The 65425-nt window shown below is 49.4% G+C and overlaps 19 protein-coding genes and 1 non-coding gene across 20 annotated transcripts in view; 11 read left to right on the forward strand and 9 right to left on the reverse strand.

The window, feature by feature from the left end:
- Nucleotides 1-3177: 3177 nt before the first annotated feature.
- Nucleotides 3178-3879, reverse strand: BP01DRAFT_368269 (uncharacterized protein; the record flags this gene model as incomplete). The annotated part of the gene is made up of 5 exons (XM_025576497.1): nucleotides 3178-3363; nucleotides 3475-3522; nucleotides 3628-3681; nucleotides 3793-3816; nucleotides 3862-3879. 5 exons carry the CDS (start codon nucleotides 3877-3879, stop codon nucleotides 3178-3180), a joined length of 330 nt encoding a protein of 109 aa, XP_025428211.1.
- Nucleotides 3880-4320: 441 nt separating this feature from the next.
- Nucleotides 4321-6474, reverse strand: BP01DRAFT_385554 (uncharacterized protein; the record flags this gene model as incomplete). The annotated part of the gene is made up of 2 exons (XM_025577609.1): nucleotides 4321-4480; nucleotides 6461-6474. The coding sequence occupies 2 exons, from the start codon at nucleotides 6472-6474 to the stop codon at nucleotides 4321-4323; spliced, it is 174 nt and encodes a 57-aa protein (XP_025428212.1).
- Nucleotides 6475-13924: 7450 nt separating this feature from the next.
- BP01DRAFT_347017 (RNase H1/viroplasmin domain-containing protein) lies at nucleotides 13925-14861 on the forward strand. The gene is made up of 3 exons (XM_025573668.1): nucleotides 13925-14052; nucleotides 14103-14315; nucleotides 14371-14861. The coding sequence occupies exons 1-3, from the start codon at nucleotides 13964-13966 to the stop codon at nucleotides 14633-14635; spliced, it is 567 nt and encodes a 188-aa protein (XP_025428213.1). The 5' UTR covers nucleotides 13925-13963; the 3' UTR covers nucleotides 14636-14861.
- A 634-nt stretch (nucleotides 14862-15495) lies between these two features.
- Nucleotides 15496-17339, reverse strand: BP01DRAFT_425660 (MFS general substrate transporter). Its single transcript, XM_025579757.1, has 3 exons — nucleotides 16636-17339; nucleotides 16365-16564; nucleotides 15496-16267 (listed from the first exon to the last, which is right to left on the reverse strand). Exons 1-3 carry the CDS (start codon nucleotides 17144-17146, stop codon nucleotides 15752-15754), a joined length of 1227 nt encoding a protein of 408 aa, XP_025428214.1. The 5' UTR covers nucleotides 17147-17339; the 3' UTR covers nucleotides 15496-15751.
- A 1100-nt stretch (nucleotides 17340-18439) lies between these two features.
- BP01DRAFT_135860 (uncharacterized protein) lies at nucleotides 18440-19548 on the forward strand. Its single transcript, XM_025570518.1, has 3 exons — nucleotides 18440-18578; nucleotides 18641-19373; nucleotides 19454-19548. Coding segments are annotated over exons 2-3 (594 nt in total). The 5' UTR covers nucleotides 18440-18578; nucleotides 18641-18780; the 3' UTR covers nucleotides 19455-19548.
- Nucleotides 19549-20484: 936 nt separating this feature from the next.
- BP01DRAFT_418054 (glutamate decarboxylase) lies at nucleotides 20485-22202 on the forward strand (the record flags this gene model as incomplete). Its single annotated transcript, XM_025579293.1, has 6 exons — nucleotides 20485-20666; nucleotides 20721-20917; nucleotides 20973-21177; nucleotides 21336-21495; nucleotides 21554-21740; nucleotides 21814-22202. 6 exons carry the CDS (start codon nucleotides 20485-20487, stop codon nucleotides 22200-22202), a joined length of 1320 nt encoding a protein of 439 aa, XP_025428216.1.
- A 1335-nt stretch (nucleotides 22203-23537) lies between these two features.
- Nucleotides 23538-24476, forward strand: BP01DRAFT_376314 (uncharacterized protein; the record flags this gene model as incomplete). Its single annotated transcript, XM_025576947.1, has 7 exons — nucleotides 23538-23556; nucleotides 23629-23699; nucleotides 23761-23907; nucleotides 23997-24154; nucleotides 24227-24314; nucleotides 24363-24400; nucleotides 24446-24476. The coding sequence occupies 7 exons, from the start codon at nucleotides 23538-23540 to the stop codon at nucleotides 24474-24476; spliced, it is 552 nt and encodes a 183-aa protein (XP_025428217.1).
- Nucleotides 24477-26981: 2505 nt separating this feature from the next.
- BP01DRAFT_418055 (FAD/NAD(P)-binding domain-containing protein) lies at nucleotides 26982-28651 on the forward strand (the record flags this gene model as incomplete). Its single annotated transcript, XM_025579294.1, has 2 exons — nucleotides 26982-28490; nucleotides 28547-28651. 2 exons carry the CDS (start codon nucleotides 26982-26984, stop codon nucleotides 28649-28651), a joined length of 1614 nt encoding a protein of 537 aa, XP_025428218.1.
- A 695-nt stretch (nucleotides 28652-29346) lies between these two features.
- On the forward strand, nucleotides 29347-30819 carry BP01DRAFT_359525 (purine and uridine phosphorylase). The gene has a single exon (XM_025575701.1). It carries the CDS (start codon nucleotides 29797-29799, stop codon nucleotides 30694-30696), a length of 900 nt encoding a protein of 299 aa, XP_025428219.1. The 5' UTR covers nucleotides 29347-29796; the 3' UTR covers nucleotides 30697-30819.
- BP01DRAFT_359526 (uncharacterized protein) lies at nucleotides 29440-30089 on the forward strand. Its single transcript, XM_025575702.1, has one exon. The coding sequence runs from the start codon at nucleotides 29452-29454 to the stop codon at nucleotides 29713-29715; it is 264 nt and encodes an 87-aa protein (XP_025428220.1). The 5' UTR covers nucleotides 29440-29451; the 3' UTR covers nucleotides 29716-30089.
- A 713-nt stretch (nucleotides 30820-31532) lies between the features above and the next one.
- Nucleotides 31533-33095, reverse strand: BP01DRAFT_359528 (uncharacterized protein). The gene is made up of 3 exons (XM_025575703.1): nucleotides 32464-33095; nucleotides 32150-32396; nucleotides 31533-32078 (listed from the first exon to the last, which is right to left on the reverse strand). Exons 1-3 carry the CDS (start codon nucleotides 32988-32990, stop codon nucleotides 31875-31877), a joined length of 978 nt encoding a protein of 325 aa, XP_025428221.1. The 5' UTR covers nucleotides 32991-33095; the 3' UTR covers nucleotides 31533-31874.
- Nucleotides 33096-33387: 292 nt separating this feature from the next.
- BP01DRAFT_135909 (uncharacterized protein) lies at nucleotides 33388-33814 on the forward strand. The gene has a single exon (XM_025570519.1). The coding sequence runs from the start codon at nucleotides 33463-33465 to the stop codon at nucleotides 33760-33762; it is 300 nt and encodes a 99-aa protein (XP_025428222.1). The 5' UTR covers nucleotides 33388-33462; the 3' UTR covers nucleotides 33763-33814.
- A 1216-nt stretch (nucleotides 33815-35030) lies between these two features.
- BP01DRAFT_303740 (tannase and feruloyl esterase) lies at nucleotides 35031-36790 on the reverse strand (the record flags this gene model as incomplete). Its single annotated transcript, XM_025572132.1, has 3 exons — nucleotides 35031-35349; nucleotides 35411-36418; nucleotides 36474-36790. 3 exons carry the CDS (start codon nucleotides 36788-36790, stop codon nucleotides 35031-35033), a joined length of 1644 nt encoding a protein of 547 aa, XP_025428223.1.
- Nucleotides 36791-38727: 1937 nt separating this feature from the next.
- On the reverse strand, nucleotides 38728-47475 carry BP01DRAFT_385561 (acetyl-CoA synthetase-like protein; the record flags this gene model as incomplete). Its single annotated transcript, XM_025577611.1, has 4 exons — nucleotides 38728-42240; nucleotides 42318-42865; nucleotides 42920-47402; nucleotides 47467-47475. The coding sequence occupies 4 exons, from the start codon at nucleotides 47473-47475 to the stop codon at nucleotides 38728-38730; spliced, it is 8553 nt and encodes a 2850-aa protein (XP_025428224.1).
- Nucleotides 47476-47994: 519 nt separating this feature from the next.
- BP01DRAFT_405205 (multidrug resistance-associated protein) lies at nucleotides 47995-53182 on the forward strand (the record flags this gene model as incomplete). Its single annotated transcript, XM_025578729.1, has 13 exons — nucleotides 47995-48198; nucleotides 48252-49010; nucleotides 49070-49352; nucleotides 49406-49639; nucleotides 49752-50443; nucleotides 50509-50671; nucleotides 50724-51053; nucleotides 51118-51241; nucleotides 51295-51366; nucleotides 51416-51531; nucleotides 51597-52221; nucleotides 52273-52773; nucleotides 52858-53182. The coding sequence occupies 13 exons, from the start codon at nucleotides 47995-47997 to the stop codon at nucleotides 53081-53083; spliced, it is 4329 nt and encodes a 1442-aa protein (XP_025428225.1). The 3' UTR covers nucleotides 53084-53182.
- Nucleotides 53183-58707: 5525 nt separating this feature from the next.
- BP01DRAFT_405213 (uncharacterized protein) lies at nucleotides 58708-59564 on the reverse strand (the record flags this gene model as incomplete). The annotated part of the gene is made up of 4 exons (XM_025578730.1): nucleotides 59268-59564; nucleotides 59132-59203; nucleotides 58929-59081; nucleotides 58708-58868 (listed from the first exon to the last, which is right to left on the reverse strand). The coding sequence occupies exons 1-4, from the start codon at nucleotides 59557-59559 to the stop codon at nucleotides 58708-58710; spliced, it is 678 nt and encodes a 225-aa protein (XP_025428226.1). The 5' UTR covers nucleotides 59560-59564.
- An 899-nt stretch (nucleotides 59565-60463) lies between these two features.
- On the forward strand, nucleotides 60464-60534 carry BP01DRAFT_t259. The gene has a single exon. It is a non-coding gene; the product is annotated as a tRNA-Gly (tRNA).
- Nucleotides 60535-60766: 232 nt separating this feature from the next.
- Nucleotides 60767-62603, reverse strand: BP01DRAFT_405215 (thiamine pyrophosphate-binding protein; the record flags this gene model as incomplete). The annotated part of the gene is made up of 2 exons (XM_025578731.1): nucleotides 60767-62451; nucleotides 62516-62603. 2 exons carry the CDS (start codon nucleotides 62601-62603, stop codon nucleotides 60767-60769), a joined length of 1773 nt encoding a protein of 590 aa, XP_025428227.1.
- A 531-nt stretch (nucleotides 62604-63134) lies between these two features.
- Nucleotides 63135-63743, forward strand: BP01DRAFT_271252 (acetolactate decarboxylase; the record flags this gene model as incomplete). Its single annotated transcript, XM_025571390.1, has 1 exon — nucleotides 63135-63743. A coding segment is annotated over one exon (609 nt), but the record flags the coding sequence as incomplete, so codon positions are not given.
- A 498-nt stretch (nucleotides 63744-64241) lies between these two features.
- The window catches only part of BP01DRAFT_394317 (ferric reductase family protein), a gene marked incomplete at its 3' end in the record, with an annotated part of 1958 nt that continues 774 nt past the window's right edge, over nucleotides 64242-65425 (reverse strand). Inside the window, exon 1 of the mRNA XM_025578317.1 lies at nucleotides 64242-65425. This exon is cut by the window's right edge and continues 774 nt beyond it. Within this exon, the coding sequence (XP_025428229.1) occupies nucleotides 64242-65425 (1184 nt within the window).

A 65425-nucleotide genomic window follows, 5' to 3' on the forward strand; every position in this document is an offset into this window, starting at 1 on the left:
TACTCAACCTGTGTAACCTGTATAACCTGTGTAATCTGTGTAACCTGCTCAACTACTTTAACTTGCTGAAACCTATAGTTATAAATATAAATAAATAATAAATCTGATTCTGATTAGTACTGCTGTCATCAGCCAAACTAGTCTATTGTAATCTTAATTTTATTACTGATTTAAATTTATTTGATAATCATCTTAGCTTTTCAGCTCTATACAAATCCGCCGCAGCCACTAAAATGACTTAAATAAATGACTGTACTGTTCATCCACTGAATCTATCTCTTATTTTAAAAACCAAACTACCTGCCTAAAATCCCTACTGTCTATCCTAAATTCCTGGAGTTGTTCATGCTATAGCGTCTGTATCTTCTCCACCCACAGTCCATACAATATCCCTACTACTATTGGCATTAAAATATTCTAGTATACACAATCCCCCCTGCTCCTGTCCTGCCACCCCGAACATATATCTGGCGGCATCCCATACCGGAAATATATACTGAATTATATATACTGAATCTGCTGCTGTACTGCTAGTATCCACTCCCACGCCGCCTGACTGCCCGCTGCCTGGTAATAATATAAATCATGCTTATTCTATACATGTCTATTTACTGTATAAATATAACAAACCCGCCGCTACTAGGGGGCTTCTGCCTGGACGAATTTATAGTGCGAAAATGCCTACTCTGCTCCCTACTGCTGCAATCGCAACAGTACACTATACTATTATTCCTATCGCTGTTGTTACTGCTGTTCCGCGACCGGAACTACCGGGGAACCCGCGGGGGGATGAACTACCAAATAATTCGATGGAACTGATATGGATGATTCTTTATAATCAGTAGTAACTACCTTAATAACTACCGGGGATTCCATCTAGTCAGTATTGTATCCATTACATGCCTGCTCGCGGGCATCCACGTCCTGGTAATACCAGTGTGTGTATTCATCCACTATCCTGTCCAGGTATCCATCTAATATATATCACTGGTAACCTACCCTAGCTATCATCTCTATGTATCGCGCCATCTCCCCATCCAATCCCGGCTGAAATAACCCTGCCGGCTGGATAATAATCATCTTGTTGGTCTGTCTATCCTGCCCTGCCTATCTACTCTCCTGTGCGTAATCCAGCAACGACCGCGGTACTCCTATATAGATTATACTGTAGATATTGGGAATATCTACCCCTATATCTAATACACTGGTTGTAGTGATCATCTTTCCCCTATCTGTAAATCACTGTAATACCCTAGTCTTGTCCACCTGTTCGCTCTAAAATATCTTATAGCCAAGTTGTCGTGCCAGCTGCTGTACTAATACCTTGGTGGTACTATAAATTACTATCTTGTCCTTTATCTACTGGACCCGATCCTGGATAAACTGGATTACTACTGGGCTGGCTGCCCAGTCACTAAACCCTAATTCCGGCTGCTATACCCAGTATATGATATTGGCCTGGCTACTGCGCCCATAGAACATCCGTACCATCTCGCGCGGATATCCTATCCGCTGGAATAGCTCATCTTCTAAGCTAGGGGGTAGTGTCGCTATTAATAATACTATCTGTATCTGCGCCCAGTTCAACCGCCCTAGCCGCCGTAAATCCGGCTAGAACTAGGGGTCGTTGTACAGTACTATATGGTATTTATCAATCATAATCCAGTCCAGCCGCCATATTAATTATATCTGGTTTAAAAATAACTAGAAATCCTCATCTACTGCTAATTTAGGTGTTACTAGTATAATTAATGTCTTGTCCAGGGGCCGCTGGCTCTCTTATACTATATATTAGATGTTCAGCTCCCGGCACCGCTGCTGTAGATTGGATTATAATATGATTAATGGAACTACTACTACTGTTAATCCCCCGGGCGCGGTAAACACGGGCAGTATAAATAATATGCTTTTTCTACTTCTAGTTAGTATTACTGCTACCATTGGGCTGTCTCTGTTCTGGATTGTCTATAATACAGGCCGCTGTACCCTGTACAACTATATATTCTGTCCCGTCATCTTCTGCAATACCGCTGGTATGTCTACTATATAGAGCTGCTACTACTGGACTATCTAGCTTTCTATTATAGTCTCCTTCTATAGGACTGTGGGGGGTGTTGTGTTGGAACCAAATACTTCCTTACTAAACCCTAAAAACCAGTGCCAATCTATGCTGGAAATACAGAACATCTGCTGCTGGTGTACAGTCATCCCAGCTTACTCTATAATACCCCGTCTGTACACTATCTCTACTACATGCAATGAATATGCTGTCTATAAATCTGTAATATACTTCTACTATCTATTCTTATCTAACCTCTTCTCTAAATTAGTGTCTAATGTAGTCTGTGTGGTATTCTACTTCTCCTACCGGTTGTGGATAAATGTACTGCTGGGCTGTATAAACTACTGGCTGATCCTGATGGTAATATCCTAGTATTACTAAATATTAATACTGTGGTGTAACTATATCCGTGTCTTCTGCTTTAATACCTCTCGGAATTGCTTCGATATCCACTCCTGCTGGCTGCTGGGATCGGGGCCCTATACTAATACTGATGTGGTAAATCCTAATATAGCAGTACAGCCGGTTGGGGTCTTACAGTAGGATGGGCTAAACCCTAATATACCGGGGGGGGCATCAGGACTGTGTGCGGATCCACCCAGGTAGGTAAGCCACGCCTCAAGTTACTGGATAAATAGTAATACTAATCATAAATACTATACCAACAGCTTACCAACCTCCCAGGGAATGTACCAGTGGATCACCTTGATATTATTACTGGTATAAAACCCTTTGTAGTATATTAATACTACTACTACCAGCCTATTATCAATAAATACACTCCGCCGCCAGTTCTACTCGGTGTTGGTGTGCTGTAAGCTTAATAATTCAGGGGTATATCCAGGCTGACTACTAGTAATATGGACTAATACTGCTAATTTTTCTTTAAACTGGGTCATAGTATAGAAATATTAGTAGACCAGTTTAATCTATATCTAGTCCAGCTGCTGTTAGTATATAAATTATTCCTATACTATGGATTCTGTCTATATCTACTTAATTAACTACTGTTATCTGTCTACCGGCCACTGCGTCCATATGTCCTGTAAAAAATTCTACCCCACTGTCTGCTGTGTGGGATTGTCGTACAGCTGCTGCTACAGGATCTCAGGCATCTACTGGAATAACAGTTTATCCTGTAAAATCTGCTGTGCTGTCCCGGCCAGTCTGTGGATAAACCCCCGGAACTGCCCTATGCTAAAGTCAATGTGCTTGTATAGTAGCTGATCCTCACCTATCCACGTCACATATCCGGGGGTAGTAGTATTATAATAGATCTTCAGCCCGTATATCCGCCAATTCTGTAGTATTTCTATTGGTATATGGTGCCCGCGCACTATCAGCTGCTGGACTATTTATTCTACCTGCTCTTAGAACGATTTCTGTGTCTTCTGGGCCTGTTGGATATCTACCTGGGGCAGTCCGTCCCTGCTCCGCATGGGCGAAGTTGGGGGGGATAACTGAAACCCTAGTTTAGCTAAAGTATGGTCCTCTATATCAATCCCCTCATCAAAATCATCCATCACAGCGGTACTATTCAGCAGCCAGTTGGTACAGCTGCCTACCTGCCCCCATGCCCGGATGATCTGATCAACGTGGGGATCCAGCCATAACGCCTTCTAGACAATCATAAAGCGGGCGACTTTGATCACCCGCGACAAAATAGGGGGGTAGCTCTTAGGGTTATACCATCTATACTCCGACCGGCCCAGCACTACTATAGCACATACCAGTCTACTCTTGTACTCCTGCACCTGGTATTTCTGGTTCAGCAGCTTAATATAAAACTCTAAACATACCCGCTCGAGCGCATCCATTACTTAGTTAGTTATTCGGTCATCTGTCTCTATAGGATCAGGGCTGCTAGCCTGGCTGATCGCCAGCTGCCATATCATCTACCACTTCTTCCGCTGCCGGGGCGTGAATCCATACTGTGGGCTCTGCTACTTGTGTGGTACCTAGGTCTATATAATAAACCCTAAAATCTACTGCTACGGCTGTACATGTTTAGTGATGCTGGTGGCATCTATATACAGCTGTAGCAGTTGGTATGGCATCTGCCCGGCTTCCGACCGCACGGCTTCAATGCGGATGGCTTGCCCGCAGTACTGTACTGTGCACTGGCTCTTTCGGACCACCCACTCTATAGCATCCTAAATCTGTGCCATGCTCTGCTTTACAGGATTAGGGGATTCCTTCTCAGGCGTGGCTATACTCTATAATAACCAATCAGGCAGCACATCCTGTAAATATACTGCTCACCCGGTCATCCGCAGCCACGGGTTGGCATCTTGCACCTGATCAGCCTGGATGGCCTGCTGCTTCTGCACTGCCTGGGTATACTTCCATACCTGCAGTACAGCATCCACCGCCTGATCGCCCTGGTCGGCGGGGAATAGCTGCAACTCAGTGTCCCCGCTAATATGAATATAATGTGATCCAAATCAGCTGGGAAACAAATGCTGGTAATCTACTATTTTATATAACTGCCGAAATTCAGCCTCACAAACCACCTGCTCCCGCGGGGTCAACCGACCTCGGTGTAGGTTTTATAACCATCTGTGGAATTTCTTCTAATAGGTTTGGATGCTACTTACTGTCTGTGTAATATAATTATATCCATATTCTCAACGATACAGCATACCATTAGTAAAAACAGGAATTCCAGGAACTGGTGATTAGAGCTGGGTGGGAAATAATACTGTATTAGAGTCTAGTATAATATTATCCTACTATATAACATTATTCTGGATTGCTGTGGCCTGGTTGTGGGGGATGCTATGGGTAGGTTGCTTTAAATAATAAGCAATTTCCTTGGGCCAAACCCCATGTTGGCATTATTTATAAATCACTACTAGTAGTATATTAAGCTGGATAAAATATATATTCTCTATTATACTACTGAAGTTGGTGGAAGCTGAATTCTTAATATAATAAAAAGCAGTTGAAATATCTTAGCTTTTATTATAGGACGGATAGATTATACTAATCAAAACATATCTTTAAATAAGAAGAAATAGCTGAAGAGCTATTTTATCAGTTCATGTGAAATTCTTTTAGGAGTGTGTGCTAAGCTAGCACTAGTTTAGTGTATAGTATACGAGGCCTCAGGTACCAACTAGTGCCTGAAGCTGAGCTCTATATTAGGGCCTTGGTCTCATAACAGCTTTTAAGAATAATTATATATAATAATATTACCCCTGAACAACTCTGTAGTATTTATATTAGGGTGGCTGGGCTGTCCTATTATAAAATAACAGCAGCTGTAGTTAGCAAATTGTTATAGGTAATCCCTATAGCTGTAGTAAATTACTTGTGGTTTGACTATATACTCCTTATATACTGGTCGTGAGGTCATTAATAGCAAATCTGCACCTTCCCGACACCTATAAGGTACTGATTTCTCTATAGAAGACTACTGATCCCCCAAGGATCAGTCTATTTTATGGATATAGGCTATCTTTGTTATTACTAGACGAATCCATAGTGTTTTAGTGGTTGATTCCTTACCTAGTTAACAGGTCTTCTACTGTTATAGGACCAAGGCTCTGATATAGAGCTCAGCTTCAGGCACCAGTTAGTACCTGAGGCCTCGCATACTATACACTAAACTAGCGCTAGCTTAGTTCACACACACCTAAAAGAATTTCGCACGAATAGATAAAATAGCTTTCCAGCTATTTCTTCTTATTTAAAGGCATGTTTCAATCAGTATAATCCATCCGTCCCATAACATTAGAAATAGCTCCTTAAAAAGTCCTAGACAGAGTCCGACTAGACGTACAATTGGAATAAGAACCACTGGAATAATAGGACAAATAGATTTAGAAGGACTGCAGCTGACTGCAGTATCTGCACCTACCCTTAATAACATGCAGCTTCTTCTACAGGAGCTGATTAGCCTCTGTATAGAAATAGTAAAACAGAAAATAGTCTTTAAAGATTAAATAAATGAATTACAGAGCCACAGTATAACCTCTACTATTAATAGTAAACAAGAAGGGAATCTCTTATTATAACTATATAAACTATATTTCAGGTCTCACCCTCGGCACCCTGATATGGAACTGTTTAGCAGAGAAGATAAGTATAATTATAAACTATTTAAATTAAATATATATACAAAGCTTATAATTAATGGAAACTATTATTCTACTAAGCCGGAACAAGTCTTCTACATCTACAGTCGACTACGTGGACGAGCAGTACAACAGATACTTCCTTGGATTAAATCCTAGAATACTGAAACAGTACAACTCAAAGACCTAATACTAGCAATAGATAAGGCCTTTAGAGACCCTAATATATAATAAAAAGCTCTTAACAGAGTAAATACTATAAAACAAGAAAGAATAGAACTAGAAGAATTCCTAAATAACTTTAACAAAGCGCTCCTACAGGCAGGGGGACATAGTTAATCAGACAAGCAAAAGAAGGCTATACTGGACACTGCCGTGAACTAGAGGCTTATCAAGGGGCTGGTCGGGATTCCCCAAGAGCCTACGTACAAAGGCTACTACAATCAACTGCGCCGTGTGAATCACGACCTAAACAGAGTATCCTTCCTATCTAAGGGAAGTCACACTAAGACCATGCCAGCACACCGGAAACCGAGCCCTGAACCAATAGAGTGGGAACCCACTCAGGTAGCTGCTGCACAGCAAGGAAAACACAACCCCCGTGCAACCAGCAATGGTTACCAGAAACGAGCCCGATGGGTGACGCCTAGTGAAATACAGAAAAGACGTGAAGCAGGGTGCTGCCTTTAATATGAATAGAACAGTAACCTTATCCACTAATATCTCCTTGTGCCTGCTGTACGACCAACAAGTATAGTAGCTGTTGTATCTATACTTTATAAACAAGAATAATAATACACCTCAGATAAGAACTCAGACTCAGGAAAAGAGGAAGTCTAGTACAAAATCATATATCTAAACAAGAATCACTGAACAAAACTAGAAAGAATTAGAAAAGTTTTAAAAAGAAACACATGGTTGCACGCCCCTTTTTAGTGGAAGCAATTCTGGATCTCACAGCAACTACTCATACACTTATTGACTCAGGGTATCTAACTTATGGTATTATAAGTGAGATGTTTGCCCGGGTAAGTAACCTATCAATCACCAGTATTACCCCGAGGCCGGTACAAGGGATCTCCGGCGATGAAGTGCTAATCCACTCTATCTATAAATAAGAATAGATATCAGATCTCATACAGAGGAGGGAGCATACTTCTATATAATACCTAATAACCTTAGATATAACTTGATTTTAGGGAAAAGCTGGCTATCCTACTATAATAAAGTCTTAGAACCAGAATAAGAAAGACTATTCCTATATATAACAAGAATAAGATTAAGAGATCTACTATATCTATAGTATATAAAGCTAAGAGTCCAGCTAATTACTAAGACAAGACTCAGAAGCTACTTATAAAAAAGATCTAAAAAGAATATAGAAGTATTTACAGTTTCGCTAGTAGATATCCAGAAAGTACTCTAAGTCAAGAAGGCAGTCGATCCTTATACAATACTCCCAGAATATTATAAAGCCTTCTTACCTCTCTTCCAGCCGGAGAATACAGAGAAACTACCCCCATATAGAGGAAAGGGCATCAACCACGAAATCGAACTTATATAATAGGATGGGAAGGAACCAGAGGTGCTATAGGGCCTCCTCTATAATATATCCCAAGAAGAGTTAACAGTTCTACAGTCTAAACTAACTAAACTACTGAAAAAGAACTTTATACAGGTCAGTTACTTACCAGCAGCAGCCCCAGTACTATTTGTACGGAAACCAGGAGGAGGACTAAGATTTTGTATAGACTACTAGATACTTAATATAATTACTAAGAAGGACTGCTATCCACTACCTCTAATCTATAAAATACTAAACCAAATTGGAAAGGCAAAATAGTTCACTAAACTAGATATATTATCTACTTTTTATAAAATCCATATTACAAAGAGTCAAGAATAGATGACAGTCTTTTATACAAGATATAGATTATATAAATAGCTAGTAACCCCCTTTGGGCTAGTAAATATACCAAGTATCTTTTAGAAATACATCAACTAGGTACTACGTGAATATCTTAACAAGTTCTACTTAGCTTATATTAACAACATGCTAATCTATATAAATAGAGATATCAAGAAGCACTGCGAGCATATACAGAAAATACTATAAAAGCTAAAAGAAGCAGAACTATTCCTTAATATTAAGAAATACAAGTTCAAACAGAAGAAAACCCTTTATCTTGGATTCATCATATAAGTAGGAGAAGGAGTTAAAATAAACCCTAAGAAGATTAAAGCAATCACTTCCTAGGAGAGCCCTAAGTTAGTCAAAGTAGTATAGAGTTTCCTAGAGTTTATAAACTTCTACTAAAAGTTTATTTCTAGATTTTCAACAATTGTACAACTTCTTACTAATCTAACTAGAAAGAATTAACTATTTCTCTAGACTCTAGAATATAAGATAAGTTTTTAGACTTTAAAAAGAAAATTTACAACTAGACTAGTCCTCTGTTCTTTTAATCTAAAATATATAATAGTAGTAGAAATAGACTTATCTAGCTATAATACAGAGAGAACTCTCTCTTAGATAGATAAGAAAGAAGATATATACTTTTATATCTATTTCTTAAAGTAAAATATCCCAGCTAAATACAACTATAAGATCTATAACAAGAAACTACTAGCAGTTGTATAATATCTAAAAGCCTGGGATGCTGAGCTATGCTTGGTACTAGAGTTTATAGTAATAACCAACCACAAGAATCTAGAGTACTTCTTTAAGCTATACAAACTTACAGAGAGATATATACAGTAGAGCCTAATTCTAAGTAGATTTAACTTTAAACTAGTTTACTAGAAAGGAATAGAAAATAAACAAGTAGATATTCTATTATACTAGAAACAGGATATACCCAATAAACAAGATTCTAGAATATTATTCTGTATAATCCAGATCTTCGACAGAATACTAGAAGAGGATCTAAAACCCAGAACTAGTCTACTTACTATAGCTCCAGTACAGCTATAAGAATATAGAACAGAGTTAAACAGAGACTCTCCAGAATTGACACTATAGACTAAAACAGAAATACTAGGACCAGAGAATGAATCTAAGAGTAGCTGGAATCATGCCCTAGTAGTAGACATAGACTACCAAATTCTAGTAAAGCTTATACAAGAGGGAACACAGAAATTCCTACCTTAGCTAAAGCTAAAGGTCTCTCCAAGCAAATATTCAATAGAAGGGGCTTAGGTATACTTTAGAGGGAGACAATAGGTCCCTAACTATGAACCACTTCGTACAGAACTCATTCGAAGCAATCACGACCCCCTGACTACAGGGCACCCAGGCCAAGAACAGACCTACCTTTTCCTCAGTAGAGTATACTTCTGGCCTAATATATCCCAAGATATAAGAAGATATATCCAAAACTGCGATATCTGCAGCCGTACGAAACCATAGAGAGAACTAAAACACAGGTTATTAAAACCACTACTAATACCAGACCAACCATAGCAAGAGCTAACCATGGATTTTATTACTAATTTATCTAATAGCAAGTCACGTACAAATCTCCTTGTAGTTACAGATAGGCTAATAAAAGGAATAATACTCTATATAATAAAGGAGATTACTATAGAAGCTACAGCTAAGGCACTACTTAAAACAGTTCTTAGATAACATAGACCATCAAGAACCTTAGTATCAGATCAAGGCACCCAGTTTACTAGCCGGACATAGAAAAGAATATATAATCTACTAGAAATTAACAGGTAGTTGTCTATAGTATATTATCCTTAAACTAATGGAGCAACAGAACGCGCAAATAGTACAGTCAAAGCCTATCTAAGAGCTTATATAGATTATAACCAGAAGAACTGGGTTGAACTGTTACCTTTAGCTAAACTAGTAATCAACAGCTATATAAGTACAGTTACTGGGTTCTCACCATTTTTCTTAAGCCACGGGTACGAGCTAAGTATAATACACTAAGAGACTATACACAGTACAAATCCGGAAATAGCCTCCTCTAGCCCTACCTGACAAGGAGATACAATTATACAGAAGATATATAATACTCTAGACTAGGCCCAAGGCGCCATCACCTATACTCAGCAGACTATAGAGAGGTAGACTAATAAATCCCACCAAGCCACCCCTTTATACCAGAAGAATGACCAAGTATAGCTAAACCTACAAAATATTCAAACAAACCACCCGAGCAAGAAGCTGGACTGGAAGAATACAAAGTATACTATTTTAGAAAAAATAGAATCACATACCATACAACTCAATACCCCGAAAGGAATCTATTCTATTTTCCATATTAATCTACTTCGCCCTACAGCCAATAATACACTACCCTCACAGCTACAAGAAGATACACAACCACCACCTATAATAGTCAACAGAGAAGAAGAGTACAAAGTTAAAGAGATTCTTAATAAACAAAATATAATAAAAGACTGAAAGAATCAACTGTGGTACCTAGTTAAATAGAAAGACTATATAGAACCAACCTGGGAACCAGCCTCAGCACTCAACAACACAGAAGCTGCCGCAAGATGGCAGCTGCAGACCCCGCCAAACCCTAACTAATATTATATAAATAACAGCCAAAAAAAAAAAAAAAAAAAAAAAAAAAAAAAAAAAAAAAAAAAAAAAAAAAAAAAGGGAGAAAAGAAAAAAACAATAATAAATAATAATAAAAGACTACTACTTATTAATAACTCTTCTTTAGTTCTAATTCTACAAATTAAAAGAAAGAAAAATAAAAGAAAAGAAGAAAAGAAAGAGAATTAAAAGGCCTCTTATTTCTCTAAACTAACTAGAGAGAGCTTTGCTCAACCTAACAAAAGAAACCAGCTACTACTAAACTGAATTCTGTTATACACCATATTCAGTTGGTCAACTCTTTAATAATATTGCGAGGGAGAGTAGTAATAGCTGTAGGCTCATACTTAGGCTCGTCCGGGTCATAGTACCCATAGTGAATACTATAATCCTTGAACTTACACCCAGTATAAGCACCTCCCCACCATCCAGACAGTTAAATAGTCTATCGAAATTTCATTTAATTATCATGCTCGCAGTAATATAGCACAACCAAACCATAAGATATAATTAGGAGGCTGTTGACATAAGAGGGACGCCCAGTATACATCTGATAATATTAGCTTTTTATACAGGAATACTGGGTTATCTTACCTAAGTAATAGTAAGAGTATTAGCTCTCATCTTGAATTTATAACAAGAAAAGTACCAAACATACTGCTGGTCCTGAGTATAACAAAGTTAGAGTAAAGCCTTATTTCTATATACTAAAAGTTGTATAGTAACCCAATACTTAGGATCACCAGTACAAGCATTATAGGTAGTTGAATAGCACACAGAAATAAAGAGTAAATTACAATTAGAGGCAGAAGTAGAAGTTTAAGAGAGATTATAGTAAATAGAACTAAGAGAATTATCTAATTAATTAGGCTTACCAGCTCCAGAACCAGGAAGAGAAGGCATTGCGCAGCAGAAGAAAGAGATAATAGTAAATTATATAAGTAGAAGAGAAGTAAACTAAGAAGAAAGAGAAGATATTTAAAAAAAAAAAAAAAAAAAAAAAAAAAAAAATATTTAAAAAAAAAAAAAAAAAAAAAGAGAACTAACTTAAGGGGGGGATAGCCTTCTTATATAGTACTTTGTGTATTCTACACGAAGCTAATAGCTAAGCCTAATCATATCCCCAGAACCGGTTATACAAGCTATACGAAGAAAGTTCTATTCACTGGAGAACCATCAGATTTACTAGATCGAGAGGAATTATACGACAGAGAGAACAATAGTGAATAAAATAAGCCCTACCCGTACTCATACTACCTACTAACCAGCCATAACACTGCCTGGGAAGGAAACTGAAGTACAGAACTATTACCCTGAACCTACACCACCAATCGTACGAATGCGAACCACAAAGAGAGATAAGGAAAGAGAAAAGGACTTCTATTATAAAACCAAGGCCCTGATATAGAGCTCAGCTTCAGGCACCAGTTGGTACCTAAGGCCTCGCACACTATACACTAAACTAGCACTAGCTTAGTTCGCATACACCTGAAAGAATTTCACATAAATAGATAAAATAGCTCTCCAGCTATTTCTTCTTATTTAAAGATATATTTCAATCAGTATAATCCATCCATCCTGTAATAATAAGTAATACTTCTATAATCTAGTATAATTTTAAGTAATTTGGCTAGTTACTTTCTCTCCTGATCTATTATATTATATTAGTCTGATAAATTGTATCTGGAGATATACCAGCCAATCAGAATGCCTACCGGGCCCCATCCTAGGTCTGATGAAGGTTCATCAGACCAACCCTTGTGGATTATATACCAGCCAATCAGAATGCCTACCGGGCCCCATCCTAGGTCTGATGAAGGTCCATCAGACCAACCCTTGTGGATTAGCGCGACAAAAAGCAAAAGAGCGAAATGTCGATTTAAGTGATGAATATTTCCATGATATTGCGGAATTCCGATCGTATCAGCTTGTATTCGTTGACGAATCCGGATGTGATAAATGGATAGGCTTTCGGAGAACAGGCTGGTCGCCCCTCAGTATAACCCTAGTCTAGGTATCAAAATTCCATCGCCATCAGCGATACCAGATACTTCCAGTGTACACCCAAGATGGTATTTTTCTTTCCTGTGTGTTCCAGGGCTCCACTGATGGCTTGTGATTTGAGGATTTTATTGAGGAACTTCTTCAGCATTGCCAACCATACCCGGCTGCTAAGTCAATTATCGTCATGGGTAATACCTCTATTCATCGATCTGGACGGATACAGGATATGTGTTTGAAAGTAGACGTCAAATTGATATATTTACCACCATATTCACCAGATCTGAATCCAATTGAAGAGTTCTTTGCCGAGCTAAAAGGATTCATCCGACAACATTGGCAGACATATGAAGATAATCGCGACCAGGGTTTTGCTTCCTTTCTTGAATGGTGTGTGGACAAGGTTGGTGCCAAAAAACAGAGTGCTAGAGGGCATTTCAGGCACGCAGGTCTAACAATAGAAGAGCCATAGTGTCTATTATGTAGTCTTTTAGGCAGTGTCGCTACTTCTTTCTCTGATCGTTTCCTGGGGCCCAGCCTTGAAACTACGCTAAGCTAGTTTTAGAACGGAACTGGAGAATAGCTAATCCGTGTATGTGCCATATCACATTTTTGTTCATTAGCTTCTGATCTATGTATACTTCATCTTAATACTTATGAACTATGTCTAGACATCTTCCTCTATACTCCCCGTATTAGTGACGTCTTGACTAATTCTAGACCATTATGTCTATATAGTAAAGAAGGCAGTACAGAGAATCGGACACATTGCTTCGTCATTACCACTCCTGCCAAGGACTTGGTAGAGTTAAAGTAGTCAGTTAACGTTAACTAATGATGACAATATTAAGCCAAACCGCACTCGACCAGGGCGGCCGTAATTTTCCCTTGAAAGACATTCACATCACAGCAGTACATACTTATATCCTTCTGGCAGGCTTTGCTTTACATCTAGCAAAGAGATAAAGTCTCCCTCCTAATATGATTTGCTGGGTGATGGGCGATAAAAAGCTATGAATATCGTATGAGTGACGCATGTGGCTGCGCTGCTCCGCCCAACATCTGCCCAACATCTGCCCGATGAGGCTAAGCCTTGCGTTCCGCATAACAGTATATAGTCAACGATGCAGCATAACACGAGGGCGCATTTTCTGTAGATGAAGTGTCAAACAGCAGAGGGAAACACGCCTGAAACAGAGTGATCACTGGAAAGATTGAACGAGCCGTTTTCGGAGGAATTTTGCACTCTACTCATATTTTATGCTTTGCAAGGCAATGCCACGTAAGAACAATGAATATTACGCTGTTCTTACTGGACGAATTGATGAGCCGACAATATTCTCATCGTGGTATATCTGTCCGCACATCATAAGGGGAACTTGCTTAATAATTTCTACAGGGGCGATGTACACCCTCGCGTGACTGGATGCAGGGCAGACCACGCGGCCTTTGAAAATCTTTTAGAAGCACAAGGTTTTATGGAGAAAAAGGGAGTCAAGCAGCCTAAACTAGTAATCAAGGAAGGGGCCGGAGAAACTACACCATTACTAGGGAAGGAAGCCTTTTACGCAGTTGCCAATGGTAGAAACCCGGGAATTTACCCCTACTATCAGTAAGCTGACCCAGTGCTCAATGGTAAAACGAAAACTACTCACAAATAAAATCAGTGGGAAAACGAAGCCAGAGGTTGATCGATTCCGGGGTGCTTGTCATAAGCACTTTAGAACACATTCCCAGGCAGAAGCTTTTATTGAAGATTGGAAAAATTCCTATGCTGACGTGTGCCGGAGGGAGATAAAAGCAAAGCTAGATCAAGGATTCAGGCCGCCAAATATGAAACTGAGGTTCGATATCTTGCAAGCAAATGCCGAATACGATATAAGCGAAGATATTACAAAGATGACCAAGAAGCTGATTGTGAAGAGTGAATAGTGGGAGCATTCATTCATGCATTTTGTCATGGTGCGGGCTGGCTGGCTGGCTTAATCACAGGCGAGGTGGTAGGACTAGCAGTTCTGGCTAGGGATCTCTCAATACAAGTCTTCTAGGTTCTATCTTCTAGCTACTTAGTTAAGCTATCCTCAGGTTTATAGATAAGATATAGCTCAAAGAGCTATAAGCAGAGTCAGAAGTAGAAAGAAGATTAAGAAGATTATGGATCATATGCAGGGTAGTCAAGGGGTAGGAAGAGTTAAGCAGGTCAAACAGGTCGGTTAGGTCGAACAGAGCGGGTAGGTCCTCTGGGGTTGCACTGTGACACTCTTTTAGAAATAGTCTAGATTAGATAATTCAGATCTCTATCTTTTTAATCCTCTGATTAGTTCTATATTAAGGAAATCAATCTTCTCAATAATCTTTTAATTAATAGTAGAGTTATCAATAAGGACCATAGACGGTGAGGCAGATAATGAAGCGTTAGGAGTAGAAGATATATTAGTAAGAACTAGATCCTCCAAGGATTCTACAAGATCATATAACAGAGCTTGTTCTTCCTCAGATGATTCCTCTGAGTTATGTGATTCCCATTAAAGTTCTTAGATACTAAATATAAATTAATTATAGTAGATTATTAGACTAGTCTTAATTAGAAAGTATTTCTTACTTTAACTGAATACTTTCTTATACAAAATATAGATTACTATAAACTTCTACTAGACTTCTAATTAGTATCTAGAATCTATACTAGTAAGAATCTAGCTATATTTATTCCATTAGTCTTACTTAAATATAATCTTACATGATTAAACTGCTTACTAATCAATTTTGGGCCACATCACTGAAAAAATGGGATCGGCTGATCTGTATTCTGTCTTGGAAGCTAGTAGTTGTGAACTTGTGATTGCGACCTCAATATTTGCCAGGGTCCAGATGCGTTACTGTCAGAATAGCAGCCTTCCATCTATCTATTAACATAAGTTCCAGCTTCAGCTCGAAAAATCCACCGAGACATTCGCAACAGGTATTAGGGGTCACGGAAGGAGGTGTAGCTACGATAACACGATAGAAATGAAAACAAATAAACACATACTTGGATTTTAACACGGACTGTCAAACCCTGACTAGAAAGCGAGGACCTGTGATAATGAGACGGGCCCCTACCAAGGACAACGCCCCAACCATCAGAGCAGCTCCGGCCCAGAGTTGTGCGGGCAAATAATCATCATCTCCGGAGTGCGCAATCAAAGCCCCCGCCACCGAAGGTCCCGTCAAGGGTCCAAAGCTCATCATGGCAAGTGCCATCCCGACCCGGGTGCCAATCTTATCCAGGTCCTTCGTCAAAGACGGCACCGTGCCAGCAAAGAGACCCATGGCTGCCGCGGAAGCAAGACCATAGAACACCGCGAAGATATACAAGCCAGCCACATTGTGGACGCCCGCCCAACAGAACATCAAAACCCCACATATGCCGACCCACGGAATCAAGCAGTTTAGCGGCCCTGTATACCGATCCGCGAGATATCCACAGGGCGCACGGATTGGGATTCCGCATGCATTAATCACGATAACTAGGTTTACGCCTGCACGTGCAGAAAGCCCTAGTTCGTCGGTTGCGTACACTTGAATCTAAGTTTTGTTAGTTTATATCCGCTCCGCCTGCTGTAGTAGACCGGGAAGGAGACGACCGTTGGGGGGACGAAACGGGGTGGGATATGCGACATACATAGAAGAACGCAAAGTAGAGGGTCCAGTAGAGAAGAAAGACCCCTAGAGTGAAGAGCATATAAGCTGGCTCAGTGAATGCTCCCCATTCAATCAGAGGACCCGACTTGCGTGGCGGCAGTCGAGGACGTAGTAGGGCAAGGATAATCAGAAGCATGACAAAGACGACTAAACCCATGCACCGTACAGCCCACGGAAAGCCTTCATTAAAAGGGACAAAGTAAGCTGGGGTCCAAAGCGGGCTTACGTCAACATAATGGAGGGTGGCTCACCAATTTCTGGAGACAGGAACTGAATCATGGCCGGGAAGATAATTCCCCCGGTACTGGTTCCGGTGGCAGCAGCCGTGACGGCGAACACACGGCGTCGGACAAAGTACGTGGACAGGAGTGTCACACTAGGCAACCACATAAGACCCTGACCAATACCAATGCAGAGCCCCTGGGAGAGAAACAACTGCCAATAGACTGTCGCTAGACTGGTCATAAAAGTCCCAAGTAATAGCAAAAATGCACCAATACTGACGACAAGTCGAGCTTGTCCGGCATCAGTCGCACGACCGGAGAGAGGGGAAATAAACAGGAGACAGAAGACCTGGAAGCCGCCGATCCACGAAATATCGGACGAGGTTTGCGGTAGAGAGGCATTATAATGATCCTGGAAGACGCCGAAGCTGGCTGCATAGCCCCATGTCACCGCAACCACCAAGTGGCCGGAGACCACTTGGGCCCAGGCGTGAAATCCGCCATCAGGGGGAGGTGGGAGTGCGCCGGTGTTAGACATTGTTTGTATACTCTCTCAATTTCTAATCTTGAAGTTAAAGATAAAGCACGCTCTAGAGAAAATGGTAGAAATAAATAAAATTGCAGTCTCACTGCTAATCAGCGATGGACGAACGGGTTGGCTAGGGACAAGAACATAGGACAGCAGGGCGACTATTGAGCAATAGAAAAGATGCAGGACCGACGGAAAATCCATGCTTCCAGTAGGACAGAAGAAACTCACGGAGCATTGGTGGCAGAGATCTTGATCTTATCTAACTTGTTGTGGTAGTCGGCTCCCTGATTGGTCACGTGGCCCAGGATAAGGCCGAGCTTGTTCTGCGAAAGCAGATATCCGAAATGCACCGAGACTCCCATTGTGGCCACTGCGGCCTTGTATCGGCCCCACTGGTCAATGGGAAGACCCCTCAAGACAATGAATCCTCTCCCATTCAGTATCTCATCTCGGATGCGCTGCAGAGTGGATTCAAATCTTGGCATGCGAAACATGCTCTGCGTGTAGGTTTGTGAGCATCTCACAGACCCAGTGGCGGTGGCCTTTTCTGTTTACCTTACTGATGCTGATGAGTGGGGTGCCAGAGGTGATGATCTACCACAGCTTTGTGGAGTTCCTCCAGCTCATCGGACGTCCAACGATGTATCCACTCTTCGGGTTTGTTGATCATTTCCTGTGGTGTTCAAACTGTTGGACCAGTAATTTCACGCGGATAGTCCTCGAAGAAACGCAGCTGGCTGGGAATGAGTGGATGCTAGCCACTGGTGCGGAGTCCGTCGGGGAAAAGGCTGCGGTCGACGGGGACGAGGCGCGGAAGTCCCGCCGGTATACCCCGCAATCCGGAGTTTACACCTAGCTGAACTGCCATGTTCGTAGTAGCTGGGACGATGGAGTAACTCTCCGAATCTTGATCTCAGTTGTAGTACTGTTTGCTCCAAGAGCGTATGGGAGACATGCCTGATCTATATAGGTGTCATTGAGAATCGTTGAAGCACCACCATCCACAGACATCCGGCGTCTTGCTGGCAAGAGATCCAGAGGCTGGCTGGGGCTTTCGAACCGCGCGGGCAAAATAACCCCTGTATAGGACCTACAATGTTACGTAACCCCTGTCAATCAATTTCATAACGATGTCTTATTGGCTCCTTTAGTTTTCAGCTTTAGAGTAATATTAGTGGGAAGTCGTATGTGCTCATACTCGACTAAAATTGGTCGGAAAGTGATTAGCGCAGCGCTGCGAAGAGTAACAAATTTAAGGACAGAAGAGATGTCTCACCCAAGTATATGCCCCCAGAAAAGGAAGAATCAGACATTACTCTAGCCATATGATATTATCCTGAACTTGTCGTACACAATGGTCTTGGCTAAAGCGACAAACGCAGAGGACATCGCAGAAGCACTGGATGCCCTTTCACCGTCGGAGGTTGTAGACTCAAAGGTACTGTCCTCATTCCTCTTAATACCAGGCCGACAGCGGGATGTCTAATATTTTAGAACCAGCGTCTGCTGTCCTCTTTCCGCGCCTTTTTCGCCCGAGGATCCGCTCGCGATTTCTTCCAATTGCTACCCAACCCGGGACCTTCAATTCACCCTCTCCACCCCCTCCGACAGGACCTGGATCCAGAGCCTCTGAAATTACAATGCGTTACCCAACCCGGAAGCGAAGGACATCAGGCTCAACTCCAACCCTGAGACCAGCTCGGTTTAGACTTCCTGATTGTTATTCAACCGACACCGACGGTTTCTCTTTGGAAATACATGCGGCTTGGTCATTCTTTATGGCGCATGACTCAGCACAGACCCAGGTTCACCAGCTGATGCGTGTTCTGGACAGAGTGTTGAATGCTATCCACCGACCAGCCAGTTTCTATCGTTCACTGTGGTCGGCACACAGAGAATATGTTTTTGGCTCCAGTCAGACAGCTGCCTCTCGAATTTGCCGCTTGTTTCAAGGCAGAAAAGTCATCGACCAGGAATCACAACGTTTTGAAAGTGCTGGTCGGCTGTCTCTAGTCTTCCTCACTCATGATGTAGAGGTAATGAAGGCGCAGAACTGGAAGCTTGCTCCAGGCCAAAGTCGTCAGCATGCTGCTGTGATGTCGATCTCACAGCAGCTCAATATGGATGCGGAGGAAATCAGGAAGGATTGGAGGCGTAGTCGTAACTACATCAAATTGTGGGAGGAATGTGGCCCAGCATCCTTACTAGAGCTTGGTACAGGAATCAATTGGTAGTGAGTATTTTCCTCCCCAATATACTCTGGTCTTAGGGAGAAACTCATATTGGATCGGTCTCTAACTAACCTGCTCCCTGATGGCAAATTTGGGAGAAGGCCCTTAGCAAACATGATGTCGCTCTATTTATTGAGTACTATAAAGAAAGGTAACAACAGCCACCTGCTCCAACAATTGCTGGAAAGCCGCCTAAGTGACAATCACCTGCGTCTTCAGACTACCCTTACTAGCCGCCCGTACGAGAGAACTCAACAACGTGGCTGGGGAAATGATAATAGACGGGATGCTGGCCTACGGTTGGACCAGGCAAGCCATCTTCGAAACAAGCACCCGCCTTCGAAACGCTCTGTTACAACACTGTCCTGGAGTTCTTTCCTGCCAATCTCCTTGTGTGAATCACAATTCATTGATATCAGAGTCGACGGAACACAGCACATCTCCGCAGGAAGGGTCACGTACCGGTGATGGTGAAATGCTTGCAATCACCGTGGCTCGGCTGTCCTCTCATTTTGACTTATACCAGCCTCACACTCTCATCATGGACGAGGGAATGGAAATATTCAATGTTCAGCCAGAAATTCCTCTGCAAGATGATAGCATTTCTGAGAGTCTCTTTGATATCTGGGATGAGGAAGGGGTTATAGGGTGGACTTGCTGCCCAGCCAACCCTGCGCCTGTGGCAACTCCGGTGACGGGAGGTGAGGTCATGTAGAAGGAGGCATAGAAGGAAATTTCTGTTGAAATACGATAGTTAGCAATTGATAACAAGATGAAGATAAGAGTGTGTGTGTGCACTAAGTACTTATTCTAAAAGACAGGCGAACTATCGTGAAGAGACTGAAAGTAGCATAACACACAATTGGGCGCTCATTTCAGATGAGGTGTTTGGACCGCACGGGTAGTTTGTGGGTTGATAACAACCCATGGATTCTTGTGTTGCACCGACGTGCTTAAGTCATGGCTGAATGATATCCTCCAGTTACTGGCTCTTAATAAAGGCACGAAGAAAGTATATAATGACCTGTGTCTAGACAAGCGGTGAATAAGTAAGATTGTTAAATCCAGTCTCTCCGCATCTTCCCCCGATTTGCGAGGTCCTCAAGTATTAAGATGTTCACATGGAAGGGGTTATGGTCGGGTTTGGTGGCGTCTGTCTCCACTGGCATTTTTTCTCAGAAACAACTAACTGCTAGCCACACCACTGATCATGCTGGAAGACCACATATAAGGGACGAGGCTGCTATTCCTCCCCTTAATTCGGTCGCCCTTGAGGAGCTCCCTGAAAACAGCATGTAAGCACACTAACCCCCCTGCTCTGAATAGATATCTTAATACTTCTGCAACAGGACTCAAGAGGCAACATATGCTCTCCTGCAACGGGAGCTCAGTCGAGATACCAATCCTCAATACAACCTTGCTACATTTGTCACTACATGTATGGAACCGGAAGCTACCCGGCTGATAGCCGAGAATCTGGCGAAGAATTTCGTTGAGGCCAAGGCATATCCGGTCGCTTCACAAATCGAGAAGAGATGCCTCACATGTCTTGGCTAAACTCTATCACGCCCCGAGTACAACCGGGGGAGAACCTGTTGGAGTAAGCACACTAGAAAGCTCTGAGGCGATCATACTCGCGGTTCTTGCCCTGAAATCCAAGTGGATTAGACGACAGCAGGCTACACATAAGGCTGACTGTCCAACACCAAATATTATCATTAGTTCGGCTGCTCAGATTTGTTGGAAAAAGGCGGCGCACTATTGCGAGATAGATGTCCAATATGTGCCATGCTCGGAAGACCGAACGTGATCGATCCGCTCCAGGCAGTCGACTTGGTCAACGAAGGGACCATAGGTATTTGTTGCATTCTGTAGGTACTGTGCTGAGCCCCAAAGTCTATCCCAAACCATCCTTTTTCCCCTATCCCCCACCAAATCTGATCTAACCACTAGATACCAAACAGCGGGACTACTTATACCGGGGAATACGAAGATGTCAAAAAGGTGAACGACCTTCTCTTGCAACGCCGCCTTGAGATACCCATTCATGTGGACGCAGCCAGTGGAGGTTTTGTGGCACCATTTCTGTCTCCCGATATGACCTGGGACTTTCGGCTAGAACGGGTACGTAAAATTGCGATGCTGCATCTGCCAACTGTGCATCTGCTCACCAGCACACTAGGTGGTATCGATCAATGTTTCAGGCCACAAATATGGCCTAGTATATGCAGGAATCGGCTGGGGCCTTTGGCGTTCACCCGACGAACTCCCCCAGGATCTCATTTTCCATCTTTCTTATCTTGGGATAAAGCAATCGTCCTTTACTCTCATTTTTTCTAAGAGCTCGTCCCATGTAATTGCGCAATACTGTGGGTTAATTCTCGTAGTCACTTCCAACCTCTCGAGATTAGGCTAATGGACCCCGCACGTGTCCGCGAACAGACCAGTTTCTTCGTTTAGGAAGGGTCGGCTACTGCACCACCATCCGGCACATCGCCGAAGTCGCCACCCACCTTGCGGACTCGCTACAGAGTCTAGGCTTTCACATACTGAGCCAGCCCGATGGCCTCCGAGGAATCCCTGTTGTTGCGTTTCGCATTAATCGCAGATTTCATTGCGATGTCGACGAGTTTGACTTGTCGAGAAGATTGGCAGTTGTAGGGTGGCAGGTCCCCACGTACCACATGGCAGACGGGGCGGGCCAGATGGCATTGTTGCGGGTCGTGTGCCGAGCGGACTTTACACGTGCGATTGCCGATCAGTTCATCAGCGCCGTGGAATCGTGCATGCGAAGCCACTTATCTAATAGCGTGGATATTGGGCAGTCATGAAACAAGAGTTCGGACATTTTGTGAGAGAAATAGGGTTTGGAGGGCAGAACGGGGCTGTACGGACTGCACGTACGTAGCCTACTAAGGAACGGATACCTTTTCAACGATAGACACTCTTTGGGCTCTGCGTTGCTTCTATCTTGCTTGCTTGACTAAATGCTTCGATAATATTAGAGGTTCTCTCACGTTAGATTAGGCTATTATATGTTGAAACAACATTTCGAGTAGTATTTGAAGTCAAAAGCTCTTGAATTCTTGCTATCTAGGCGCGCTCAGAAAGAACAATTAAGGATGTTGAGCCTTCAGGGTCACGTAACCTAGTTGACTCTTATTTACTGAGATTACATTTTAACAGTATTATGCCCGGAATCCATAAACAAGGTTACTCGTACAAAATACACACATTGTGGAGATCGTCGTGTTTCTTTTCGGATCCCAGCCTGTCTTCGCCGTCTGGCAATGAAAGAATTTACTAGATCCTTAAAAAACTGGACAATATTATCAGCTTATCTAAGTTCTACTGTTACAATTATGCCTTATTTAGTTGTGATAAAATCTACTTATCAGGATAGAAAGCCTGTTAACTAGGTAAGGAATCAACCAATAGATACTATATATTCATATAGTAATGTGATGAATATATTACATCCAGACTGGCATGTACAGTTCTATGAATTCCATTCTTGTTACCAATACAAATCAGAAACGAGATCTTAAATACGGACCTAGCTATATTTTATCGTATTGCGAGTATGACGAAATGCATTACGGCAGCTTTTTCTTGGCTATCTCATGCATCTCTTAGTGTTTTCTTACATCCTTTAATTCATGTCCTCTTCAGGGCTCGGCAGCAGAATTGATAGTGTAGGACTACGAAGTTAAGCCTTCGGTGATGTCTGGTTCAATATGACTCGTCTTCAAAACAGCTGCTTGATCTAGTCAGTAGCATTATTTAGTTGCTGTGTGTTATGCTGTGGTTGGTGTTTTCACTCACTTTCAGTCTTATTCTGTGCGTTCAATTGACGAAGACCAGGCTGAGCAAGCGAGCCTAGCCATTGATGATAATTATAGCGGCTACCGCGCCAGGAAGGCCGACGGAATTTTCTTTAATTTACAAAGTATTGCCACGACTGATAATGTAGACACATGTAGTACACCAGCAGGAACTATTCGTATGCTGATTTTATTGACTGAAAGGCTATGGAACTTTTCTTACGATTACAAATAAAACTTAGCTTATAAGTAATGAGAAGGCTATAAGGACTCTTCAAGCCCGGGCCTTTCTAAGCAGCAATACTTGTCCCACTGTTTATTCTACTATTAGTAGTCACTTAAATGTCCTGGAGCACCTTTGGTAAGTAGTCTATGGTTCCAACCTTACTTAACTCCATTTAAAAAATGCTGATTAAATTTAATTTTGCACCAGCGCCCTGGCAAACGCAGTACCAGAATAAGGACGAAAAGTCAACGCCCAGTCAATCGTACAGCTATAAAAATGTAATGAGGGTCCCATGTTATCTCTGATAGCTGGCTATGCACCGAATCTAACCTTTAAAAGGCACCATGCTGGTTAATGCAACATTTATTATCTTTACACATCATTGAATCCAACATACTCTTCCTGTTTATTTTCTCCTGTGGCCAGTTATTCTACAACACTGCATCCGCAGTACTGCCATCTTTCAATTTTTCAGGAAGTAAACCAGTAAGATATGTAATAATTACTACATTTCATCCTAGCATCAGGACTAAATACTGAGATCTTAGTAGGAGTAGCAGCGGGACAAGCCATAGCAGCAGCACCATTATAAAAAAGTAGTGAAGCAGTGTGGTGCCGATGAAAAGGACTGTGTAATAGTTCATAACAATGATCTCTCCAGGGCACGCGAAGAACTAACAGAGTTGCTGGACTCTGCGTTATTACAAGAACCGCAGCTAATAGAGCTGTATTAGTATAATTTTGCCTATGACGTCATGGCCGGTCCGTCTGGAAAGAAGCAGCTCTGTTGATGTATGCTGCTTAGCTTCTACGTAAATACTAAAGTTATATCGAAAGAGGCACACCAGAGACTTGGAACAAACATCGAGTCTTATCGCGGGGCTTCTATCCCAGTTTTAGGACTTTAAGATTACATACTACTTGGAATTGCAGAAGTTTAGTGGTCTTTCTGTGGGCGCAGCAAGCCTTACTGGACAGTGTTTTGAATTGTAGAATATATTGGATATGATCTTCTCATCGGAAGATCTTTGATATGGCAGCAGGAGCTGTACTGAGTAGATCCCGCCATTGCGAAGAGACTTCATGAATCGGATCAATGTTAGTAGACTCAATTAGTGGAGGAAGGGCGGACGGACTTGAAGTGTATTTCTACTTTTTTTTATTCTATGCATTAATCCAGTATGTTTCTCTATACGCTGGAATGGACCCCCACAATTTTCCTAATAGTAGTTTAAGTCTAATTATGCCTTACAGGTAACTGTATCCCGAATATCAGGTATGTTCAACATCCATAAACTTGTCAGTTGGATATCGGCGTAGAGATACTCTCCCTATGTTGATTGAATCGGAAAATAGGGGATTCCCACTATACGCCACGGTACTTATAAGTTGATAATGCGGCGGGTGGCGTCGGCTTGGTGAACTGTTTTGCTTTTCTCATACATATCATTTGCGGACTTTCTTCTTTTAGTATCGGGTAACTCGAGAGTAGTTTATCCTTCATCTGTGCGATAATGTTCCCGAACTATATTAAATACAGATTAACAAGGAGTAGGCTTCATTATCTGAGTTTATAAAGGATGGTAGTTGAGGAGCTCGTTGCGAGAGGTAAAAACTGCTAAAGAAGGGTTGGCAGCTCTCAGCTGTTTAAATTCTGGATAATGGAGAGCAAGATAGATATCTATATTTTTTTGATTCGCCATGACCATCTTTGTTGCCTGCCAGTGTGCTGGCAACAGTGATGTACTCCTGTTGGAGCGTTGTCTGGACAGGGAAGCTTCTGAATTCCGGTATATCTCTTACGCGTAATTACTGGAAGTTCAAGAAGTTACTAAGGTTTTAAAGTTACAAAACGTGTCTATTGGTGCTAAGAAGAGTAGTTTCGAGCAGGGTCGCAGCCAATCAGAGTCTGTCATCCCGGCGAAGCTGCTAGCTCACCGCTCTCGGGATCTCTAAGACACGTTCCGACTCCACACCCGCGTTGACCGAGATGACCCTGCTAAACAATTATAGAAAGCTTCCATCCTGCTTCAATTACTTTAGAGCCCTTGGCTCTTCGCAGGAAACAAGCGACTGGTTTCGGTGCTGCAATGGTCGACAAAGCCATAGCAGCTCGTCAGGGGACGACTAGAATCACCACGACGTTCTCGATGGATGAAACACATTGTTCTGACTTTTCTTTTTGATATTATTATAGTAAATTTAGAGCATCACATTGTCAAATGTTTTGAACACAAGTGCCATTTTCTGTGCGATTCAACGGCGGGCAGAATGTTGTGTGGCAATCGGGACATGCAATTCCGGGGCACGGGGATCTCACTTTCCGACTCTGTGTGCTATACACACGCTCACCTGAGAAGTCTCACCTGAGAAATCTCTTACTTGTCTGACCTCGATCTGCAAAATGGTGCATTTCTATTGAGTTCGTAGGACTGGAGATTTATTAACATCTTCTTCAAAGGTCTTCATAGAGGATCTGAAGAAGATTCGGGCTGGCATTCGAAGTGAAAAGAAGCATGTCCGCCGTGGACCCACTTCCAGCCCGAACCCGGCCCGTCATCACGAGAAGCAGATTCGGCCGTTCTTCCCATACTATCTACACAGTCTGTCACACGGGATGATCGGGCCCAAATAGCTTGTATAGCTAGACCTGAGGCCCTCAAAAAGGCTTGGGTCTCCAGGGGTAATACGAGTCAATGGCAGGACGCCTGTTTCTCGGCGAGAGTCCGCTGCGTGTACGGAAGGCCGATCGGTTATCCAATTGTCCGCCGAGAAAGTTCTTTGCCGGATTCAATCTGCAAGCGCCCGGCGCCATCCGCGATAGACCCTAGAGGATGGAGGAAGCTGACTGGGAATCGGCTGTCCACTTTAAGTTCTCGGAGACGGCATGGAGCTTAGTATACCTCGTATACTCTACAGCCCGCGTGACCCCTCCTGAACTCAAACTTCTCACAGAATGCTTGGTGGATACAATATGCCGGGAAGAGGGCCAACATAGATTAATACGAGCTGACCTCGAACAATAGCTTTCAGGAGTTGCAGATTGTGGTTAGCAAGGCGCGCGTCTCGGACAGGAATTACGTCAATTAATCAACTAACAGAGGTTTTTGTGAAGGAAGAGGCAGCTTGTATGTATCTATATTGACACAACTCTGACCCACAGACGAGTATCCAGGGACTTTAGCTCATGATAGCAGTTGTGCGATCTTTGGTGTTGAGGGGACTGAGTATGTTCTGAGTAAGTGATTATGAAATTCTGATAAAGCGACCCCACAACACCCTAGCCAAGTTTTACGCCACGAGGTGGGACCGCGTCCTGGATGCCGATTCGCCCGGCAGCCCGGGAGGCACCGGTAACCCTCGGTCATCATTAGCTGATTCTTCAACAATGAACGCATCAACCGGTAGGGGAAAATAGATATTTTTCTAGAAAAAGATATATAAACCCCAGAATCTGTCAAGGATGCATGTTTCCACCAGTCACCGGTCATCGATCAAGATCCTCCGCCATGCACGCCTTCAGGACTGCGACCACCCTGCTCGCTTCAGTCGGAGCCCTGATGGGCGCCCAGGCCCGCCCGACTGACAGCAAGAACCACACGGTCCAGTCGGGATACGACTACATTGTCGTTGGAGGCGGTCCGTCCGGCATCATCACCGCGGAGCGTCTGGCTGAAGCCAACAAGACTGTGCTGCTGTTGGAGCGCAGCACGGCCGGCCCGACGGTCGGAACCGGCTCCAACTACACCCTGTCGTGGAACGACACCCTGACGGCCATCGACGTGCCGGGCCTATCCTTCGATGTCGGCAACTTCCCGCAGTGGTCCGAGTACATCTGTACCGACACCGACGGTACGGCAGCCTGCATCCTGGGCGGCGGTGTGACGGTGAACTACATGGTTTTCGTGCACCCCCCGGACCACGACTTCGACGATAAATGGCCGGTGGGCTGGAAGTGGGCGAACGTGACTGCAGGAGCCGATCGCCTCTATGCTCGCAACCCGGGCAGCAGCGTGCCCTCAGCCGATGGCAAGCTCTACGACCAGACCCTGTTCACCACCCTGTCGACCTTCTTCAACAACCTCAACTGGACCGCCACCGACATGAGCGCCCAGCGCAACGAGAAGTTCCAGACCTACAGCCACCCCGTCTGGAACATTAAGGACTACAAGCGTGCTGGCCCCGTCCGCACCTACCTTCCACTCGCGCTGCAGTACCCCAACTTCTCCCTCCGCATGGGCGCCCTCGCCACCCGGGTTGTCCGTCACGGCAGTCTGGTGACCGGAGTCGAGATCGTGAACGTGGCGACCAACCAGACCGAAACCATCCCTCTCGCTCCCGGCGGCCGCGTGGTCCTCTCCTCCGGCGCGCTGCACTCGCCGCGTATCCTGTTCAACTCCGGTATCGGCCCGCGGGCGCAGATCGAAACCGCCCAGAAGAGCGGGATCGCCGTGCCCCCGGCCAAGGAGTGGATCCACCTGCCCGTCGGCGAAAGCCTGATGGACCACCCGATCTTCTCGATCGTTATCCAGACCGACAAGGACTTCAACGAACTGGACGCGGCCGCGATCCTCAACGGCACCGCGACCAGCGAGATCACCGCGTACGAGAAGCAGAACGACGGGGTGCTCACGCAGGGCAAGCACCGGCTGATCTTCTTCAGCTCCAACGTCGCCAGCGACGGCCACACCCGGTACTACCAGGGCTCCTGCACCCCGACGGCCGAGGGCGAGGTCACCATCACCACCTACATGACGCACGGCCTGACCTCCAAGGGTGTCCTGGGGCTGGATGCGGACCAGCGCACCGTCATCGAGAAGTCGCCCTACCTGCAGACGGCCGGCGACCGCGAGGCCGCCACCATGTTCATCCAGTCCATGGTCGATGCGATCAATGCCCCTGGGTCGGGCTTCCAGTTGGTCGAGTACACCAACACCTCCGCCATTCTTGGTTCGCTCACCGCGGGTATCCACTACGCTGGCACCACCAAGATGGGCACGGATGACGGCCGCTTCAACGGTACTGCTGTTGTCGATACCAACACTAAGGTGTACGGTACGGACAATCTGGTATGTCTTTCTTCACCCCTCGAATTTCAAAAAAGGTTACTGACGCAGTTTCATAGTACATCGTGGACGGTGGTATTCACCCCGATCTTGCTTCCGGCAACAACCAGGCGACCATCATGGTCGTCGCGGAGAACGCCGTGGAGCGTATTCTGGCTCATTAGATGAGTGTGAGAGTTCTTTTAAGGGAAGAGGGTGGTTAGATTAATGTCCTGTATCCTATCTGTAAAGTAACGACCTTCGACAGTCTATCTAATGAGCTCGGTCTTGAGTAATAGCGACTTCTATACTCAGCCGAGCAGGTAGATTTGTTTCTTTTCTAGATCACAGCCAATGCGTTGATTTTGACCACCGCCCCTCTCTTGTTGATATTGTAGCTTTAAGGTCGAAGTATCAGGTGACCGTAATACTCTGACAAGGTTCGTACTGTACAGTTGAGATTGCTGCACACGCCTGGCAAGTGGATCCAGCCATCTTGATGACTATTCGCGGGATGCCAAGTCTCCCGTAGAACTGAATCGTGCGATCGTTGGATGTCGGTTAGGGTTAAGTTTAACCTCGATGTTTATATTGGCCCTGTACTTCATAGATTATCAAAGTACTCTCCTCCAATGCATCAAGATTTGTACCTCAATCTTGCCTTTTGAATGATATGATATCTACTCTGATGTAAAGAATAAATGCCTCCGCAAACCACTGCTCAACGTGGCTAGTAGTGCCATAGTGGGGACAGCGCGAAGCGAAGAAGCGAGCATCATTGGCGGGCTAGCCGCCGGCCTTGGCCATGAGGCTCAATGCTCACCTGCGCTCATTATATCAAGATTCCCCTTGATAAAAGAAAAAAAAAAAAAGAAAAGCCTCTGTCTTGGCCAGAACTTGACTAAATTCCAGTAAAAGCAAAACCAGGAGCAAGCTCCCCAGACTCCCCAACAGAAAGCACCATACCCCTCGACCCACAAACGAAATGGACGACCCATCACCACCACCGCACCCCAAACCAAACGACGACTCCCATTATTCTTCCAGCGAAGATACCAACTCCCCAGCCAGCATATCCCCCACCGAAATCACAGTCGCCATCTGCTGCGCCCTCCCCATCGAATCCGTAGCCGTGCGCTACACCCTCGATGAAGAATTCCACTGCCGCCCGCCGCGATCCCACCCCCGCCAACACAGATACGTCTTCTCATACGGCCGCATCGGCGAGCACAAGGTGGTGCTGGCCTGACCGCATCAGATCGGCCCCGTCAAGGCGGCCCTATGCGCCGCGGCGGTGAGTCGGCTGTTCCCGACCGTGCGGTTCGCGCTGATGGTGGGGATCGGGGCGGGGATTCCCGGCAAGCGGGATATCCGGCTAGGGGACGTTGTGGTCGGGGTGCCGAGGGAGAATCATCCGGGAGTGGTGGAGTATGATCTGGGGAAGTATGAGAGGGATGGGTTTCTGTTGAAAGGGTCGCTGAATAAGCCGCATCCCATCCTGGTGAGTGCCGATGGGGCGTTGTTGGAGGAGGAGATCATGGGGCGGAGGCCGCTGTGCAGAGTCCTGAGGGAGCTTATGCGAAGGCCTGGGTATGGACAGCCGGATTTGGAGGATGTTCTTTATGATTCGGCGTTTCATCATGTTAATAAGGGGGAGAATTGTCGGGCGTGTGAGGTGGCTGATGAGAGGAAGGTCGTGGCTCGTCCGGTGCGTCCTGGTAAGCGGAAGTATCCGGTTGTTCATCGGGGGCTGATACTGTCAGGTGGAGGCGTTGTCTCGAACCTGCAGGATCGTGACCGTCTCCGCCGGGGCTTTGATGAGGCGATCTGTTTTGATACTTCGGCGGCCGGCGTCGTGGACGAGATCCCCTGCCTCGTGATCCGCGGGACCTGTGACTACGCGGATACGCACAAGCAAGACGGCTGGCATCGGTACGCTGCTGCGGTCGCGGCGGCGTACTGCAAGGCGATTCTGTGCAAGAATGATGGCCCGGATGAGCCGGGGGCTGCAATGGAGCAAAATGCAAGCGATGCGATCGGGGAGTGTGATTTCGCAATTTCACGCCACCATCCTCAGTCAGGCACTCCGCCCTGGTCGGATGCCGCTGCGGTCATTCCTCGTCGTTTGCTCCCGACTTCGGAGTTTACCTCAAGCTCACTGTGCCAGGACCCTGCAATATCGCGTGGACTGGCGGATTGGTATAACGACTCAGTTGAATGCATTGAGTAATCGTGGATTAGGGTCGATGGTGTCGGAGGCGGCATTGGGAAAAGGGTTCAGGGAACGTGGACCAAGACCCTTGTCTTCCTAGTGCGTATAGTGTATGTATTTACTGGCGGACCAGGGCGGAGATCGGTCTTTGACGTATTGAGACAATCATTACTTTGAAGCTACAATTTCATATATGAGACTTTCTTAGTGTTTGCTCCGATAGTTCGAATGCGTTTGCGGTGTTGTTTAATTTTACATGCTAGGAAAAGGATGGGCATTACAAGACTATAATGAAGTAGCGGTAAGGAAGATAGTACGATCAAGTCAATCTCCCTAGGGGTGCTGATAATGTTGCAAACGCCAGACAGTTGTAACTTGTATCAATGGTGACGTCCGACAGTGAAGTTACAGCACCGGCGGGCTCGTAGTGCAAAGGTGTATCATGGCACAAGCGGGTGGGCTATAAATTACGTTTACAATATCCAATCAAAATGACGTTTTTGTAATATAGTTCACGAAAAAAGGGTGTGTGAACGGTTCATGGCGACAAGACAAACATGGATCGTAGTCAAGAGATCACACAATCGGCTGCACCGGCAGTGGGGATGTGTTCACGTCTTTTCATGTAATTCGGCCGAGTCTTGGCCCACTACTTGGGAGGATGAAAACAGCAGATCGAATAGACAGATGAGCGTGTATTTCCCACTCCACGCACCCTCAGGATGCTATCAATGGGATATCAGTACGAGGAACAGGTGTGTTCCATATCCAAGAGTAAGTTCAGCTCTAGCATAACCCTAACCGATATCTAACAGTCACACGGGTCGGTCGGCTTTGCACCAGGCTTGGCATTCCTCGAATAACATGCGGCGTGAAGGAATGATCTATGAGTGGTTTACTACCTGTATGAATACTGCACAGCCCAAGAGACTTGTGTACTGCGCTCAAAGATCTATTCTGATGTGATTGTTGTTTGGATGCCAACCTTATACGCAGATAACAACTCGGCGATCCAACCTTTCCTCAAAGACGCCAAGAGCAGAATGAGACAGCTGCGCCGGCGTCCCATGACTCCTCTGGTGTTAAGTTGGTGTCAATACCACATCCACTCAGGTATCCAGACCTGCGAATCGATGATTAAGCCAAGGGAGGCAGTGCCATGCCGAGAGAAGGGATGTCCACCCAAGCTCCAAGTACTATTCTTCTACCTCATCGACCACCGGCAGTGTCTTTGTATCGAGCTTCTCGTTTATCCTCCCGCCCATATGTCTGACGACATGTTGCCAGACCTCGCTGTTCTTTGCCGGGTAGAGGGGTGATTTGGAAATTCGAAGTTGGGTTCCATCGTGTATGGCGATCGAACATCGGACGTTGCGTCCAATAAACGAAAGAAGGAAGACCTAGCGATGACAGGCCAGAAATATCAGCACCGACTGGCGAAACCAGAATGAAAGACAGCCTCAAAACTTACCGGAACAATCATATCGAGCAAACCTTCCATAGACCACCTGGAATACATGAGCGCTATAATGACTTTCAGTTCAGCCTTGAGCAGGGTGGGTTCCGAGTTGTCAACGTGGCTGTGACTGAGGATTGCTTTAACATGAGGTGGCAAGGATCGAACCCGGCAAACATAAAGTGCTTCGAGGTACCACATGATCTCGGTGCCTGAGATCAACTCCTTCCCTTCAAAAACCGGTTCTAAATTGGACCAGCCCCTGAAGAAGGTTGGTTAGTTTGCAAGAAAGATAGGCTTTGAATCTGTTTTGGGTTTTCGAGACGTACGTTACTCTCCACTTATTTAGCCAGGTGAGCTTCTGTGTCTCCTCTTCGCAATTTAAACGTGAGCTTGACATCTCGATACGGAGGCATCTGGAAAGTTGGTCTGCAGCATCGTAAGATGACATCGGTTCATTGCCAAATCCTCTGAATTCCGGATCTAGTGCCTTTGCCTTATCATTAAACCACTCAGCAGTGACCGAGTCGGAAAGGTCGACGGGGTGCTCTCGGATGTAGTCGTCGGTAAGGGGGACAAAGTAACTGGCCGGGTTCAGAGCAGGAGGGACAACACGATTGGTGTCAGTGTCACCAGTGAGGTCGAGAGGTAAGGTTAGGATGCCGAGTCTTGCTAACTGCTCTGGATCTATTAAGACCTCATCGAGCCCCATTGCCCTTGTTGCCTCATACGTGACCCAGAGTTTGGACAACACCTCCTCACGCTGGGAGTCCAGGTCATCCTTTCCAGGGGCACGCGAAAAGCGACGTGGCAGGTGCTTGATGATACGGACGGTTTTGCGAAGGATGGCAGACATCACGAGCAGCAGATGATCGAGGGGGGTGGATTCTCGAGGTCCAAGGTTCAGGCTTGATAGATAGGAGGTAATGGAAAGTGCGAGGGGTGTGTGGGCTTGTAGGTGTTTGGGAGGAGAAGCAAGCAAGAGACAAAACACGATGGATGTGTTGTTGATGTCATGCGACGGACCACCGTCGCGCCCAACACTCGGGAACACCTCACTGTCGCGTCACCTGACTTTTGCAAAGATGTAAACTGTGAATGATTCAAGCAACCACTCCGCGCATTTGGTGTCAAGCTCTGACTTGTTAATGTCACTTGAGTATGGCGCCCTCATCTCTCACACATGTACAGTACATGTTATAATGTCTGTGTAGCCGTCTGTATTTCTCAAGGCCTCATGTTTCCTTCTATCGCTTATCTCTCTTTCTATCGCACTTTTCAAACTTTCTCAAGTCAACCAAGAATATGCAAAACTGGGCGTTCTCAAAATGCTCGGTCTATTTCAATTTGTTACTCGATTAAGCGTTGACGTTGTGCTTAGTAAACTCCGATCTCGTCCGCAATCACCTCACCCTCTGATCCTCCACTGCGCTTCAACATCCCCATCATTCTCGCCCAGATCCCTTCATTCACACGTCCCTGCACCCAATAGCTCGCCTGTTTGCCCTCATCTCCATCGCCATCCGTATTCCCGATTCGCGCAGACACCCGCGCCTTACACGTCGTCAACCCGTCGTCCATCCGTACTCCCATTGTCGACAATGGCCGACTTAACCGCGTATTCCTGAGAACAAAGACGGGCCTCGTGCCTCTGACATCCAATTCATACCAAGGCAGATGGCACCACGAGGTCAGTGCCACCCGGGGCGTGCGGGAGCCGTATCCTCGCGGAACTGCTGGGGTGTCCCGGACTGGCAGATGTTGGTCGATTATCTGGGCCACGCAGACGGGGTCACGGGCGTCTTGGATAGTCTGGCGGATATGGTGAGCGATGTCGACAAGCTCGTCCGATGCTGATGAGGCGGAGGCAACGGGTGCAACTGGGACGTTGATCCAAGGGTTGGTCAGGGTGCCTGGGGCCGAAGCGAGATGCGATTGGATGTTGAGGATAAAGATAAGGCCGGTGTAGGGTCCCTTTGCCTTGGCGGTTGGTGAGAAGGCTGACTACGCGCAATTAGTGTCGAAACGTGAGCCCCTAGGCGGGGGGGAGGGGGCAATGGATTTGAGGGGTCTTTCTGGGTGGCTCAAGGCACCGTACCTGATACACGAACGCCATCAAGAGGTCATGTTCCGTGACTTGAACTCCCCGGCTGTGCGCCTGGGAGGAGTCTACTGCAGAGCCTGACTTTGGGATTGGATTATATCCCCCAAGGTTTACTCATTCAGCCTGCCTAATCCTTCCCAAAGCCTAAGTTGAATGAGTGTTCTCTAGCTCGTTGTCCTCAAATCAGCTGCGACACCTGCAAGTACTGTCAGGCTAGGTGCGACACCAACACTGCCTTAGATAAATTGTTCACCCTCATGATCTTGTTCGAAATGACCCGAGTATTCACGATATGACCAAATTTAATTACTGTAAGACTTTGGGATAGAAAATAAGAGAGCTTATAGGGGAGCTTGACGAGATATGCTAGGATGTGCTGTAGTCTCAATGCCATCGTCGTCGTTTGGTATATGCTGCACTGAGAAGAGGAACACTATAATTATGTTTTGAATTACGAACCCGCGTACTGATCCCAACAGATAAGATGTGCACGATTGGGGTGCTGATACTATGGAGGACGTGGAATGTAAACTCCCGCGGGTTTTGCATGACTTACTAGAATTGAGATCTATTGTGACAGGGCTATACCTCTACATGTGGGGTTGATGCTCTGGTTTCCTGATTGACGTTGATTGTACATTGCAGAGCTAATTATGATAAGATATAAAATATCAATACAACAATGAAGTTGCGCCTCTCACGCGATGGGATGGGGGTATTGTGATCTGACTGTAACTCCAATCATGCAGGCACCGTCCTATCCACCCTTTCCCCTAGTTGGCATCACCAGTCCTAGTACAAGAGCTTACAACTCCAGTTGGTAGGCTCATCGGGGTCACCTGTTCCGTTATACTGGGCCTGGTAGGGGTAATGACAAACGGGGCGCTGACGGAGGACCTCCGTCGCCGTCGTGTCATTCTTCCACTTGGTGGCAATGATACTGTCTGGGGCAGTACCATTCTCAACCCAGGCCATCATCGCCAGAATGATATCGTGCTTGGCGTCCCGGTATCCGGGGACACTGTAGGTGCCGGTGTTGATCATGGCGGCTTGGTCGGCACCGGCGATGTACCAGGGGGCATTCATGATACCTGGAGTTGAATAGCAGTGCCTGTAGTGAGAGTCAATGCTTCATTCCTTGGGACCCACGACGGAATGCGAAAAAAACTTACTCCATGCCCGGGATCAAGAACATGCGGTAGAAATCATCCATCTCCACACCCTGAGGCTTGAGCGCGCTGGAGGCCTGGTCGTAATAATAAATACTGGCATCGGGGGAGACGTAGGCGTCTGACAGCCCGTGGTAGTGCAGGAATTTGCCCCCACGGTTGTAGAAGGCGCTGATGTCGAACTTGTCGGCCGTTGCGTTACCTGGGTTCAGCTGGTCGGCCAACTGCACGGTGCTGAAGTCCAGATCTTGCCACACGAAGTCGGAGAGGCCCATCAGGTCGCGAGGATACCAGTACTGCTGGTCGATCGTGCTGTCTTCGCCCAGTCCAATGTTCCCATCTAGCCATGAGGACTCACTTCCCAGCCACATATGTCCATAGACGTAGGTCTGGTTGACATCGACCCAGTCATTGTGAATCTTGTACAAGGTGGCAAGCTGCTCGGCGGTCAGACACTCGTCCGCTGCGCTGGTCGCATTGCACATCAACACGTTAGGGTTGAAGTTGCAGCCCGCGGGGTCGGAGATGATGTTGTCGACCAGACCATCCTGGGGATCGCACTGCTTCAACACCTCGGCGGCAATGACATCGAACATGGCCTCTGGAATCGTGTGCGACGAGTTGGCCGGGGCTTGGTAGGTAGTCTGCTTCAAGTTGTATAATTGCTGGTGAGTGGTCCACCAGGCTGGGGCTCCGGCGAGAATGCCATCGTAGTCGTCGGGATATTCTTGCATGTTCTTCATGCTCTGTCGGCCACCGGTCGAGCATCCATAGAAGTAGCTGTACTGTGCAGACGAGCCATACCACTTCTCGATCAACAGCTTCCCCAAGACGGTGGCCCCGTGCCAGGCCCGGTAGCCCCAATCGATCACAGCCTCCGGACGGCCAATGGCCCAGGTTCCTTCGGTGTCGATCCCAACATGGCCGAGATTACTCGACAGAGTTGCAAATCCGTAGTGGGTGCCAGTGCCCATATCCACCCAGTTGATGCCGCCCCCAGCAGCAGCCGAGCTGGCCACAGGTCAGTAAATCCAGGTTTTTCCGGCGAGGATCGAGGATTACATACAGAAGACGACCATTCCAGTCATAAGGTAAGATCAGACCGACCAGATAGCTGGAGCTACCTTCGGAAGAGACGTTGATTTGCACGCCACACCCCTCGGGCAGGTTGGTGGGATATTCGGAGGAGGAGGTGTAGTTCATAGGATTGAAGCTTCCATTGGCAGGGATGTAGGATGCCCATTGCACATTGGCGATGGTGCCATTGGCATCGATATACTTCTGAAAAATGGCCGCCTTGCAGTTGGCCGAAGTCACCGGGTTGGCCGCCGTCGACGCTGCGCCGACTACGGCGGTCAAAACCGCCAGATTTGTAGACCACATTTGAAAAATCGGGAGACAATCCTACCAGATACCAAGATGAATGATTTCTGCAATGTCAAGACGGTGGCAATTGCGTCTCATGATATTTATAGTTGATGTAGAGCACATCGGGTATATACTGTGCAGTATAAACAGTTGTAACGAAGGATGACGCGGCCGCAGCGGAGACTAAACCCGAAGATACAGAGATCCAGATGATCTCCAGGAACGTCTCTGTCGATCCCATTGCGTTTTTGCGAGGAACCATCAATATCTGTCACATATGGGCCCAGCCACCCCAGCCCTACTGCGAATGACGAATGTGGCTCTCACAATGAAGCCACTTGTGGAGCCGAAGAAATCTAAGGTTGGAAGCTTGTCCCGGTCGTCCCGCTTGCACTCAGAGTTGAATCCGCGAAGGGCTCCTTCCGCCGAACCTCCGATACCGGAGCATCACTCGTATGATCTCCTATATTCATCGTGGATTCTCTCATATCTGATGAATGGAAGGGTTCCACCCGGTCTCTGAGATGGCATCATATACGATATTAGATTAGGTCAATGCTTGGTTCCGCCCTACAAGGAACAGTACAAGACACTATATCCCTACTCTGCCCCAACCTTTTCCAACTACTCTCATTGCCCAAGTTTATATGAAACAAGATAATAAACAAGAATGGTCAAATAGAAGAGTCCGGTATGAAACGCAGATTTTTTTCATCGGTCTCCCAATACTCTTCGATCCAGTCTCGGAGATCGGCGATGAAATAAATGTAATGGCCTCATGCCACCTGATTGCCTGGTTGCATGCCTCACCCGCAAGAGAATATATCTGAGACTCCGAGATTGACGTACATGATTCACCAAAGCTATATCACGGTGTAGATCTGGAAGCTGATTGTATTGTTTCAAGTTGGTACTTCCGAGTATCGGATCAAAAGCTCCAGTCCATGTTTTCCCAATCCCAGTCAGGCTCTGGTCGTAACACGTCGACTTTAAACCATAACCCTCCCATTCCGGATCCATACCCTTTCTAATGAAAGCTTTTGACAGTCCATGTTAGCCATATACTCAATTGATTCAAGTCTCAAGTCAGAAAGCTCACAAGCATAGTATACTGCCAAAGGGATCCACTGGGAAGTCACCTGCGGATTGCCAATCAATCACCCGGCTGGATTCCTTCACCGTCGTTTTGAATATATTGACTTTCCCTTGTCTGCCAACCTGGGAGCGGCTCAAAAAGGCCTGATCTGCCCAAGGTATCCTTCGGACCATCATACGAGAATATAGGAAGTTTTTCACTACGGTGCGAATTCGGGTGCTCCACTTGGCAACTCACGATATGCTTGTCCTATGTAGCAGGGTAATGGAGGCTTGTTGGAGGGATGTTGCATCAATTCGATCAATAATCTAAATGAATCCCTATAAAATTTGACACCCAGAGATTATCAATGGGACAGAAACTAACCTGGTAGATTTCTGCAGGACTGATTACATGGTGGGCTTCTCTTTACTTACACACAACGAAACCATGGGTCTTTACATAATTTCCCATTGAACTTCACATCATGCACCATGCAATCATACAAGAGAGACTGCTCACCAAAGTGCCTATACGAAATTCTGGGGAATAGTAGATGTACCTAATTTGTCGTCTAGCTGGAAACCATCTGACTGACAGGATCCCTGGTAAACTCCCATAAACGAGAAGAATCGTGCATATAAGATGCAAACCCCGTCCAGAAAGTCTTATGCTGACCCTCGAGTGCGGTCAAGTTGCGATAGAAACCTGATCTAATAGCATCGGAAGCAACATGCAAGAGAAACGGTGTATAGCGGGCTTATCCCACTATATGTGGGTCTGACGCATAAGGATCCCCGATATTGTCACGCAGGGCATTAGCTGCCTGTAGAATATCGCTCTTTTCATAGTGCCCCATCGGAAAAGTATCTCTGCCTCACTTTGCCAGTCCAGCAGTAAGGTTCTCTACAGCCTCCCCCGGCGCACTCAAGAACCGCGCGATAGTGACGCCCAATACCCGACTCAGTCTATCGAGAGAGGCTTGCGTCGCGACATCACTCTTCGCCCAAAGGTCCAACAAGATGCTGCCGGCGCAGTCCTCCACCGAATCCACCGCAACAAAGGGATATCTGTACACAACGTCCGGGGCCTCCTCGACAACACGACAAGTCAGATCTCCAGAGCTGAACTCCATCTTATCCGGCCTGCTCTTGTGGTGCAGCAAGGACCCGAAGTAGATGTCGCAGGGCCAAGAAGTGCACTTTTCCACAATCTGACGCAGACCGAGCAACTCATACCGCATAGACTGAATCTGCTGGACCTGGATTTGATGGAACAGATCCATCGCGCACCCGCGTGGATCAATGCGCACACGGACAGGAACTTCCACGAGACAATGCCCAACCACCTGATCCAATCCGGGAACGCCCGTGCTGCGACCGCTGGATATCTGACCAAAGGTGACATCCTCCGTTAACTGCAATCTCCAGAGAACTGATGCCCATGACGCTTTGATCACAGTGGCCATTGTGATGCCAGCTGGGGGTGTCGGGACACCGATGGTCCGAGTTGAGTGTAGAACTCGCGCTGTGGTAGTAGCAGTGGGCAGTGCGTGGTCTGCACAAAGACTCTTCTCCTGGTCTGGAGGCCGGTACACAGGGTTCATTCTTGCGCCGTCCAGTAGCTGCGTCCAGAATTGAAGAGCATCCTGGTTGTGGATAACCTGCTGCGTGGCATAGCGTGAGTATGCGCTGAACTCGGGAATCTTCTCAATCTCTCGGCCTTGGTAGATGTCAAGTAGATCTTGTATGAGCTTTGGAAAGCAGATCCCATCATACTGAGCATGGTTGAGTCGAAGCGCCAGGGCATGGGATGTGCCGATGCCCCGCACCAGCTTTAGGGCAAGATAAGGGGTACCAAGGGGAGGCCTCGCCAACACGTCCTGATAGCACCATGACAGAGCAACCGATACAGGGTCTTTCGCGGAATCCGGCAATGTATCGCCCGGAAGCAGCGTGACAGGTGGGGTTTGCAACACCACTTGGAGAATCTGGCCTCCCCACTGGACAAAGACAGTGCGCAGAATGGGATGAACTTGCATCCACGAGGTACAGGCTTCGGCTAGCTTGACTGCATCAATCTGTTCCGGAAGCTCCAAAACGAAATATGGCATGGGACCACAGGCTTCATTTGACTGGCATTCAGTTGCAGGGGTGACGTCGGCCACCTCGTATTCCTGGTTGTTTATCCACATACGTCGCAGGTGAAGCGGCTCAGCTGCGGCTGTCTGCGTCACGGTCTGTGAATCTCCAGCCTCCAGTGCACGAGCTTTCGATGAAGGTGAACTGGACAAGGTGGTAACAGCAGACAGAGAGCCCAGCGTAGGGTTTTGGAAGACCTCAGCGACATGCAGAGAGAGCCCCTCGGCCCGTGCTTGAGCCACCAGCTCCATTGCCTTGATTGAATCGCCACCTAGATGGAAAAAATCATCATTCAGCCCGATTTTCTCCCTGTCAACTTTGAGAACGAGCCCATAAAGCTTCTGAAGCTGTTGCTCGCGTCTGGTCCTTGGAAGTTGTGAGGACGCGGTCCCTGCCCTCAAGTACGCAGTCAGATCTTCCTGGGTTAGGGTTTCCGCCTGCCTTCGCAGCCCTTGACGATCATACTTTCCCGACTTCGTTAGCGGTACTCGCTGCAAAGGCAGGAAATATGCCGGGATCATATACCGGGGAATCCGTGAGCGCAGTTTGGTCACGGCAGCTGTGACTGCGTCACGAAACGTGGGCGTGGGCTCAGCGAAAGCCGCCTCCCCTCTGGTGCTACACCCCATGTCATCTTGGAAGCTGACGAAGGCTACCAAAGAGGCATGTCTATCGCCATCATTGCCACCTAGCAACACGATGTCAACGATCACAAGCTCTGCGTCATCAAACGCACGCAAGGTTTGCTCTTCGACCTCACCCGGTTCAATCCGTTGCCCGCGCAACTTGATCTGGTTGTCTTTCCTGCCACAATATCGGACTGAGCCATTGGACTGGTATTGAACCAAGTCGCCTGTTCTGTACAGTCTACTTGGAGCCGCGGCGCTCGTCCGGTACCGAGAAAGCCATGGGGGACTTTGTACAAAGGACATTGACGTCCTCCGCGGATCATTCAGGTAGCCCTGACCCAGAATCGGCCCTTCAACCAGGAGCTCCCCCACCGCTCCAATAGGCTGCAGTTTCGTATAGTCGTGAGGATCGGTAATCCACAATGCGGCGGTCGGTGCATGCCCAATGTTGCGCGAGTCGACACACATATCCCGCATCATCCTGGACGAGGTCACCATTACAGAGCACTCAGCCGGTCCATACGCAACGTATAGCGACAGCTGTGGTTTGGCGCTCATCCAAGTCATCATGTCCCGGCGGGACATTGGCTCTCCCCCGATGACTAGGGTCTTGAGCGTGCGTAACCGTACATCACTGGGGTCGAGGGTGCGGACCACAGAAGGTGTCAATGCCATCCAGTTGACTTGGTACCGCTCAATGCTGGGCATCAAGGCGTTGGCTACCTCTTCCGACGAAGGCACGCAGATGCATGCACCTGCTATTAACGTCGTGAGGTGGTCGGCGATGCTGACATCGAATGCGTACGACGCGAATTGCAGCACGCGGCTCTGTGTGTCTAAGGAAAGTGTTTCTTTTTGCGCGCGCGCGCTGGTGCAGAAGGCGGAATGTTCGATGATGACACCTTTGGGCTCACCGGTGGATCCAGACGTGAATACCACGTATGCGGCGGTCTTGGGGGTAGGTCGCATGGAGTTGAGCAAATGGGTACAAGGCCAGGTTTGGACCTCCCTGTCGCCGACAATGATCACTGTCTCGCATAGCTGCGTGGCTAGGGCGCAATCTGCTGACGAGGACACGAGCACCGCAGCGTTAACCTTGTGACAGATCATCTGGAGCCTAGCGAATGGGTATGATGGATCGAGCAGGACAAATGTCGCACCGGCACGCAAGATAGCCACCATGGCCACTGCCGTCCATTTGGACTTTTGAGTGAGAATAGGAATTATGGTCTCTTTGATGGGACAGCTGTGGGCAACAAGCGCGTTGGCGAGGCGCGAAGAAAAATCGTCCAGCGCAGCATAGGAAAGCAGGCCATCCCATGCGTCAATGGCTGGGGCTAAGGGGCTATCTCTGCAATGCTTCGCAATTACCTCGTGGATACAGCACTCCTCCGCCCGTGGAAGAACTCCATTCCAATGTTCCAGTTGTGCTATCTCGTTATCGGTCAGAATTTCGGTGTTTTTGATCGCAAGACCAGGGCTTCTTGCCACCGTTTGAAGAACCTTCTCAAATGTCGCGGCGAGTGAACTGGCCTGCGAGTCAGAGATAAAGGAGGAATAGTACGAGAGTTTAACCCGGAGCTGATCCGCATCTCCTATCACATTGATGGATATATCGAACTGATGGATTTGTCATGGTCAGTAAGTGAGTGACGCTGGAGAGGAGCTGAGAGAATGGACAATCTACAGGAACTTACATCGGTTGGATCTTCCTCCCCCACCACAGCCCATGTGAGGTTTGATGCTCTTCCTTGTGTTTTCTCATGGGGCTGAAAGGATATCCCAGTATTGAACAATTCATGTCTCTCGACCTGGAGAGAGCTGCAAAGATCCGCCAACGAGGTATGCTGGTAGCGCAAGGCTTGCAGTGTGCTCGCTCTGGTTTCTTGAAGAACATCTTTGATCTCCCTGGAAGAAGCTAGGTCCATTCGACAGAGTAGCATGTTGATATATGGGCCGACAGCTGCTTCGAAGCCCTCAATCAACTCAGTTCGACTGGAGACCAAAAACCCGAATTGAACCACTTCGGATCCGGTATACGCTCGCAAGACCAAGCCCCAGGCGACTTGCACAAGGTTGAAGAGAGTGACTTGATATTGTTCACATAACGACTGCATCGCGGGGTCTGCCAACACAAATTCGACGGTGTTTGCATTGCTCGTGCTTCTGATGCCGTCGCCGTCTCCTCTGCCTGGGAAGAGACAAGGACTGCTACCATCAATATATCCGGCCCAAAAGTCCGCCACTGATCGAGTATTTGCTGCGATGACATGCTGAACGTATCTTCGCATGGTTTAACTGCTGCTGCGGTTGTGGAGAAGCCCGCCCGTGTATGCAGTCGTCAGCTGGTCAGGAAGAAGCAACATGGAATGCCCATCTACCAACGCGTGGCTGATAGCCAGGTGGCAGACAAGTGTGTGAGTTCCAGTGGGCACCACAAGGAGTTGCCAGGGCATGGATGTAGTTAGAGGTTGTCGGTGCTGGTTGATCATCATCTCTGCACTGTTCGCCGTGCATCGGCCGGTTTCAGGCAAGACAGATACTGCACCAGCCATGTTTCGCAGCACAACTTGCACCCATTGCTTCCCTCGCGTGTCTTCTGCAAATACAGTACGAAGCACCGGCGTTGTCTGTACAACTTCCAGCCATGCTTGTTCAAAACGACTGATGTCAATGGTCTGCTGGTGTCGGAATTCCCATGTTGCTGTCGTAACATACGCTGTCGGATTCTTCGCTTGGCTTAGCAGTATATCCTTCTGCAAGCCCAGGCAGGGGTATATGTCCTCGATCATAGTGATGTCCTCCAGATTCAAGCTCGTGATCAGATCTTCCAGCTCTTGGTATCCTGTCTCCAGCAGCGAGAAGTCGCTTAATGTGAATCGGACTGGCGTGGAAATCAGCATCCGGCTGACTTCGAGCAAGGAACTTTCAATTGCTGCAGTCCACTTTTCTATTGGGCTCCGCGGCATTTGATTGTTGTAGAGAATTTCAATGTTCAGTCGCTTTTGATCGACAAAGCCAGTGACCTCAAAAAGCTCAGTTCTCGGCGCGTCGCCTCGCACGTCCTGCCACCGATAACTGATCTCGTTGACATGGCGCAACACGGCCGTCTCACTCTCCAGTTCCTGGTAAGATCCATGGTAGTTGAAAAGAATTTCCATTGGCAGCTCTTGAGTAAACTGGCCTGCACGCGAGGAAAAGAACGACCAACCCTTTCTCGGCATCTGTCTCCGCGCGTCTTTGACTCTTTCCAAGACCTCAATGAAGGAATGGTCCCGCTGAGCTGATGCAGCTGTCGGCCAAAAGGTCGTGAACCAACCTACTGTCTGAGAAATATTGATGGGCGGTCCGGTGTTATCCCACGGCTCTCTGCCATGTCCTTCGCTGTAGATCAGAGGTGGTGCCCGGTCCGAGAAGACTTGCATGAACGAGAACAGCAGCGCCGATTGAATGATCTCGACTGGCCTGGTACGGAGAGCCTCATTCGCCTTGCCCAGGAGTAATCTCGTCGTCGCCACATCTACTGAGAGTTCAACTCTGGCAGTGTCGGCATAATTGTTGGAGCAGTTGGCGAGACCCCAGTACTCCATCAGATTGCACGATCCGGGGTTGTTTGCCACTGGCTCAACTTCTTTCAGGTTTTCCCGAATGTACTGGTCTTGCAGCGTGCACCATCTGTCAAACGGCATGCTAGGTATTGGCGAGGGCGATTTGCCAGTCAGGTAGTTCTCCACGTCGGCAAAGATCATTCGCCATGAAACAAGGTCGACCACGAGATGGTGGGCTACCAGGAAGAGATACTGGGTATGATGACCAACATCGAACAGAATGGCGCTGAACAGAGGCCCGTGGCAGATATCAAGGGATTTCTGACTACGACCAATATGCTGCGATGCTTCGTCCAACTGGTCCAGATGGATGTGGGAAAAATGGTATGAGCCTTGGACGTCTTGGGTGACAAGCTGAGCCCAACGACCGCCACCATCGCGGTAGAATCTCGCCCGCAGCATCGGATGTCGTTCCACAAGGGACTGTATAGCGGTGGCCACATCTTCCACGCGGACTGGCTTCTGAATCTGTAAGAGAAAGCTCTGGTTGTAGTGGTTGTGTCCCGCTGGAAGTATATCAAAGAACAATTGCTGGATCGGGGCGAGGGGAAATGACACCCCTACCTGCACCAAAGTGTCCTGTTGAGGAGCCTCAATCTCCGTGGCTGAGAAGGCAAGCTCGCGCAGAGATGTTGCGTGTAGAATATCCTGCACAGTTACTTGAATCTGTTGGCGATTGCATCGGGCGACAAGGACCATGGCTGTGATTGAGTCTCCCCCGAGGGAAATGAAGCTCTCGTCCAGAGGCACTCTCCCCACAGGCGTATTGAGCAACTCCGAGCAGATTGTCTGCAGCTTGTTTGCTATTCTGCTCTTTGGCAGTGTCGCGGTTGCCTTTCCACTTTCCTCCCTGCAACGATATTTGTGTAGACCATCTGGCCCGAGATTGGCAGCCATCGCTCTTAAGAGCTTCCTATCCACCTTCCCCGAGCTGGAGAGAGGGATGAAGTTCACTTCGAAGAAGACAGAAGGGACCAGGTAAGCGGGGAGGCGTTTCCTCAGGGTCTCTACTGCTTTCTTGATGTCCCGTTGGAAGCACGCCGACGGCGGCAGTATGGCACAGTCCCCTTGTTCAGGACGGATTCCCCCGTCCAACGTTCCGCATTGACATTGGATGAAGATCACCAGGATGGCCTGTGAGCTGTCATCTTTCCGTAGATGGACGACCTCAGCAACCGCACTCTGGATATTCGCGAGAGCCTCGCTCACATGATGCTCCACCTCCCCCAGTTCAATGCGCTGTCCACGGAGTTTGACCTGTGTGTCTTTACGGCCAACGTATCTGAATGAGCCATCGGAGAGCTGCTGCACAAGATCTCCCGTCTTGTACGCGCGCACCATCGGCCCGTGGCGCAGCTCTCGCAACCAGGGTAAACTGTCCGTGAACCCTTCCCCATGCGCCAGGTACCCCCGCCCAACAATAGGGCCTTCTATCACGAGTTCCCCAATAGCTCCGAGGGGCACCAGCTCACTCTCGTCGTCAGGATATACCACCCAGCCCACTCCGCCCGTCACGAAGCCTATATTCTGTGAATCCGATGCTTGCCGCATCACTCGCGATGACGCGGTGACAGAGCACTCGGAAGGGCCATACGAATTGACCAGTCTCAATAGGTCCGCCCATCTCTCAACATCACTCTTCATCATGGCTTCGCCCCCTAGATTGAGGGTCGTGACCCCTGCAAGGTCTGCCGACGACAGGATCCGGGAGACCGAAGGGGTCAGATCAATCCAGTTTGCCCCGAGGTCTCTGATGGATTGCGCGAGAGAATTCTGGGACTGCGTAGCGGAGGGTATACACAAACATGCGCCGTGCATGAGGGGAACAAGGTGGTCTGATATGCTGACGTCGAAGGAGTATGTTGAAAATTGAAACACTCGACTCGACTGGTCAATCTTGGTGATGGCGGCGAAGTTTTTGGCGCTGGTACAGAAGGAGAAGTGCTGAATGACGACTCCCTTGGGTTGACCTGTCGAGCCAGAGGTGAACACAGCATAGAGTGCTTGATGAGGGTGGCAGCTGGGGAGCCTGGTCGTTGCTTTCCCACCGTCGAACCAGGTGTTGATCTGAGCATTCGACAAGAATACCGCATCCAATTCGAGTGCAGCAGCGATATGAGAGAGTCCAGGCGAGGTGAGGACAATTGTCGCACCGACATCGTGACACTGCGAAAGCAGGCGAGAAGTAGGCACCCGCGGATCGAGAAGCAAGAAGGCCGAACCGGCACGAAGAATACCCAGAATGGCCACTGGTGTCCACAGAGACTTTTCAAGCAGGACAGGAATGAATCTCTCAGGGCCAGCGCCGCGTGCCACCAGGTGCGAGGCAACTCGTTGAGACAGATCGTCCAGGTCCTTGTACGTGAGACGACCATCCCAAGCACACACGGCGGAGTGATCCGGAGTGCTAACACAGTGTGATAGAATCATCTCGTGGACGCAAGTATTGACTGGTGCTGGAGTCGTAGCGTTCCACGTCTGGAGAAGCTGCAATCCCTCGGGGCTGATGATCTTCAACTTCTTCACAGAAGAACAGCCCTCGAGAATCTGTTGCGTGGTCCACGCCAGCTGGTATAGCATCATGCGCATCATTTCGGACTCGAATTGGCCTTCATCGATATGGGCGCGGACAGTAATCGCTGATGGCGTGGGATGGCATGTCAACTGGATCTGAAATCCAGCTGGTGCGTTTCTTATTGCTTCACCAACTTCACCAATGCTGAGCAGAGACCTCCACTGACCTACAGGTATAGCCCCGGGGTCATCCGGTAAGATCAGCCCGAGTCGCATAGAGCAGCTGCTCTGCACATTGTTGAGCAATTCTACCACGCTTTTGTCCTCCTCAACATGAACGGCGAGCTGATGACACCCCTCAATGCCTTGCTTTGACCCCCCTGCGGCGTTTCCTTCGCTTTCTGCAAGATTGGTGGTGTAAGATACTTCAGACAAATTCTGGTAGGCAGCCAGAACGACAGCCCACGCAAGCCTCAGTACAGTCGGCACATTCGATCGCGTGTGAGTCGAGGGTATGGAAAAGGCATGCTCAATGCTCTCTGCTGTTGACTGAGTATAGATTTGAGGGGGACTTGTACTTTCGCCTTCACGATTTGATGGTCCGATGCGCTTGATGCCTTCTGCTGACGCAGGAATATCGGGTACAATTGTCTGTTGCTCCTAAGTAGAATTCATGTGTTAGCATCTCATCACCACTACTGTCCTCGTCACGAATCATTGCCACCTTCGCCATTGAAAAGAGTCACCGATGCCTGGTTTGGGGGTAAAGCCAGCCTGCGGATGATTGTATTGCGAGCTCACTTGTTGTCCGTGGACATGTTGTGTGGTATACCACCTTTCCAGCAAGATGGATTTGCATTTATCTATTCACTCAGTCTGACCACTATACCAAACCATTAAAATCAGGCGTAATGGCTTAACTACACATGATGAGATGCACTAGATCTCCGCTTGCACTGAGAGCCAGACAATAATCACTATAACCCCTTGCATGACCAAAGTCCGTCTCACGGCGGATTCCAGCATACATGTCATAATATCCTGTCACAATCTCCACCCACACGATCAGCAAATGCAAGGCATAAGATATCCGATTGGGTCTTGCTCTGATCAACGCAAGGGATTTATTCGATGATGATCTAATCCCTCTCAGCCGGATGTTTCGTCTGGCCATTATCTACTGCTGGGTCTGTCGCAATTATCAGAGTCTATTCACAGCACTGGTCTCGAATCCCCTGGCACGATTGAAGACATGTCCTGCTTGTCTTCAGACAACTCATTCGGGCCTCAGGTCTGCCCCCAGCACCGCTTCTTCGACTTCACTCTGCTTTTTCAGGATGCCTTTTTTGCCACGCTTCCGTCAGCGATCCTGATTCTTCTCATTCTTCCACAGCTGTTGAGCATCTACAAAGAAAAGGCTGATTATGGTCCCCGCAGTCTGATAGTGGCGAAATGTGTAATGCACGATTAAGTCTTTTGCCCGTATATCCAGAGGTTGACTTCAGCTAGACCAATATCGCATTATTACTCATCGCCCACGTTCTGTTTGTGGTGTTTCGCTCCCGGCTCCAGAGTTTGCACACCGACATATCGACTGCATCCGGGATACTTTGTATCGTCTCGACGACTGCAGTCGGTCTCCTGTCACGGTATGAGAGACGTCCCGATGCGCCGTCGGACATCCTCGTCCTGTACTTCTCGCTGTCGACATTGCTTGCAGTTCCGAGATTACGGTCTCTTTGGATGATTCCAGGCGCAATACTACCGGCAGTTCTCTGGGCTGCAGTTGTTGTCTTAACCCTGATAGCTGCCATCCTGGAATCGATGCGACCACAACCCTCCGGCCAACCGAAGGAGCGAGAAAGGACGCCAGACGAAGAATCTAGCTTCTGGGGCCGCGCCCTGTTTCTCTGGACATTGCCACTTCTGCGGCGGGGAAAGTTGAGCCTGGAACAGAGGCATCTCTTTCATCTCGATGCATATCTGGCGGCTGCTGGGGTTGGGGAAAGTCTTGAAAAGCGCTGGACACAACACTTGACTTGTAAGGCAAGAGATGAACTCTACCTGGTACGATCAGTCCTACAATCCTACCGTCAAGCATTCTTGGTCCCCGTCATCCCAAGATTATTGGTGACTGCATTCCGATTCTGCCTGCCGTTCCTGATATCGACCTCTATCAGCTACTTCGAATCATCCCCCAATGAAACATTCACCCCCTACGGCTATGCGTTGGTCGGAGCATTTGTCTTGGTCTTTGTTGGCATTGCGGTATGTCATAGCCACATGAGTGGACTTCTACTGGCAGCAGCAGCACTAACGAGGCCTAGATAAGCACGTCCGTCTATGGTCGACACCTATCGCGCTTCCTCGTCACCATGCGCGGTGGGTTAATCTACCTCATATACAAGCAGACCATGTTGGCGGAACCGTCACAGGTCCCAGACGATAGGGCATGTATCACGTTGATTGGAACCGACGTTGAACGAATCATCTCCGAGTGGCAAGAAATCCACGAGCTTTGGGCTAGTCCATTGGAAATTGGCATCGCCATATATCTTCTCCAACGACAGCTGGGGGTCTTGTGCATCGTGCCCGTGATTGTTTGTGTAGGTAGGTTACGGATCAATTCTCCCATCCCGAAGACCTCGTCCTCATGAGTCCAGTGACATTTTTGTTGGTGCTTCCTATATCTGTACGGTCTGAGGAGGCACAGAAAACATGGATCGAAGAGGCGTCGAAGCGGATTAACGCGACCATCAATTTCCTACACCACACCAAGGCAGTCAAGATCCTAGGCCTTGGTCCGGAAACGACTCGTTATGTCTTGGGACTGCGAAAGGTCGAGCTCGCATCATCGCGAGCGTTTCGAAAGCTCATTGTCGCCCAGATTATTCTCTGTATGTTACTGCTCCTTCTACTACTTTACCCTACTGTACCCTACTATACCTTCCTACACTCTGATGCACTCCTCGCCAAAGACATGTTGCCATCTGACTTGGTATAAATTAGCCAACGTACCTCTCGACTTCACTCCGTTCATTACCTTGACCATCTTTGCGGTCACCACCATTATCAAGGGGTCGGAACCTCTTCTGGCGCAGCGAGCATTTACCTCCCTTTCCATCATCTCACTGCTTACCAGTCCGATGCTACACTTTCTCCAGGCTGTGCCTTCTTTGGTCGAAACTTTCGGTTGCTTTGAACGGATTGATAGCCATTGCAAACGGGCACACCACGACCGCGACAGATCGTTCCATGAGTCTCACCAGCGCTTTCTGGAGGGCTCCTCGATCGTTTTCGACAAGGCGACCTTCTCTTGGTCGTCGTCCGATACTGGCTTCGTCCTACAGGAAATTGACCTCGCACTTCCGGCGACAGGGTACACGGCCATCACTGGACCAACTGGGTCAGGAAAGTCTTGCCTGCTCCAAAGCATCTTAGGACAAACCTGTCTATTATCTGGTGGGCGTTCTGCGCCTCCCCAGGACATTGCCTATTGCCCTCAGGAGCCCTGGATCTTCAATGACACGGTTCGGATGAACATTGTTGTGGATCACACGTCCGGAGTTCGCGAGGATTGGTACCGTTACTCCATCTGGGCGAGCTCGCTCGAGCGTGATCTCTGTCAGCTCCTTGCTGGGGATGGGACACTCACAGGCAGCAATGGAGTTCATCTGAGTGGAGGACAGAAGATGAAGATTGTATTACCCCAGCATGATCCCAGATCCTCATACCCTCGTTCCTAACACCACTTCTTTCTCTATAGTCTCTTGCTCGAGCCATTTATTCACAACAACCCATAATCGTGATAGATGACATTTTTCGCGCCCTCGACAGCCAAAGCATCCACGACATTTGGACTCGATGTTTTGCAGCGGGAGGTTACTTTTCTAACCCCGGAATCCATGTTATCGTAGTCACGGATCATAGTTGGTTTCCTCGGCCTCGTGTCTATGTTTCCGGGATATACTGACAAACAAGGCGACATCCAATGCCGTGCGGACAGGATTCTTATGCTCGAAAAGGGTCATATCACCAAGGTGGTAGTCCGTCCCCATACAACGCCTATTTCGACGGATGAAACTCCTTCGAATCAAGACTGCCCGTTATCTGCGCAGGAATTGAACCTGGTCGACGACTCCAACAATCAGGTTGACAAGAACGCACTTGGGGATGCTGATAATTTCCATAAAAGCAATAGCAAGGGCAGGCTTACCATCTACCAGTACTATGCTCGTGCAGCCGGGTATAGTCTGTTCGCCACATTCATTCTAGGCGACGCCATCGGTGCTTTTACAACTAATTTTGCGAGTGGGTATCACCGACACTCCTCACCCTATGGCATGTCATGTTCATATGCTCATATCCCAATCAGCAGTTTGGCTGGAACGTTGGACAGGAGGTAATAATACTTCTTCCGGCAAAGGTATTGGTCAGTTCCTTGGGGTCTATGGTCTTCTGGCTTGCGTCACCATCCTCAGCCTTCTTGCGAGCTCATGGTCTGCTCCCTTTCCAGTGATTCTGGAACGTCCTTTTGCTAAAATCAAGGAAGGCTATTGATGGTCAATATTGTCCAAGCCGTGGCGTTTGCATTACACTGGGACCTGTTGAAATCAGTCTCGAAGTAAGTGGACTGATAGCAAGGATGCACAATAGCTCTGACCTTGCTACAGTGCGCCACTTTGGCGCTTTCAGGGAATGGATACTGGGGACATTGTCAATAGGTTCAGCCAGGATATGGAGCTCATCGATGAGGAACTCCCCGTCCATCTGATCAACTTCTCTGCAGGTTCGACAGCTTCACTCCATGCCACTCCAGCCTCTTTCTACGTCTAACCAGACCTACCAACACAGGTGCTACCGACTGTGTGGTCAAGTTAGTGATCATCTGCGTCATCGGCCGGTACTTCGCTATCTCAATTCCACTGCTTCTCATCACGCTCTATCTTCTTCAATCTTTCTACCTCCCTGCATCGCGCCAGCTGCGTCACCTTGTCATCCAAGCCAAAGCTCCCATCATTACCCACATTCTCGAGGCAATGACCGGGATAGCTTCCATCAAAGCATATAACTGGCAGCAGCGTTGGCAAACAACCTTCGAGGCCCTGCTCGACCAATCCCAGCAGCCCATATACATGCAGTTTTGTATCCAGCAATGGCTGACTCTGGTGCTGGACCTCACTGTCGCCGTGATTGCGGCTGTTTTTGTGGCGGTTTGTGTTCCACTGCAGGGTACTATTGCACCAGGGCTCATTGGCGTCGCACTCAATCTCATCATCACGTTCAGCCAAAGCCTTAATGAGGTAGTGAAGTCGTGGACGCAGCTTGAGACGGCAGTAGGGGCCGTCTCACGGGTCTACGATTTCAGTCACGAGGAGGCTCCGGGAATGGAGGAGGATGCAACCAACCTTGACAGTCTCCCTGGAGACTGGCCAAGTGCGGGAGAGATACAGTTTCGCGATGCTTGTGTTGCCTATCGGTATGTGTCTGTCCCGCCACACAATGCGCAGTGCTGAACATGTCGGGGTAGTCCCACCGATGCGCCAATCCTCAGCAGTCTAACACTCACCATCCCGGCGGGTTCAAAAGTCGCGATATGCGGCCGCTCTGGAAGCGGAAAGACCTCGCTCATACTGTCTATTCTGTCTCTGGTGCCCGTCACGCAGGGGTCGATCTGCATTGATGGAATGGACCTCAGCACAGCACCCGGAATCGCTGTCCGACGCCGTCTCACGGTCATTCCGCAGGAGCCATTCTTCCTCCCTGGAAGTGTGCGCGATGCGGTCGATCCATGGAGGGCGTGCATTGAGGATACCAAGATTGAGCGAGCTCTTCGCCGAACCGGTCTATGGGAGAAGGTTTATGGTAGCTTTTCTTCTGCTTGCCCCCCAGGAGGTGCAGATGATGACAGATGGATTGATCAACCATTTTCGGTCTCGGAGTGGTCCGTTGGCGAGAAGCAATTGTTGGCAATAGCAAGAGCCCTTGCTGTCGAGAGCAAGGTTGTCATTCTTGATGAGGCTTCGAACAGGTACCTTTGCACTTCCACCTCGTTTGCGTTATGTCCCTCAATTGGTGGGTTACTGACCATGGCAATGTCCGGTTTGACGCATAGTTTGGATCGCACGACCAAGGAGCTGATGCAGGGCATCGTCGAGACGGAATTAGCTCACTCCACCGTTCTGTCCGTCATGCATCATTTTGAGCATATTGAGCGCTTCGACCAAGTGATTATATTGAAGGATGGAAAGATTTGCGAGACTGGTCCGCCGCAGGAGCTTCTGCAGGCTTGCTCCGAGTTCCGTAAATTGTATGATGCAGCGGAAAACAACAGAGTGTGACATTTTCCTCGTCAGGGGATGGGGGGTTAGAACGCAATACAATGATATACTTGTGTCGGGATCTCGTGTTTCGGTATTTTCTTTGATATTCGTTCTGACCGCACCACTGCTCTATTAGAGCTTGTTCTCATAGATTGATTTATCAATGGCCCAAGCTACTCCAACTATTCTAAGCCGGCCCTACTCAGCCGCCTCAGAGTCCAGGTTGTGCCAACGCGAAGCCTACATATGGTCCCGCGTCCTTGCACGATCGTTTGAGCAGCGTGCAGAACCAGGTCTGGATCTGGCTCTCACTAACTGTCCCCAGTCGTTGAAGTTGGAAAACGTTATGGTTGCTAGCACCGTTGCTGAACGATCCCGGGATACGACTCCTCCAGCGATTCCATCTCCCTTGCCTTTTCCATAACAGCAGAGTCTATCCCTGTCGTGCGCATTATCTATAGCCCACAGCTGGTGTTTAGAAGATGCATCTAATTCAATCCCTCCATTCTCGTCGCCCGTACTTTATATCCGATTTGGTCTTAGGGCAAGCAGTAGTAGGCAGACTGCCATCAATCATCGGATAAGCCGGTTTGAAGGCTCGAATAGGCACAAGTCGATGTCGACGCCGCATTTAAGGGGGCCATAATCAGAGCACGCGCAAATACATTGCCTCTGGCGCCTGGGTTGCGAAGAGATGGCTCTATCATGATTCTGGCGCCTCCAAGACCGGCGGAGTATTTATGATCAGCTTGTGCATATTTGCTTAGTCCCTATGTCTGATTGCCCCAATGCTCGCAGCTGACAGTAGCCAATCACGACTGAGTGGAGGGCATTTATGCAATATATAAATTCGCACTGTGCATCTGTTCAGTCAGGTATCACATCCGCAACCCCAGCGACGACAAATCATCTACGACCCGTGGCCTCGACCGCTCCAAGACCCCGTGCGGAGTGCGCGGAACGGTCTGTCAGGAAACTCGCGCAAACCCCAGCTTTGCGCGGTCGCATGCAAGCCCTGACGGGGGGGAGAGCAGTCCGATCGACCGGTGTGTATATCAGCAAAAAAAACACAAAAACATACAACAGAAGGGATTCGCTGGTGGTCACCCACCCAACTACTAACCTCCCGGCGTGTGGCTTGAGTACGGCTGAGCGGACGGGAAGCCCTATTTTCCACACCCTGTGGTCGTATGTACTGGTTGTTTTGTAAGTTAAGTATATACAGATGAGAACAATGAATCGAGGGACAAGACTTAAAAGTGTCTGATGAACCCGGGCTTATGCTGTCAAGATCATGCTTAGTTCGGGGGGATACCCCCCTATTAAAGTGTATATTGTAAGTATTGGTATGGGATGAGACACAGAGAAAGGCCAAGCAAGACACAGCACAGAGGTATGAAAGCGATGACCCATCAGGGGTACACAGCCAGGCTGCAAGAGATGCGGGGAGCTTCAAAGCAAAAGGGAATCTTGAGTAAAAATGAGACGAAGAAAGGAGAGTGATCCTCCAGTGCCTGGGTCGAGACAAGTGGCAGAGCAGAACATAAGAAAAGGGGTGTCGGGTCGAACATGGCCACGTTGGTAATGCATGAGAGCCGTGAGTAAAAAGTCAAGAGGTCAACACCCATCAGGGACGCGCATTGTCCAGAAGAAACTGGGTCGCCTCGGACCAGCCGGAAGCATCCGCCATCTCCAACACCGTCTGGCCGGCCTCGTCATGCTGCGTGAGATCGACGCCACCGCCCTTCTTGACCAGCAAGTGTAACAAGGGCAAGTCCCGAAACTCGATCGCCTGCATGACCGCGTTCCAATCGCGATAGGTCTTGTTGGGATCGGCGCCCTTGTCGAGGAGGAGCTCGACCATGGAATAGTCGCCATTGATGACACGGCGGATAGCCTTCACAAGGGGCAGGTGTTCACCGGGGGCATTGGGGTCTGCACCAGCTTCTTCCAAGAGGAAACGCACAATGTCGACGTGTCGCTCTCGCAAGGCGGTGGTCAGCGGCGAAAACACGCCGCCGTTCTTATACTCGACACTGGCGCCCGCAGTCAGCAGCAGCTTGATGCTCTCTAATTGATTGGCCAAGACCGCCATCTCCATAACGCCCTTGTGCGCCGAGAGGTCGGGAACCATGGGGAGCAGGCGCTGGAGCAAAGCGGGCGACCGCACGGCCATACACACCGGCCAGTCATGCCCCCGTTGGGTGGGGTCAGCGCCGTGGGCGAGAAGATAGCTCAGCATCTCCGATCGATTCTCCGTGATGGCCGTGGTCAAGGCCGTGTGGCCTTGCGCGTTGCGGTCATTCACATTGGCCCCTCCCTCTTCCACCAACCACCGCAGTGCCTCGGGGTTGTTGACCTGAACGGCCATCTCCACGATGCCGGGCGGGTGATGAAGATCGGCACCAGCAGCCAGCAAAGTGGGCAGGTAATGCGCGCGACGATGCGTGACACACTTCCACGCGGGATATTCGGAGGCCATGACATTGGCGTCCGCACCGTGCTCCAACAACAGGGTCACGATGTCCGACCGATCATCGCGGATGGCCGAGCAGAGTGGGGTGTAGATCCCATCTTTCTTGGCATTGGGGTCGACCCCGACTTGGAGGAGGATGCGAACCGCTTCCAGGTTATTGATACTGGTCGCCTGCTCCATCAGGCCGGGGGTCTTGTTGATGTCGGCGCCCCCCCGCAGCAAGACCCGCAGACAGGCCGGACGGTAGATGGCCAGCCACAGCACATGTTCCGGCCCCGGCAGGTTCGGATTCGCGCCATGTTCCAGCAACGCAGTCACGACGTTCACCTGATCGCTCTGCACCGCTTCGTTGAGCGCGGTTTGCCCCTGACGCCCCTTTCGATTCGGGTCGCAGCCGGCCTCCAACAAAAGAGTCACGAGCGGGGCGGGTGCCCGTTGGCGGATCAGCTGGATCAGCCCGGTGCTCCCGTCGGGGGTCTCGTTGTCTGGGCTGCCCCCATGCGCGAGCAGCTGTTGCACCATGGTGATTTTGCCCTTGGCGATCGCGCGGCTGAGGGGCGTGTCCTGCCCGGACTCGGGCGCATAATTGGCATCAGCCCGGTACTTCAGCAGCAGGGTGGTTCCATCGACAAAAGACTCGTCGACCGCCACCAGCAACGGGGTCCGCCCCTCCCGATCGGGGGCGTTGGGATTGGCTCCAAAGAGAAGCAGCAGCCGCATTCCCTCAAAATCGCGCTGATGCACGGCCTCGTTCAGCGGGTGAATCTGCTCGCCCGGATTGGGCGAGACCCCACTGTCCAGCAGCTGCTCCAGCAGCTTGTGGTTTCGTCCCCGCACGGCAGACGCGAGGGCACTGCGCAACCGCGTGGCGCTGGCGGCACTCGTCCGGCTGGGAGTTCGATGCGGCGGCCGCGGGGACGAGTCGGAAGGCCGGGAGGGCGTGAACAGGTCTTCCGGCGGATCCGATGCCGGGACCAACAAGGTCTCTGCGCGCGACTCCCGTGAGCTGGTCCGGATTGGCGGACTATTGGGTCGTGGCAGTCGAGGCAGGGGTTCGAGAGGGGGCGACGGAGGTAGGTCGCGCTCGTGGTGGCTCGGAAGCAGGAGCGAATCGAGGGAGAGGACGGAGGAGAGAGTGTCATCGGGGTAAGATTGGGGGGGACTGCTTAACCCCGAGCGGATCGGGGGCAGGGGCTCTCTCGGGGGCCCCGAGGGAACGGGGGAAGCAGACCCAGAGGGGGTTTCCATCTCCCTGACTCCCCGTTCTAGTGACTTGGCCTTGTTGATGCCCATGACCGACCGACCTTTGGACATGCGATCGAGGGCCGCGGCCAGTCCGGCGTACCCGATGCCCACGGACTCGGCGACCAACGGCTGTTCCCCGAGCGTCCAATGAAAGGCCAGGACGCTGATTTGCAGGGTTTCGGTTGTTTTCTGGAGCGACTCGCGGATGCGGCTGAGCTCGTGGCTCGGGCGATGCCATCCCCGCTGGAGCCTCCCCAGGGCGCCACGGTGTTCATACTGAATCAGCTTGGTTACGAGCTTGTCCAGATGCTGAAAATCGCGGTAGGCGGCGGCGAATTTCTTGCCCACTTCCTCCACAATCACCTCGGGCAGGGGGCGATTGGCGGCGGTGGAATCCGTGAGGCCCGCGTCAATGGCCCAAAGGGCGCGACAGGTGTCCAGAAAGGTCTGGGACAATTCGCGAAAGCCACCTGGCAAATCCTGCACGGTACTCAGGTAGTCCAGCATGTGCACCGAGATGCGGTTGCCTAGCTGGGTGGCCTGGGCCGAGACGGCGAAGACAGCCTCCTGCGCAGCCATGAGGGTGAGACCGGCGGCGCAAGACGGAAAACAGAGTAGAAGGATTCCCTGAAATCGGAGGGAGAGGTGCGAGGGATTTTATTTCCTGGAGCGGACTCCGGGCCAGTCGAGGAGCGGACCCTCCGTCCGGTCCAAGGGTCGTCGTGGGGGAGGGGACCAACCATGTGGCGAAGGGCGACTGACGACTGCATTTCCCCTTTCCTGATTCTGGACGGGATCACTAATCTAAGCTTCACCGGACCCAAAGGTTGGGGAGTGCTAGCAAGGAAGTTGGCTGGTAATCGGCCTGGTTGGCGTGATAAGGGCCAGGTAGACGACGAAACCAGACCCCACAGCCACCGGGACTCTCGACCAGATTGTATCCAGAGCGATCTGGATCGTGCAGGCCAGGAACCAAGCGGCCGCCTCCACACGGAAGAAATCTAGATCGTGGGTGGAGACGGGATGGCTCATACAGCCTCTTATTGGGCTGAACTGGGAGTGCCTGGGCGGAGCTAGAGGCGATTGTTCCCCACTCTGCTCACGGAGCAATGGGATTATTGGAGTGTAATGGATACATGACTCGAGGGGAGGGGGGAAGTGGGTGGGAGCGGTGGTAGTGTATTTTTCAGTGTGTTTGAGATGCAGCAACGGATGTGCAACGGTGCGCAACGGGTGTGTGCGTCAGACAAGAGAGGGGATGTTTGAACGCGAAGCAGGGACTCAAAAAGTGGTTGGTTTGCTTGGCAGGGCGTTGAACTGGTTCGAGGGAATGTCGATCCCATGGTTCTTTTGAGGAAATTGGATAAATAGTGGTGGTGATTATCTCCATGTCTCCCCATGGTTGATTGAGGGAAGAAGAGAAGAAGGGAGGGATTCACCGAGGTTCTCCCCCCACGAGACGAGCGGGTGACACGTGATGCTGATGCTGCGGACCGGGGTTGCTGTGTTTGTCATGTTTGTGCGGACACCTGCTGTTTGCATCTTTTGCATTTTCCGGATTAGGTTCCCTGTCTTCCGCTCCCAATTAGGCATGACGTCCCCCTGAAGCCCCGAGCCCTCAGCCCTCATTCTCCATATTTACAGTATCGGGGATGATCAGGATTCAAGGGAGACTGAGAGACCAAGGCAAGGGACCTGCTTGGCAGATACATTATCTGCACAACCCTATGCTCAAGTTACTTCAGTATGGTTCAAATGGTAAGTATTGGCCGGACCGAAATATATATTAGTAGGTATGACAGTTGGCGTAGATTTGCCTTTACACAGTGTAAATACTGGCATGAGTATCATCGATACTCCTTTCAGAATAAGTGCAGAGAGAAGAATAAGGTATATAGTATAAAGACCCAGAATGGATCAATCAGTTACCAAAGGAGAACTCAGGAATGCTGATGGTGGAGACCGTCCAGGTCTTGCCACCGTCCGTGGTGGACATCTCGCCAGTCACTCCGCTCCCTTTGGCCATGGTGTTGATGTAGTTGGGATCCGCGACGTCGAGGATGATCTTGGTGTCGATCCAAGCTGAGAGAACGAGTGGTTAGGGAAATTCCCCCTTGTCAGAGATTGGAAGCAGGGACTTACAGTGAGCGCCAACAGTGCCGCAGTTGTCCTCAGCACATTCGACCGCGCTACCCCAGCCCTGAGCATGGCCATCGCTGGTCGACAGGGTGGAGACGGTCTGGCCGTTGATCAGCACAGTCTGCGTGTAGTTGCCGCTAGCATCATCGAACTTGTCTATAGCAGAGGTGAGTTCGTGGCCAATCACATAGCTCCGAGCGCCTTACAGTGCATGGTGACCTGGTCACCCTGGGTGCCATCCGCTTGGCCGTCACCGTAGATGGGCATTTGGCTGGAGTCTATTCCGGCGTAGTCAGTATCTTGGTAGTTACGATGTCTAATCAGGTCGAGGGAAAAACTCACCGCCAGTCTTCATCAAGGTGTAGGCGTACATGGTCCAGTCCTTCTGCTGCCAGTTATCCGCGATAGACTGGATCAGGTCCCCGTTGGAGGTACCCATCCCAACCCACAGAGAGGTAATGGCATCGGTAGCGCCACCGCTGGGGCCGTTGGGAAGAACTAAGGTCGAGGTGGCTTCCCGGATCCACGAGTTGGAGGCGACGGGACCAGTGCTAAAGGCAGGGCCCATGGCGGCGTGGACGGTGGTAGCCCCAAGGGCAACCACAGCTGCGAGGACTGGAGCCCGAGTGGACATTGTGAATGGGTACGGAGTGAAAGTGGGATACGATGCGTGAGTTGAGTGGTAGTAGATATCGGTGTTTGACGGGGGCAGCCCGGTCGCTTTATAGCCTTGGGGATTCGGAGCACTGCGCCTGGCCATCCCTGGTAGATGATGGTGCCAGAGAGGGTCTCCGGAGGACTCCTATTTGACATTATCTACGGAGAAAGCGAGAAGTGCTGTCAGCCCTAGAATGGGGATGATGGAGGAGCTGCCTAATGTGGGGGGGGGATGGGTCTTCAAGCCCTGAACCGTCAGCCAAGGCGGGAATTCAATTTATCTCAATCCCAGTGACAGCAACCATTGCCGCAGACTCCTACTTCAATTTCCCTTTCTTCTGGATCCACCTCCCTCTCTCGGTGCTTCCTCCCGGAAAAAGGTAGCCAGGGAATCAGGGAGCTTGCTGCGTCCCCGTGTTGAAGTCGTCAGGGTGACTGGACAAACCCTGTGGATGGGGACTGCATGATTTTAGGTAAGCGGCTTGAAAGAGATGCCGGAATGAATGGCTGAAACACGCCCAGAAAAAGCGGTGGATATTCAGGATATGCCGTTTGTGGTCCTCTGGCAGTCGTGTTGCTTTGCTCTGTACAGGCCAACACGGTCACTTATCCCAATCCACATTTCCATTTGTGCATCCCTTGGGTATAATGGTGCCTACCAGTCAGTACCGTCAACCAATCTACGGATTTTGCGCCCCGGAAGCGAAACCCCTACATCAGAGGCTATATTAAATATAGGAGATTTTCCGGATAATATTGTGCTATCCTGTGGAATTGTCCTTGCGAGCCCTCTTGATCATGAGAGGAATCTGTCTGGCAAGCGACATCATGCTGGATTTGGGCTTCATAATGTTTAAAAAATAACAGGCATTCATCAAATCGCATCATTGGTCTAGTGGTAGAATTCATCGTTGCCATCGATGAGGCCCGTGTTCGATTCACGGATGATGCACTCTTCTTTTGCTTGAGATATCATTTTTTGCCAAGATGAAAAATAGTTCTAGAGAATGATACTGACACTGACACTGTGCATAGAATGAATCCACACCTGGGGTGGAAATACAAAGCAAGGGCCAACTCCGGAAGTCATCCGCCAACCCAGCCCTAAGAACAATTCACCTCCGCCGTTATCGCATACAGGCAGAACCACCAAATCAATCCATTCCCCTATACATCAATCCATTTCAGTGATCCAATCCATCCAGAATACCCTTCAATCCCTTGCCTGCATTCACCTTGGGCACCATCGGCACTCTTCCCTGTACCCCCACCTCCAACAACGCCACTCCCTCAGTCTTCAACAACCACGCGATACTCTCGCTCAGATCCTCACGATGTACACATCGCCGCCCCCTCGCCCCCATACTCTCCGCCAGCTGGACAAAATCGGGATTCAAGTGGTCCGCCTGGGTGATCCGCCCATCGAAATCCACCCGCTGGACCTCCTGCACCATCCCCTGCTCCTCATTCCGCAGCACCAGCACTTTGATGGCGACTCCGTACTGCACCGCCGTCAAGATCTCCTGCATGGTCATACACAGCGAGGCATCCCCGTCGATATCGAGGACCGTACAGTCTGGCCGAGCCATCTTCGCCCCCACCGCCGCCGGCACTCCAAACCCCATCGTCCCCAACCCCCCGGAACTGATGAGTCCCCGTGGCACTCGCCAGCGGAAATACCGCGCCGTCCACATCTGATGCTGTCCCACGCCCGTCGTCACCATCGTACGATCTTTGCGGGGACTGAGCTGACGATCCAGCTCCGCAATGACCTCTTGCGGCATCGGTTCCTTTCCGGTTGGGGTCAGGGGCTGCAGATCCAGCGGATACTGCCTCTTCCACTGCTGCACGCTCTCCACCCACTCCGCCCCCGCCCCCGGAGGCATCGACTGCACCCGCTCCAGCAGCAAAGGCAGCGTCCTCGCGAGATCCCCCGCCACCGCTACTGTGGGCTTCACCACCCTCCCCATATGCTGGGGGCAGATATCGAAGTGCACAATGCCCCCCCGTCCTTCCTTGGCCGCCTTGCGCGCCGCGGGTGCGAACTCCGCCGCGCTCCCGACCGCACGCTCGTCCAGCCGTGCCCCCAGCGCAAGAATCAAGTCCGCGTGTTGCACCGCCAGGTCAGCGGGCACGGTGCCATATGTCCCGAGCATGCCCAGCGCGAGCGGGCTGAGTTCGTCGAAGGCGCCTAGACCGAGTAGGGTGGTTGTGGTGGGGATGGGGTGGATTTCCGTGAGATGTTGCAGCAGTGCTGGCCCGTCGGTGGCGTTGAGAAGGCCCTGGCCGGCGATGATGACGGGTTTCTGTGCGCGGCGCAGCAATCGGGCGACTTCATCCAGTGTCTTCTGGGATGGAGTCGGGAGGGACTCGGAAGGGGAGGGGTTCTCCTGTAAGTTAGGGCTCTGCTCGACCGCGCGAGGGCTCAGGCGGGCTTTAGCCACATCCTTCGGGATCACCAGCATTGTCGGGCCAGGTCGGCCGGTCGTGGCGGCGTCGAACGCTTGGGCGAGATACGCAGGCAACTCGTCCACCTCCGTCGGCATGCCGCACCATTTCGTGCACGTCTTCGCGAGGCCCAGCGAATCGATCTCTTGGAAAGCCCCAGTGCCCAGTGCGGGGGTGGGCACTTGCCCGCAGATGGCGATAAGGGGGACCCCGTCGATCAAGGCGTCCATCAGCGGAGTGACGAGGTTGGAGGTCCCCGGGCCGGATGTCACGAAGACGACGCCTGGTCGGCCGGACGCGCGGGCGTAGCCTTCCGCCATGTGGCCAGCGCCTTGTTCGTGGAGGGTCAGGGTGAGGGTCAGTGGGGGGTTGGAGTGCAGGCGGTCGAAGACGGGGAAGATGGCGCCACCGGAGATGCCGACTTGTGGTATTGGTTAGTGAGTGACCCGTAGGAAAATGGTTTTTTGGGGGGAGGGAGATGGTACAGGCATGTTTGACTCCTCGACGGGCGAGTTCTTCGCAGATGTACTCGCCACCGGTGGGTTGGGAGTGTGGGCTTTCTGTGCGTGTCATGATGCTGTTTGGAGTGTGTCTTATCCCGCAGCGGGCTGTGGGTTCTATGTCAGAAATGGGGGCATGAAGGGTATTTTTATACTCCAGCGGACGGTGGGTGTATGTTTGGGGAGTCCTGATCAGATATGGATGAGGGATTGAGTATGACATGACGAGGAATGAGATGGATGCGTCGCGACCTTCCGGCATGACTGCTATACATCCAATGCAGATGCCTCTATCATTATGATTTCGTTTCAGATTCTCACTCAATGACGCCAAGGATGACCTGTTCTATCAAGTCACCGAATAAGATGACGCCAAAGGAATTCGAAACGCACATTCCCACCCCCCGGACTCCCCAGCGGAGCGGCATGCAGCTGCACCCCACCCAATCGGTAGCCCTAATTATGTATTATCCTTCATCCCTGGAGACAAGATCCATTGCATCATGACTCCTATATCAAGCTCGCTTTCACACCATAGACCATACCATTCAGACACTCCCAATCCTCATCTTAAACCACCAGAAAACCCACCATGTCGTCAACCGCTACCACCCTCTACCAATACAGCACAATCACCGCTCTTCTCCACGGCATCTGCACCGACGGGCTGGAAGCCTCCTCTCTGTCTTCCTACGGCACCCACGGGATTGGCACCCTCTCTGACCTCGACGGGGAGATCATCATCCTCGACGGGGAAGTCTATCACTTCCCTAGCACACCCAGCAACAACACAGGAGACACCCCTACTCCCAGCGTCCGCACGCCCGAACCTACAGAGCGCATCCCCTTCGCCATGCTCACCACCTTCCAACCCACCCACACCCTCCCCCTCCCATCCACCCCGCTCACATCAACCACCCTGTCGAACCACATCTTCGCTCAAGCCCTCTCCGATCAAAGAAACACCCCGCTAGCCATCCGTCTGACCACGGGCTTCTCCTCCCTGAGCATCAGAATCATCCCGAAGCGTACTTCCAGAGAGGAAACCTTATCAGCCTGCGCCTCTCGTCAGAAGACCACCGAACTCGGATCGATGAATGGAACACTATTTGGGTTTTGGACGCCAAAGTACATGGCTGGACTGGGGGTGGCGGGCTGGCATCTGCATTTTCTGTCCGAGGATCGAAAGGCTGGCGGCCATGTGTTGGAATTCTCGACTGGCAGTGAGGAAGAGCGGGTGGGGGAGAGGGGAAGGGGGGTGGAGGTGGCAGTGTTGGGAAGGGTGGTGATGGAGGTGCCAGATACAGAGGAGTTGGGGCAGTGGAGTGAGAATGAAAGGGAGATGGTGATACCGGGGAGGGAGGTGGTCGAGAGGGCGGAGGGGTTGGGGGTGTAGATTATTGACCTTCAATTATCAACGGTGTGTTGATCGTATCAGAGAGGGGGGCTTGAGGGGTCTTCCCCTACTCATTTCATATCTATTGGATCCCCGGGATAACTACATCTCAGTCACAGTATGCTCAATAGTATAGCTTCGCACCAGGGAACTGTGTGCATAATAATCCCCTCCCCCCGCAAGCATAAAGATGAAACTGTGAACTGGGTATCGCATTGTTCTCAACTCTCCCTCAATCGTATCATCTGATATATACAGTACATCCATACTCATACGTATGCTCATCGTCCCTGCTCCGAGTCATAGCTCAATGAATCACCACACCACCCGATCATCGACCACCAACTCGACATCCCCCCTCGCCTCCCCCCGCCACACCTTGCCCGGCTGATTGTGTCTTGCCACCGCCGTGCGCAGCGCGGAGATGACCCCCGGCGGCCCACTGGCCAGCACCCGGGTTGGGCCCTGCACCACCCGCTCCAGGAACGAGGCGACGTGCGCGTGGAGGTCCGGATGGCGGGCTGATGTGAGAGCGGACGATTCTTGTGGCAGGGGGAATTCGACGGTCCACCCCGGATCACGGACCGACCCCCCACAACAGGGCGTTTTCGCGTCCTCCGAGGCGCTGTCTTCCGCGGGTGCGGGTGCGGCCTCCCGCGTGACGAAGATGCGCACGCGGAGGGTCTTCGCGGTGGTCGACGCCACGCGCTGCAGGATCTCCAGCTCCGGAGCGATCCAGTGCATGTCGTTCTTACGGCGGATCATCCAGATCAGCTCGATGAGAGAGTCCGACGCAGGGGAGAGGGCGGTGATGCGGTGCAGGATGGGCGGAAGCACGAAGGTGATGCCGGTGCCGCCGGCGATGCACAGGAGGTTACCCGGCAGAGACGCCCCGCTGCGGTCTTCGATGGCCTGCCCGTACGGCCCGCAGAGAAGCACCGGGGTCGTCGGTCCTGCGCGCGTCATATGGGTCGTCTCCCCAGCGGGCTTGGGCGTGCCAGGGGCCGCGCTGGCGGCAGACACGGCCAGCTCGCGCGTCAGACCTTTCCGCGCGCGGATGATGTATGTGTGCTGCTGGCCGGTAGGATGCGTGTCCGGCACGCTGCACGGGGTGAGGGGGTGGGCCTGCAGGAGACTCAAGGCAGGAAAGACGAGGAAGAAGTGTTGGCCAATGTGCCACGGGTCGTGGTTGTGGTGGAAGTCCAGCCGCAGGACGTCCCCGTCGACGGGGTTGGGATGCAACTGCATCGCCGCTTCGGGGATGTGCAGACCCCCCCAGCTCGAGGGCGTCGGGGCCGGCAGGTTCAGATGATGTAGGACCACGATGCGCACCAGACGCGCCCCCCGGTCCAGCCCCCAGACCCCCAGCGAGGCCAGCATCCAGCAGTACAGCTTCGACCAGTGCGCCCAGCACGCCCCGACGTAGACCATCGCCACCATGTAGTGCGCTTTGCGGAAGCACTCGTATCCCGTCAGCTGGATCCCCCGCTTCGTGCTGT

This window comes from Aspergillus saccharolyticus (assembly GCF_003184585.1).
Source record: "Aspergillus saccharolyticus JOP 1030-1 unplaced genomic scaffold BP01scaffold_36, whole genome shotgun sequence".
Taxonomy (NCBI): Eukaryota; Fungi; Ascomycota; class Eurotiomycetes; order Eurotiales; family Aspergillaceae; genus Aspergillus; species Aspergillus saccharolyticus.

Bases quoted from the DNA above. Each gene is read 5' to 3' on its own strand.
- BP01DRAFT_347017 (XM_025573668.1), top strand. From the start codon at position 13,964: ATGCTTTGCAAGGCAATGCCACGTAAGAACAATGAATATTACGCTGTT. The intron at 14,053-14,102 runs GTATATCTGTCC...TAATTTCTACAG, and splicing joins CCGACAATATTCTCATCGTG to GGGCGATGTACACCCTCGCG. The intron at 14,316-14,370 runs GTAAGCTGACCC...AAATAAAATCAG, and splicing joins GGAATTTACCCCTACTATCA to TGGGAAAACGAAGCCAGAGG.
- BP01DRAFT_425660 (XM_025579757.1), bottom strand. From the start codon at position 17,146: ATGTCTAACACCGGCGCACTCCCACCTCCCCCTGATGGCGGATTTCAC. The intron at 16,565-16,635 runs GTGAGCCACCCT...CTTTTAATGAAG, and splicing joins GTTCCTGTCTCCAGAAATTG to GCTTTCCGTGGGCTGTACGG. The intron at 16,268-16,364 runs GTATGTCGCATA...AACAAAACTTAG, and splicing joins TCTACTTTGCGTTCTTCTAT to ATTCAAGTGTACGCAACCGA.
- BP01DRAFT_135860 (XM_025570518.1), top strand. From the start codon at position 18,781: ATGCGTTACCCAACCCGGAAGCGAAGGACATCAGGCTCAACTCCAACC.
- BP01DRAFT_359526 (XM_025575702.1), top strand. From the start codon at position 29,452: ATGGACGACCCATCACCACCACCGCACCCCAAACCAAACGACGACTCC.
- BP01DRAFT_359525 (XM_025575701.1), top strand. From the start codon at position 29,797: ATGGTGGGGATCGGGGCGGGGATTCCCGGCAAGCGGGATATCCGGCTA.
- BP01DRAFT_359528 (XM_025575703.1), bottom strand. From the start codon at position 32,990: ATGTCTGCCATCCTTCGCAAAACCGTCCGTATCATCAAGCACCTGCCA. The intron at 32,397-32,463 runs GTACGTCTCGAA...AACCTTCTTCAG, and splicing joins CTAAATAAGTGGAGAGTAAC to GGGCTGGTCCAATTTAGAAC. The intron at 32,079-32,149 runs GTAAGTTTTGAG...TGTCATCGCTAG, and splicing joins TGCTCGATATGATTGTTCCG to GTCTTCCTTCTTTCGTTTAT.
- BP01DRAFT_135909 (XM_025570519.1), top strand. From the start codon at position 33,463: ATGCTCGGTCTATTTCAATTTGTTACTCGATTAAGCGTTGACGTTGTG.